The following is a 72089-nucleotide window of genomic DNA, read 5'->3' as shown; positions in this document are numbered from 1 at the left end:
GCAGCGGTGAAATCCACTTACTTTTGCTACCGGTTCGGGAACGGGAGCATGCACGGACCTTTTCTGTGCATGCACAGAGCCTTCTGCACATGTGCAGAGGATCAAAAATGGGATGCAATGACATCCCAGTGGGTGAGTGGAAGTCCCACCACTGGTGCTACTGGTTTGCGCAAGCCGGATAGATCCAGCCGGATTTCACCACTGAATTCCTGCCTCTTTTTAGTGTGCATACTACTGTACACTATGATACAGATATGAAAGGGATAGAGCTTACATCATGCTACAGGATGCTGATTTTGTCCTCTGTCTTCTCTTGGGCTTTTTATGGACACAATTTTCTGGAGCAGTGGCTTGATTCATATATGCCTTCAACTCAGGGGTGAAATCTAAATTTTTTTTGCTACCAGTTCTGTGGGCGTGGCTTAATTAGTGGGTGGGGCTTGGTGGTAAGGTGACTGGGTGGGCGTGGCCAAGCCAATGTCACTTCTTTGCCCTTTTTTAACTTACAAAACACAACACAACACAACTGGCTCACCCACAATGTAAAAGCAGCTGTGCTAGACCCAAAATGGCCCCTGCAACAAGCAGGAACCTCACACAGCCACAAAAAGCCCAAAAAACCAACTTTCACGCTTTACACACACAAAATTCCACATACAGCTTTGTGAGATTTTGTGTGTTTGTGTAGTTAGAGTGAAACACTACAGAAACACACTAAATCTTAGAAAGCTGCACAAATATTATTTTATTTTAATTTATTTTTATATAAAAGCAGCTAAATTTAAAACTTCCTAAACTTTAAATGGCTAGGTCTAAAAAAAGAACAACTAAAAAAAACCCCAATTAACTATTTTTTTTAAAGCTCCCAAAGGGGAAAAAACTTACCCAATAGAACAGGGGTCTCCAACCTTGGCAACTTTAAGACTTGTGAACTTCAACTCCCAGAATTCCTCAGCAGCTTTGCTGGGAGTTGAAGTCCACAAGTCTAGGCAGGAAGGCAGGCAGGCAGAAAGAGCTGCTCACCCATGAGCTTGATTGCAGGCAGGGAGATTCAGTTGCTTGCTGATGCATGGATTGCGATTGTCATGCGATCAGCAGCTAAGGTAAGCAAGCTGGAGGCTGGGAGAGGGGGAGGGAGAAAAAAAGAAACTTTTTTCTTTTACATGGCTCTGGCGATCCAAGCTGAGTTGCCTGATTAGCAGGCAACTCAGCTGGGATGTCAGAGCTTGGCTGATCAGAGCCATTTAAAAGGAAAAAAAGGCTCTGATGATTGCGGGGCTCAGCTGGGCATGGGAGGTGGGGGCAGGGATTTTTGCTACCGCTTCTCCGAACTGCCTGCCGCCATCGCTACCTATTCGCCCGAGCCGGTCCGAACCGGGAGCATTTCACTCCTGCTTCAACTGCATGCTGAAGTCTTGTCTTATTGCTTAGATTGACTTCACTCCAGCCTGAGTGTTACTCTGACCTTGCTTCTTTACTGATCACTTTTGCATCTGAAACTTTTAATACTGGGACTATTGTTGAGTTTTGCTGTTGTTTCACCCCATTCGCTTTTATTTGGTTGAGGAAGATTCAAGCTTGGGATGCCCAGTTGCCTGATTAACAAAATCTGTGGCCAGAACAGAAAAGGTTGTCTCTTGTGTGAATGCATTTTTTTTACAGTTCCTTGTGAGTAAACAAATATAGCATTCTATACTACATTTGCATTTATCATATTTTAAAAATTATTATGTTTGGCTGCACAGTCAGACAGATGTTTAGTTTGGATATGGCATTTTTATCCACCTATTCAGTCCTTCCCAAGATCCTGAGATAGGCAGATGTTGATGCTTGATGGTATTAAAGGTATTGGCTGTATGATGTAAGCTGTTCCAAGAAAACCTATCCTTTGCAATTGACTGGTGGTGATATTATCAATGCCAATGATGTTCAAATGGTGCTCCAATTGTTTTGGAATTGTACCCAAGGCGCCTATTATTATTGGTATTTTAGATTTTTATCTCACTTGTAGATTTGGCCAACTCAAGAAAAGCATATATGTCAAATGGTCTCACCTCCTCTTTTTTCCAACAAGTACACTGTGAAATGGGTTGGGCTGGAGTCAGTGATTGGCCCAAAGTTACCCAGCTGGCTTTTGTACGGTTGCACTATAGCCATTACTATAAGGTTTTATGCTTTAGTTTAGACTGTAACTGCATCTTTCTGTAGTTTGTGCTTAAACTTAATTCATTTATTTTACTAATTTGAAACTAAACAATAACTTTATTTACTATGTAGGCTAATGGACACTTTGGACTCAGTGGGATTGTGATGGTGCAACCTTGTTTCTAGAGCAGCTCAAGGTCAATTACATGGAATGTGTCCTTTCATCTGAACCTTACACTGGGTAAGAAGCTGATCTGAGAAATCATTCAGAATTCTAAATTACCTAATGAGTTTCTATGACAGGAGAAAGATTTAACCCTAAGATTTTTCCATCCAAGGCCAACACTTTCTCTGCTAAGCTTGCAGTTCGCAGAATGTTCTCAAACATACATGGAGGATACCAGGTTGGTGGAAAAAACCCATCTGCTATAGTGTCATGAAACATTTATTTATTTATTGGTTCGATTTATATGCCGCCCTTCTCTGGAGATTCAGGGCGGCTTACAATGCGTTAAGCAATAGCCTTCATACTTTTGTATATACCAGTAATTGCAGGCAGCTGGCGCTAGCTAACAGCACTTTAGTCTGCTGTGCCACCAAGGCTCTTTGAGTGGATGAGCTTCTTATTTTTAAAGCAGCCTGTTTGCTTACTCTGCCACATTCCTTGGTCATAGTTACAGGTAGTCTTCGAGTTATGACCACAATTGAAACTGGAACTTTTGTTGCTAAATGATACAGTTGTTAAGCACGTCACACCCAATTGGTCTTTAAGCAAATTATCATGGTTGTTAAATGAATTGTATGGCATTAAATGAATCTGGCTTCCCCAACTGACTTTGCCTGTTGGAATCCAGCTGGGAAGGTCACAAATGACAATGAAGTGATTCTGGGATGTTGCAACCATTAAAAAATACATGCCAGTTGCCAAATTTTGATCACGTGATTGCGAAAGCTGTAAGTGTAAGCACCAATTGTAAGTCACTACTGTCAGTGTCATCATAACTTTCAATAATTATTATACAAATGATTATAAATCAAGGACAACATGTAAAGGGCATTAGACCATGCACCCATGGCAGCTTAATCCCATAGTTCTTTTGCAATGCCATGTAGTGCCAACCTGCTAGTTATATTTTCTAAGATATGATGGAGAGAAAGAAAAAATGATTTTTAAAAATTTCTGTTTCAGGTTCTGGTTCCCAGAGATGTAACTGCCAATGCTGTCATTGGAATCATTGGCTGAATATCTGCAGCCTGACTGCTTTTATGAAAATTCCAAACTGGAACTTAAAAGAAGAGATTTCATATTATCCAGGTCCAAAAGTCAAAAAGATGCTCAGAATTCATTCATGTGCACAAGAACACTTAATACGGTGACTACCAAAACCCTTATAGTGGGACTGTGAACTCTTTATAGATAACTATTTCAAATCTGAATTCCAAGAAGGTGCAGGGATTGGTTATACTTTTAAATCCCTTTTTCTGCTTGCAAACGTTTCTATTTTCTACATAGGCTTATAGAAAGCATTTTGCGAGGCTTATAAAAAAACCTTACTATTTTACAGAAGTCTTAAGATTTTCTGTTCAAATCCTTATATTTTAGACACACAAAGAGGAAGTGATAGAATTCATGCACTGAGATAAATCCAACAGTGTCCAAAGAGTTAAAAAAAAGTCAAGATGTGGTTGTGGCAACACAATAGAAACTCTGTTGCTTTTGTAGATGCATGAATGATTGACACGCATACAAAAGAGGTGGAGCTGCAAACAAGCTGCTATAAGGGTTATTTGATATTTTGTACTCCCTCTATACATGCTACTGATTAAATGATGCAGTTTTGTTTTGTTTGACCTGACCTGACATGTTATATTTACACAAACATTGTAGTTTCTAAATAAGGATTTATGACAATATGTTGAACTCTTGTCAGTTATGGTTTTGTTAAATCATAGTTTCTCAACTCTGACTGAGTATAATATGGATTAGGCTTATATATAAATAAAGTGAAGTTTTCTATTTATTCCACTATTGTAAAAACAATGCACAACCAAATGTAAAAGTCCAAGATACATGTCTTTATTATTGTATGCTTTAATCAGAGTAATTAAAAGCTCAAAGTCTTATTTATGATCTCTTAGCACCATGGGTATAAATCAAAATCCTGACTGTTCAGAATGCCAGAAAAGAAATTGCCATTCAGAAGTTTATTTATAAATATAACATTTTAAAAATGCAATGTTAGTTTATTTGTTTAATTCCAAAGACATAATAGTGGGATTTGTAATGAATGGAGAAATACTGTACCTAGGGAGCTTATTTTGGTTCTGCCTTTGAAAATAATAGTTTTTGCTTCGAGGTGACATTCATAAGCCCAGTGGTATTGTTTGAGTGACAAATTTATGTACATTGCTTAAGCAATTTAATATAGTGTGTTGAGGTTCGATCTCAACACACTTTTTTTCATTCACTTGAAAAAAAAGATGAAAGAAACGAATGAGTCAATGACATTAAATTTAAGAGCTAGAAAATTTCATGCATTAACATGCAATGCTCTCCTGGGAATGCTTTCATGTGGGAAAGAAAACCCCAATGGCAAGGTGATACTTCCAGAGAACAAAGCTATTATGAGAATATACTTTCCCCTCCAAGACCAGCGTGATCCATTATCATTAGTTCTCCCTGGCAAAAATATCCCCTAAAATAACCCACAGAGGCTGATGCTTTTCTTGATCTAGCTTCCTCCTTCTTAGCTATTAGACAATGCAGTTTTTGGTCAGTAGGACAAGTAGAAACTTTAGAGACAATTTTCGTTGCAAATCATTTCAAACTGTTGTACCTTGATTTAGTCTGTCTCCTCATCCATCAGTAATACACTATCACCATCCATCACGTGGCTCTATAAATTTAATAGATAAATTCTTGTCCAACTTCAAACATTATCATTCAATGAGCAGCAAAAAGCTAAGAAGTCGTAAGTAGAAGAAGCTGAAGACTGGAGATGGGGGAAGAAAGGAGAGGAATCAAAACTGAAGAAAAGAGAGGAATCAAAGCTGCAAGAATCAAAACTGAGGTATTTGCCATACTTCTCATGACTTTCTGTTTTTGCAAATTATTCTTGCAAGTATGAGAAATATGGCAAATTCCTGCAGTGCATAATTTTATGCTGCACTGCATAATTCTCTTGAAACCTCAGGACTTCCAACTCTCTCCTCCCCAAAATAGATAATTTATTGGTCACACATTTAATGGGGTGTGGGAGTAGCAGATTTGTCTAGAAATTCCTTTCAGTTGTTCAAAATCCCATTGCTCAAAAACAATTTAAAGCCAACCTACAGTTATTTTCTGTGCCACCATCACTGGAACTCTGAATATAGCATTAGCCAATACATTCTTCTTTTCATTATCTATCAGGAGAAGATGAGAAGGACTCTCCTATTTCAGCTGAAAAGGTCTTGGAGGAAAAGTGTGTGAAAAAAAGGATGATTAACTGCTCCTGTTCATCATAGCTTTTCTTTTGGGTTTCAGGTCCATTTAATACAACTATCAAAGAAAACACATCAGAGGCTATAACACAATTAGAACATCACAAGAAATTTGGCCCTGAAACTTTAGATATAATTTCTAGTCCTGTTAAATTTGAGTCTGATCATTTTTTTCGCATACAATATTCCAATCCTAGACAAAATACTTTGTTCTTGTAACTCTTTGTCTGATTTTCTCCAGCTTTCAAACAGCCAGTTCAGTTCAGGGAAGGCATGTCTCTGGACATCCTGCTCCAGACGCATAATATCCTTAAGGGGTTGTAATTACTACATGAAGGAGAACAGTTTAAGAATAGACACCATTCTGGGAAAGTTCAGCTAAACAGACAAGAGATTATTTATTTTATCAGTCAATCAATTTATATTCTGCTGCTAATTGAAAACATTCCCAGAGCAGATTACAGCATAAATCTCAAATGAGAACAGTAAAACAATAGTAAAGCAGCAATAAAGCAAGATAAAAGGCAGCTCTTTTTTTAAAAGAAAAAAAATCCATCTCTAGATTAAAATTTTAAGTAATGCTTTCTTTCAAATGCTTTTACCTACTGCTGAAAAGACAGCTATGGGGAACTAGCTAATGCCTCAGGAAACTGTTTCATACACTGGATAATGTAAAGAGAAAACTCCCCCAAATCATCACTCGTCTAGTTTGGGAATCTGACTTCTGGAGGATGACCTTTAAAAAAATAATAAAAGTAGTAAGAGTAATAGTAGAGTTCTTATGTGAAAAATGATAGTTATAGATTAGTTTTTCTAATCTCTGAACCAGTTATGGAAAACTGCATAATACCTTCAGTCTCTTGGATGCATTCTCCTACACCTTGGGATATATTTATGGGATTTATATCCTGGGATCTGCATGATTAATTGTTGTAACTATCAGGAATTTTTTCCTTAATTCTAGGTTGGATCTCTCTTTGATAATTTTCCATCCATTACTTCTTGTCTTGCTCTCAGGTGCTTTGAACAATAGGTTATCCCCCTCTTCTTTGTGACAACCTCGTACATATTGGAAGACTACTATTAAAGATTGGAAGACTGCTCTTACATATTTGAAGACTGTTATTATGTCACCTCTAGTCCTTCTCTTTATTAGACAAGACATTCCCAGTTCCTGCAACCGTTCTTCATATGTTTTAGCTTCCAATCCCCTTATCATCTGTGTTGCTTTTCTCTCCACTTTTTCCAGAATTTCAGCATCTTTTTTATATCATAGTGACCAAAACAGAATGGAATATTCCAAGGGTGGTTTTACCAAAGCATTGTAAAGTGATATTAACACTTTAGATATTCTTCATTCTAGCCTTCTGTGATGCAGCCTAGGACTGTGTTGGCTCTTTTGGTAGCTGCATATTTAAGCAATTTTGTTCATATTTAAGTGATTGTCCTAGTTCCCTCTACAGTTACTACTATTGAGCCAGGTACCACCTATTCTATACTTGTGCATTTGATTTTTCTTGCCTAAGTTTATTTTTCTTACTGTTATCACCAATTTCATATTTTTGGGGGGATAGAGCCCAGAGTTCAAGTCTGTCAAAATTCTTCTGGATCTTGAACTTTTTTTCTAAGGTGTTGGCTATTTCCCCATCTTGATATCATCTTCAAATTTGATGAGTTCCCCTTCTATCCCTTCATCTACATTGTTTATGAAGATGTTAAAGAGTACTGGGTTTAAGACAAAGTCTTGAGATACTCCACCCTCAATGTAGATGTAGTTCAGTGGTGGGTTGCTACCAGTTCACCCCGAATTGGCCAAACCAGTAGCGGTGGTGGTGGGAGGCTCTGCCCACCTGCCCAGATGCTTCTGTGCATGCACAGAAGCACCACACGTATGAGCACATGAGCAAACTGGTACCAACAGGGTTTTGAAACCAGCCCCTGATGTAGTTCCATTAAGGACTACACATTGAGTGCAGTTGGTCAGCCAATTATGAATCCATCTGGTGGTGGTGCTGTCTAACCGACATTTTTCTATTTTATCAGGTAGTAAGTTGTAGGTCTACTTTGTAAAATGCCTTATAGAAATCCAAATATATTATTCCACAGCATTTCGCTGGTCCACTAATTTAGTTACTTTATCAAAGAATGTAATAATGTTTGTTTAGCATGATCTGTTTGGTGACCCTAAGTCTTCATCATATAAAGCAATCCAGTGCAAGTTGATCTGTGGTGGTGCAGTGGTTAGAATGCAGTATTGCAGGCTACTTCCACTGACTGCCAGCTGCCAGCAATCCAGCAGTTTGAGTCTCACCAGTTCAAGGTTGACTCAGCCTTCCATTCTTCCAAGGTCAGTAAAATAAGGTCCAGATTGTTGGGGGAAATATGGTGACTCTTTAAACCGCTTAGAGAGGGCTGCAAAGCATTGTGAAGTGGTATATATGGTAAGTCTAAGTGCTATTGCTATAGCTATCCCCTTTTCTGCCAGTTTGCTTCTGCTCATCCACTATATTAGCAATATCAGACACTGATTTAGATCTTGGAAAGTTTCCTTGAAATCAAATGGTAAAAAAGATACCTGAATGCAAGTATAAGGATAAGAATACAACACGGGCCTGAAGAAGACAGTACTGTTATAAGACTGAAGAACGAATCATAGAGTCACTGTATGGTCTCAATCCAATATCTCCAATACAGAGAGAAATAATGCTGATTTATCATGAACCCTGGGCATATATTATCATTGTTGGTCCATTGTCTAGAGGATGCTCACCTAGTAGATCTTCAGAATTGAATATCAGAGATATTATATTGGAGATATTAGATATTTAGATGTACAGTATTGACTTAATAAAAACTCCTTCAAATTTCTTATTATATCTAGTAGAAATTGAGTTGCAAAAATATAAAAGAATTGTAAAGTTTGAAGTCAACTTGGAGAAACAACTGTTGTTTTGTCTATTTTTATTGCATTCAAATAAAAACCGCAGGATGCATTATTGTGCATATCATTGTGATAAAAGCCATTTTTTTTGTTCCTTATAGAAGTATTTCTAAAATAGATCTCCGGAGTAGATAAAGCTGGTATGAGCCGCTAAGTATTAGACCATATAAATGAAGAGTGTGATTCATAATCAAATGACGGCACAGTTGTCCATTTTGTGAATGCATCAAAGCAATTCTTAAGTAGAGAATTACTCATAATTGCCTTACGGAAATTAAGTACCTGTTCATACTGAAACCAAAGAATAATGGCCTTTCAGAGGCTAAGCTGTTAGATAATAATAGTAACACATCCTACTTGCAACTTGTCCCATAAAACCAGTAAAACAATAAAGAAAACATTGTTATGTAAAGTTTACTATCTAATTTTTATATATTTTTGATTCTCCAGCTAGTCTGCATTTGAATTTCTGTCTCTACTGCACCACAAAGTTTGAAAAGGGTAGAATTCTTCCAGAGAATATGTTTTTTGCATCTCCCAAGGCTTCTGCTTGCATTATCAGTGTTTCTTAACCTTGGCAACTTTAAAATGTGTGGACTTCAGCTTCTAGAAATCTCCAGCTATCACCTCTTTAAGTTGCCAAGGTTGAGAAATATTGATTTAAATGAAGCAAGATTAAGCATCTGACCATTTAAATTCTGCTTAGGATGCTAGGGCAATTTATCTTCTCACTTGCAGAGAACTACAACCAATGAGTCCTTCAATGATAGTTGAAGATAGTGGACTTCAACTATCAGAATTCCCTCAACTCTAGCTATGCAGGCTGGGGAATTCTTTATTATTATTTTTTTAGAATAGATTAGAATTCTTTATTGTCCAAGTGTGATTGGACACGCAAGGAATTTATCTTGGTGTATACGGTCTCAGTGTACATAAAAGAAAAGATATATTCGTCAAGAATCATAAGGTACAACACTTAATGATAGTCATAGGGAACAAATAAGCAATCAAATCACATTAGGAAGCAGTCAATATAAATTGTAAGGATACCAGCAACAAGGTTATAGTCATACAGTCATACGTGAGAGGAGATGGGTGATAGGAACGATGAGAAGATTAATAGTAATGCAGACTTAATAACGAGTTTGACAGTTTATTATTTATTTATTATTTATTAATCAAATTTCTATACCGCCCTACTCCCGAAGGACTCAGGGCGGTGAACAGCCAAGATAAAATACAGATAATACAAATATTAAAAAATCCCTTAAAATTATTAAATATTTCGGCCGAAACACAGATTAAAACACCCAATTTGTAAAATCATGAATTAAAAAATTTAAAAATTTAAAAGATGGGAGTTAGGCCAGGCCAGCTTGCTGAAATAGAAAAGTTTTGAGAGCACGGCGAAACGTGCGCAGGTCCGGGATCTTCCTTATCTCTGAGGGGAGCTCGTTCCAGATGGTAGGTGCCCCCACAGAGAAGGCTCTCCCCCTGGGGGCCGCCAGTCGACACTTTTTGGCCGACAGCACCCTGAGGAGCCCCTCTCTATGGGAGCGTACTGGTCGGTGAGAGGCTATTGGTAGCAGAAGGCGGTCTCGTAGATACCCCGGTCCGATGCCATGGAGCGCTCTAAAGGTGGTAACCAAAACCTTGAAGCGCACCCGGAAGACCACCGGGAGCCAGTGCAGCTCGCGCAGGAGGGGGGTCACATGGGAGCGCCACGTCGCTCCCATAACCACCCGCGCGGCCGCATTCTGGACCAGCTGGAGCCTCCGGGTGCTCCTCAAGGGGAGCCCCATGTAGAGAGCATTGCAGTAGTCCAAGCGGGAAGTAACGAGAGCATGAGTGACCGTATTTAACGAGTCCCGATCCAGAAAGGGACGCAACTGGTGAATCAGGCGGACCTGATAAAAAGTCCCCCTGGCCACGGCCGTCATGTGCTCTTCTAAAGACAGCCGTGAGTCCAGGAGGACACCCAAGTTGCGAACCCTCTCCGTGGGGGCCAGTGACTCACCCCCAATAGTCAGTGATGGCACCAACTGACTATATCGGGATGTCGGAAACCACAGCCACTCGGTCTTGGATGGGTTGAGCCTGAGTCTGTTTCTCCTCATCCAGATCCGCACGGCCTCCAGGCACCGGGACATCACTTCAAGGGCATCATTGGGGTGGTCCGGGGTGGAGATGTACAGCTGAGTATCATCAGCGTACTGGTGGTACTTCACCCCGAAACCACGGATGATCTCACCCAGCGGCTTCACATAAATGTTGAACAGAAGGGGTGAGAGGACCGACCCTTGTGGCACCCCACATACAAGGGGCCTAGGGGTCGACCTCTGCCCCCCTGTCAACACAGACTGCGACCGGTCAGAGAGAAAGGAGGAGAACCACCATAGGACGGTGCCCCCCACCCCTAACTCCTCTAGCCAGTGCAGCATGATACCATGGTCGATGGTATCAAAAGCCGCTGAGAGGTCTAATAGGACCAGGACAGAGGAACAACCCCTGTCCCGAGCCCTCCAGAGATCATCAACCAACGCGACCAATGCCGTTTCCGTGCTGTACCCAGGCCTGAAGCCCGACTGGAACGGATCCAGATACGACGATTCATCCAGGTACTGGGGGAGCTGTCACGCTACCACACTCTCAACAACCTTCGCAACGAAGCGAAGGTTGGAGACTGGACGATAATTTGCCAACACTGCCGGGTCCAGGGAAGGTTTCTTGAGGAGAGGCCTCACCACCGCCTCTTTCAAGGCGGCAGGGAAGACACCCTCACTCAAGGAAGCATTTATAATCCCCTGGAGCCAGCCTCGTGTAACCTCCCGAGAGGCCAGCACCAACCAGGAGGGACACAGGTCCAGTAAACATGTGGCTGCACTCAGTCTGCCCAGTATCCTGTCCACGTCTTCGGGCGTCACAGAATCAAACTCTTCCCAGATAATACTCACAAGACCTGCCTCTGTCCTCCCCGCTGAATCTACCCAGTCAGAGTCCAGATGTTCCCGAATCTGAGCGATTTTGTCATACAGATACTGTACAAAATCCTCGGCTCTACCCTCCAAGGGGTCCTCCCGCGCTTCCTGGTGGAGCAGGGAGCAGGTCACCCTAAACAGGGTGGCCGGGCGATTATCTGATGACGCAATAAGAGTGGCAAAATAGTTATACTTCGCCACTTTTATCGCCACCAGGTAGGTCTTAATATGAGACCTTACCAGTGTTCGGTCAGATTCAGAATGGCTGGCCCTCCAACCACTCTCCAGGCGTCTTTTCCAGCGCTTCATCTCCCTCAGCTCCTCGGTGAACCAAGGAGCCAGGCGAGATCAACGCCGGGTCAGAGGCCGCAAAGGCACGACCCGATCCAAAGCTCCAGCGGCCGCCCTATCCCAGGTGGCCACCAGCTCCTCAGTCGAGCCGTGTGCCAGAGCCTCAGGAAGTGGCCCAAGCTCCGTCTGGAACCTATCAGGATCCATCAGGTGCCTGGGGCAGTACCACCTCAATGGTTCCGCCTCCCTGTGGCGGGGTGTGGCGGTTCGAAGGTCAAAGCGAAGGAGGGAGTGATCTGACCATGACAAGGGCTCAATCACTATATCCCCTATCTCAAGATCACTCAACCACTGACCAGAGACAAAAACCAGGTCTAGCGTGTTTCCCCCCGTGTGAGTAGGGCTATGAACTAACTGGGTCAGGTCCATAGCCGTCATGGAAGCCATGAACTCCCGAGCCACCTCAGATGCCTCACCGACGGATGGCAGGTTAAAATTCCCCATGACCATAAGCCTGGGGGTGTCAACCGCCACCGCGGCTATAACGTTGAGCAGCTCGGGCAGGGCTGCCATCACGTGGCAGGGAGCCAGGTATGTAACCAGCACACCCATCTGCACCCCATGACCCCACTTCACAAGGAGGGACTCACAACCAGCCGTCTGAGGAACAGTGACCTCCCTCGGACCAAGACCTTCTCTAATAACAACCGCCACCCCCGCCCCTCCCCTGTGTCCTCGGCTGATGGAATGCGCGGAAACCGGGTGGGCACATCTCAACGAGGGGGACCCCCCCTCCTGGCCCAACCAGGTCTCCGTAATACCCGCCAGGTCCGCTCCCCCCTCCTGAACAAGATCACAAATGAGGGGGTCTTTATTTACCACGGACCGGGCGTTGCACAGCATCAGCCAAAGGCCCAGGCCTGAGGGTCTGTGCAACCTGGGGAACGAGGGGAGCATTGGAGGCCGGAGCGCGCCACCGCTTGGAGCCAGCGGGCGCGCGCTCCCACAACCTGATGTGGCCCCCTGCTCCCGCCATATCTGCCCCTCCCACCCACAGTACTGATGTAATGACCATCCATAACACAAGCTCTAACCCCCTCCTTGACCTCGGTTCCCACATCTCTAGTGCCGTGCTCTTCAGCAGGCTCTGGCCTCCTCCCCGACAGGTTCTCCTCCAAACCCACCGAACCCACCCCCCTCCCAGAAACCTTTAAAACCTTATCTAAAAGTTTTCCCAAAAAACCCCACAACCCCCTCCTCACCGCATGCCACCTCTCAGGATTCCAAAATCCGTCATCAAGGTAGGCCCTCGATAGTGAGGAGGGCCAAACCTGCGAGGGGGGGAGTCTCGCAGCGCAAGCAGGTCAGCAGCCGTAAACATCACACAAAACAGAGATGGAGAGTCAACTGGTCAGGGCTTCACCAGATCGTCCAATAATACTGGGTCAAAGTAGATCTTCATATCAGGAGCTGGTTCACTGCCCTCTCACGACAGTGAAAGGGGCCATTGACATCCCCCCACGTCTGGAGGATAATTATCCCAGTCACCCTCTCACAGTGACTGGGGCAGATGACACCGACAATAAAGTCACAATAGTCCATCCTTTCATCTGGCGGATGACAAACAGCCCCCTCAGCACCTGCACACCATTTTGCCCAGTTCTCCTCCAGTTTGGGGTCGCACAAGAAGCCAGCAGTTTGTAAAGTTATTAAAGACAATGATGATAATCCCACAGGCACAAGTTCTTCCCTGGGGCGAAAGTAGGGATAGCAGACAAAAAAACCCAGTCCAAGTCCAAGGGTGGGTGGCCATCAAAGGCCAACACCCACACATACCTGGGGAAAGAAAGGGGGGGAGGAGAAGCCAGCCGAGGCGACCGATAGAGCCCTGGTCAGCCTCCCGCCTCTCCTGTCCCAAGACTCCCCAAATCCCCAGTCTCAGCTCTGATGACAAACAAACCCCGGATAACAGGGGTCAAGGCTCAAAAAAGAGCAGATGGTAATCCTGAGGGCAAGGCAAGGCTGTCTGTATTCCCCCATCCACCTGCTGCAAGTTCTTTCCTCAGCCGGATGATCCGTGGCTGCCATTGCCTTCCGCCGCCGCCGTGTTCCGCCGCCACAGTGTTGAGGGAATTATTTGTTTAGCAGAGTAATGGCATTCAGGAAAAAACTGTTCTTGTGTCTAGTTGTTCTTGGAACTGAACTCGACGTATCTTCAAGTTGCCAAGGTTGAGAGCATAGCTTTATATTAATCCAGGCACATCCACTGGCAGATAAAATGTGCCACAGGTCACCCCCTCCAGAACCTAAATTAGCGTGCAAGTTTCTTAAGTTTTCAATTGATGACATGTCCCTTGACATGGGTTTGTACCCAGATCCTTTAATGTACTCCTCCTCTCACATGGGATATTTTATTTAAAGCAGCATTGCAAACTTCTCCCATTCCTAAAATGAGGCTTCTTATGGGAATTTATATTTTCCAGAACCTCATAGCAGAAGACACCAAAGTATCATGCACTGGTAAGTGCCACTGTTGGCATCAATTTATTATCAAAGGCTCAACTTGGTTAAATATTGTCCCTGCAGCCTATCAAGAATTGTCCTTATACTTTAGATATGAAGCAATTTACTGTAGTATAAAATATCTTTGTGTGTTTGCCACCTAGTGGTAAAAAAAGAAATTAATTATTGTAATCTAGAGAAGATTAAATGCAAGAATCCTCAACTATGGCTCTTTTCCAAGATGGTTGCCAGTTTGAGGTCTATACTTACTCTGGATTCAAATCAAAGGCAATCTTCCTTATACCCACCTAATTAATAAATACATGGTAGACAAAGGCCGTGATAGCATAGGATTTTATTCCCCCCCACCCTCGCTACAGAATACTGCAGCCTAGAAAAAATTTCAGATTTAGGGATGTTGTTTGCTTGGGCTGAATTATGAGGTATGAGTCTCAATCCATAACATGGAGTTGATGAATCCCTCTGTCAGATCAAAATTATGCTTAAAGTCATAATCATAAAATTAAATTGTGAATGTAATGGTATACTTAATTTAAAATCTTAGAAAACTACCTTATAGCACATCAGTCTATGGACTAAATTACTGCTAGTACAGTGTGAAGGTACTCTTGACAATCTTAAAAGAATCAATTGGAAGCAAATATACCCATCAGATTTCTGATTTTTTTTCAGAGATGGTAATGCATATTAAATAGTTCAGTTGGCTATCTAATTGTTTTTAGGCTCCAATTTTATTTAAAGGAGTGTGTCTTCCCTTATTGACCTGTCCTTTTAAAATTTTCTTGAGGACCTTTTTTGTCAGAGGAACAGATTTGCAAAAGACAATCTTTTCCACTAACCTAAAGATAGTAGGTTAAATTAATGGGGCAGGCCACTAGCATTTCTATATGTCACCCTGTTCTTTGTCTCTCCGCATCTTTTGCTTAATGCAATCACCTCAGTCTGTGTAATGACAGGAACAGTTACTGAACAAGTACCAGAGGAAAATAGAGTTAGAAAAGGACAACAGAGGCTCATTAGAGGACAACAGTTATGTCTCTGAGATAAATACTGATCCACGTCAAATCATTTCCATTACAAATTATAAGTACAAAATTTGGCAACGCTTTATGTTTTTACTTCTAGTTAATGAATCAAGCTCTGATGACAGTTTAAATAAATTATGCCTTCCACATGGCTTTGAGAAAATAAGGTTGTTCAAACGCAACCTGATTAGTTTAAACATTGCCATGGATTTGAATTTTTTTTCAAATTGTTTTATCTGAAAATATTTAACTTCTCTCATTTGTCACTATTTAAATCTTTATAAGATTCCTACTGGAATAAATAAGAAAGGAGTAGTTTATTATATAGAGTGGAGAGCTACTGTTTGCTGAAAAGTCCAATCTGCTGTCAGCGTGCAAGGTATGAATGGGGGGGAGGGGTCGGGACGGAGGGAAAATGAACAGCTTTTAAAAAATTATTTTTAACATTTGTGATCTAGTATCTATAGGCTGTATTAGACTAGCATCACAGATCACCATATTCAGGAGATGATGGCCCTCTTTTTTTGAACAAGTTTTATTAAATTTTTATTTTATATACACATTTTATAAAGAGAGTATTATATATTGATTTTTATAATCTATTCCAATCTTTTTTGTTTTTTCCAAATAAAATCTATATATTTCAATTTCTGCCACAATATTCTTTTTATCTACTTTTTTATCTTATCTTAATCTCTTCTTAATACATAATATATAAACAATATTACCATCCGCCCCTCAAATCCTAATTTCTTAGCATTACATCAATTAATTTTATTTTTTCATTTATAATGTATATTTCTCAAAATCCCCATCACATTTTTTGGCTATAAACTTCATCTTAGTCAATTCTTACATTGAAACCCTTTAACTTAATTGACCTTCCACATCTTATGTTAATCTCTTCTTAGTATATAATAAACAATATCACTATCCGCCCTTAATTCCTGATTTCTTATTATAGCATCAATTTATAATTTTATTTCATCATTTACAACATATTATTTCAAAATCCCCACCATACATTTTTACCTTTCAATTTTGTCTCTTGATTTCAGTTATTTTCATAATTGAACCAAATTACCACTTCATATTTCATCTACTGTTCCATTTTACAATACATAATATACATCATCACATTTACTTTTTTGCATTCATGATTATAAATGTTAATACAGTTCCCTTATATCTACTAATATACTGTATACCTTATTTCCCTTCCTCCTTTCCACTATTCTTGCCCTTTTAACCATTTTCTCTTGGTCTCTCCAGAATTCCACTTCTTAATAATTTTCTCCCTTCACCATATTCTCTTATCTTCTTTTTCTTCTTTTTCTATTTATTATATCTTTTCTCCTGAATCCTTTCTCTAACTTTTGAATCTATTACTTACATAATTCGCCCCAAGCTTTTACCTAATCTTTTCCCATTTCCTTCTCTTCCCTTTGATTGATTCTTTTTTGGAAAGTATTCCCCCCTATCCATTCTTTTCTTTGCCACTGTAAATCCCAGTGTAATCATCTAACTTTTTATCTTCAATTCCTTTTCCTTCAATATTATTTTATTGCTTCTCATTTATTTTCTCTTTTTCCTATTTTGTGTGTTCTAACAAAGTTTCTAACTTTTGATTGCCCTTTATTGATTCACATACATTTTTAAGCACTTCAATTAATTCCCCACATATCCAAGACTCCATATTGTCAATTAAAAAAATTATTGATATTTTAACTTATATTTAATTAAGATTTAAGTCCATAGTCTCTTTTTTATTTCCAGATGATACCCAGTACAAATGCTTGCCCAATCCACTCCAATTTAAAACTTTATTGTTTTCCACCTCCTTTAGAAGTTGAGACCGAGCCATTTAAGAAGAAACAAATACTCCTTAAAATTTCTCACAGTTCTTAAAGTGATCAAGGTCACTGTTGTTATTTCTTTCCATTTTCAGGCTGGTCATTGTAGTGCTTTCTTTCCACCAGCAGATGTCTCTCTCCAATCCATAATTCTCATAACAACAAAGTATCCAATTTACAAAAGTATTTTAAATCCACTTATAAAAAACTTTCTCTCAAATTCTTTTCCTTTTATTGTTTTTAATTTCTCCAAGTTCAGTTTTAAATCCAGTTGTAAAATTTCCTTTCTTGGGCTTTAATATTTTAATCTCCTCTTTGTTTTTCCTTCAAATTTCAAAACTGTCAAAATTATTTCAAATCCTCACTAAAAAGTACTTTCATTCGGGTTTATTTTTCTTGTATTAGTTTTAATTTCTCCAAATCCAATTTTAAATCCAAATATAAAGTTTTATTTTCTGGGCTTTAATACTTTCACTTCCTCTTTGTTCTTCTCCCTCCATTAAAATTCCCAAATGCCAATTATTTATTTATTTATTTATTTATTTATTTATTTATTTATTTATTTATTTATTGGTTCGATTTATATGCCGCCCTTTTCCGGAGACTCAGGGTGGCTTACAATGCATTAAGCGATAGCCTTCATACTTTTGTATATACCTGCTTAGTAGGGCTTTCTGCCCCCACAAGTGGTGTTCTTTTTTATACAAAGTCAGCTTATTGCCCCCACAAACCGGGTCCTCATTTGACCTACCTTGAAAGGATGGAAGGCTGAGTCAACCTTGAGCCTGGTGAGATTTGAACTTGCAGTAATTGCAGGCAGCTGGTGTTACTTAACAGTGCTTTAGTCTGCAGTGCCACCAAGGCTCTTCCCATTAGCTGCTCGTTTCCTTGCTGGGACACCTTTCAAAGTTTTTTAATTTCCTTTTTTACCTGTGAGTTGCCCAATCACTCACCTGGTACCAGTACTCCGTTCAAACACCACTCCTGCACAAAATCTTTTTCCGGTTGCCCCAGCTTCAAAGCGGTCATTTTTAATGGCAGCCACCCCCGCTGCCAGTTCGAAGAGCTGCCTTCGACCTTTCAAGGAACTTGCCTGTTCCTCTTGGTCGCCTCTCCTTCTTCACTGTCCCTACAGGATGCTTCCGGTCCGAAGATCTTCCTGACAGTGGTTTGTCTGGTTGGATTTCGCAAGGCTCATAAGAGCCCGCTATTTTCCAGCCAGTCTCACCGCGATGCTTCTGGTTTCCCTGGAGATGATGGCATTTTGGCTTTTGTAATTAAGCAGTTTGCATTGTTTGTCTCTTTGCATGAACAATGTAATGGAAATTTAAAATACTCAAAAAAAATTGAACCTGTTTAACTTCATGTTTTATTTTATTTTGTTAAATAAGACTTATTAAATGAATTACATATTCCCCCTCCCCCATCAAGTCCTGCTATGCTGTTTTATCATGGTAGTGGTCGAGGGAAGACCCCCTCTCCTAGAAGAATGAAATATTTTGAGGAATATTTTAAAAGTCAGATTATTATATTTCTCAAAGGAAGGAATGGAGAAACACATTTTGTAAGAGGCAGAAAGCAACCCCATTTTCCTTAATAGCCCATAGCAGATGTCAGCATTTAATAGATAAAGAGCTTATTGAAAACTAGATAGCTCTATTCATAGGCAAAGCAAATACTGCAGGCAGAAATCCATCCAAGACAGGATATTCTGAAACAAAGGCAGAATGGTACGAATAGCCCTTACTTAAGACCCAACACAGGAAAAAGCAATTAAGCCACAATAGGAATTGCCCAATACCCTTTCAGAACACAAACTCTTCATTGCATCATCTCAGAACAGACCAAACTTCAACCAAACATAGCTCAGACAAACACCTAGAATTTGCACTTTGCCTATAGAGCTAGCTATGACCCCTACAAAACTCCTACATTGCCCCATGGGAGTCTGACAACAATCAATAGAATACATGTTCTTGCACAGGAACAGGAAGTTCAAGTGCAAAGCTCAAAGAAAGTATAAAAACCCCTCACTCTCAACTCCATTTTGGTCAGCTGCACCAAAACCATGTGTTTGGTGATTCTGTTCATCATTAAACCTTCTTTCTAATCAGCCTCCATGTTTCCAGTGTCTTTCTCCCAGCTTGGAACTGAACGAGATGAATATTTCTTCCCATATGGTGATGGTGTGGGTGTTCCTGGGAGGATATTATAAACTCCTAGCAGAGTTTGCTCAAGCTATGCCAGCAAATTTGGAGAACAACACAGTGGCCAATAATGGGAAGAAAGCAATTTATGGATAAAAGAAAGAAGATGTAAAAGACAGTGTTAACTATTGAACAATAGCAATAGCACTTAGACGTATATACCACTTTACAGTGCTTTAGAGCTCTAAGTGTTTAATTGGACCTAATCTATCTATCACAAGGGTGATAGATAGACTGTTGAAAGATCTGATAGACAAGATTGGAAAATATATGGTTGCTACAAGTTGACCCTGACTTGATGACAAATAGTCAAAAATATATAGAGAGTATTTTATGTCAAGATAGATATCATGAAGGAGCTGAAATCATTACTATTTTGAATAATAACTATAGAAGTTGGTTTGGCTTGTTTGTTTGCTTTTTGCTCATCCTTTTCGTCAAGTAGTTTCTAACATAGAATTATAAGCAAACAAAGAAAAAATTGATTTGGCAAAACCATAACTTATTAGAACACTGCATACTCAGATGATGTTATAATGAAATATTGATTTTCTTTAATCCCTGATCTATTCATTTGTTATCCAAACACTGTGATGGAATATCACTAAAGTAGCATGGAAATGAAATAAAGAAAATTCTATACTCTGGACCAAGCTAACACCAGGTTTAACCACTACATGAGCTTTTAGTATATAAATAGATGTATAGCATGATAAGGGAATATATTTGGGGAGTAATGAGGTGCAGAGATACTTAGGGGATTGCAGGGAAGGCATTTTTCAGGCTGATAAATTAATTTCTTGCATTCCTAATTGACTGTTTATTTTTCAACTATGATTAATGAATGCTCCTTGTGTTTGGTATAGAAGTTTTACAAAAACAGCCTCTGGCACTTACCATTATGTAGAATGATGGAATGATGCATGCATATCTGTTGTCTATCCCAGGGAGCATTATTTGTTTGCATTTGCATTTACAATTACATTTGGGGAAACATCCAGATAATTGTATAGTATTTACGTAAATAAATAAATAACCAATAAAGTTTGTGATAATGTCTCCAGTTTTCAGCTCATTTTTCTTGGAAATCTTTCATGGTTATTGGCCCCTGGAAGGCATTGGCATTTTTCATTTACATTTGGAGAAATACCCAGACAATTGTATGCCTACTATTCAGTGTTCCAAAATTCTGTCTTGTAAAGGAGTGCTTCTAGATAATGCATCTATTGCATAATTGGCAACCCTAATTAATGGAATTTTAGGCCCAGATGATATCTTCCATTTATAACTTTATTGAGTTTCCCCAATATATATCTATCACATTTTTTCTAACCAGAAAAAAAAAATCTTAATGACAGAGATAACAAAAATATTAATATGGAATGTAGTGATAGGCAATGCAACTTTCTTTTTGAAAGTAATCATCATCAATGAAACAACACTGAGAATTTGCATAATCTTTGTTTATAACTAGAGAAGGAATGGAAGAAAAGAGATATTTTTCCAAGATAGCCGAACTGCTTCCCCATACAATCTGCTCTTGTATTTTAAAGAAATCCTTAATAAACTTTGTGATCATGTAAGGTAACTTTCTATGATCTCTACTTATATTCAAACCACCAAGCTTATTCTTCTGGATCAATTGCCAGTCAGGAAAAATAACAAAATAAAGTTTTAAAAGGAGCAACATTTCCCGATTGCCTGAAAATCCCATTACATCCTGGCTCTGCCTCTTCTGGAAAAGGCACCACATTTGTGGAGACATCTCCTGAAATAACTCTCACTTTTCCTAGTTATTCTTTTAAAGAAACAATAGAGAAAACTTAGGGAAATGGATCTAAACCCAAAGTCCTAATGCTAGACACAAAAATGAGCTAAGTAACTTTGAGACAGTCATTCTCTCCTAGCCCTAATAAGAACACATGGCAAAGAATTTTTAAAATGCTTCTAAGAAAAGTGTATGGATTTCAAGAAGGAATTAGGGTTGATTCAAAGGGCTATAACAACAATATCATTAATGTCTGCTGAGAAAATTCCAGCCTATGATGCCTCCATATTTAATTTGGTTCTGAATGAGTTAAATTGTAATAAACTAGCATTTCAAACATCATGTTTACAAATGACTATGACATTCCTAAGAGCAAAAGAATCAGGAAAGTAGAGAGAAGCAATCTACCAAATTATGAGGAAATTTCTAATGTTTTTCTCCATATGCAGTTTCTTTTGACAAAAATAATTCTGACCCAGTTCTTTGTTCCCATAGATGTGTCTGCAAATATCCTCTTGTTGTTGTTGTTGTTGTTGAAGTCGTGTCCGACCCATCGCGACCCCATGGACATTGTTCCTCCAGGCCTTACTGTCCTCTACCATCCTCTGGAATCCATGCCTACTGCTTCAGTGACTCCATCCAGCCACCTCATTCTCTGTCATCCCCTTCTTCTTTTGCCCTCAATCTTTCTCAGCATTAGGCTCTTCTCCAGTGAGTCCTTCCTTCTCATTAGGTGGCCAAAGTATTTGAGTTTCATCTTCAGGATCTGGCCTTCTAAAGAGCAGTTAGGATTGATCTCCTCTAGCACTGATCGGTTTGATCGCCTTGCAGTCCAAGGGACTCGAAGGAGCCTTCCCCAGCACCATAGTTCAAAGGCCTCAATTCTTTGGTGCTCAGCCTTTCCTATGGTCCAACTTTCACAGCCATACATTGCAACTGGGAAAACCATAGCCTTGATTATATGTACTTTTGTTGGCAGGGTGATGTCTCTGCTTTTTAGTATGCTAGATTTAGTATGCTAGATTTTTAGTATGCTATGTCTAGATTTTCCATAGCTTTCATCCCTTCACTTTCTGCCATTAGAGTGGTATCATCTGCATATCTGAGGTGGTTGATATTTCTCCCGGCAATTTGCAAATATCTACAGTAGCTAAAGTCTAATTATTGCTACAAAGCTTTGACCTCACATATAACTATTTTTTCTCCTATAGTTTTTAAAAATATTTTTATATATAATATACATACATACATACATACATACATACATACATACATACATACATATTAGTCTTTGACTAATGGGCACACATCAAGGACCTCACCCATACCGGATGTTATAAAACAGCTGACTAATCTGCAAACATCAACTCATCAAGATATAACAACACAGGCAACCAACCTACTCACAGCAACAAAGCCAGCACCCCACACCTCGCCACCAGTATTTATAGAAAGACGGCAGCTCCGATCACGCTTTCCTCCCACAAGCACGAAGCTGAAGACACCAGCCTGAAGATGACGAGTGGGGGACTTCTGGTACTGACCTCATAGCAGTAAGGAACAGGGTAAGGAGCCCTCCTAGATACCCGTTCCCTTTTTAGCATTTGGCGGCTTAATTTGGCCATTGCCATTCGTGTTTAGATCAGCAAAAGAAGAGGGGATTGCAGGGCGACCGTGGAGTGGTGTGGACTCCTCAGGAAACCCTGAAATTTCCCCCCCCCCCGAGGTGCTGACGCTGAAAGAAGGCATCCATTATGGTGCCCCTAAGCTGTGAGTCTGCCGCTATTTGAAGTCTATTATCATCATACTATAACCAAAAAGCGACTGGTAGCTAATATTGAAGATCGAACTTTATTGTATTACTTCTATCTATATCGGAATGGACATTTGACCTATTAAGCCAGTGATCGGGAAGTGGCAGGAAGGAGGAGGCTGAAGACAAAAGCAGAAAAACTAACCGATGATCACTGAGGGCTGCTGGTTCGGATGAGATTGCTGCTGGAGCGAGACAGTCTGAAGGTGATTGTGGAGCTGCTGTTGGATTTATTGGATTTTTTATTTGCTACTTGCTTATTCAAATAATTTTGGGCTTAGATAACTTAAAACTTCACCAACCTAAGCATAGCACATAAAATTATCTGCTACAATGTCCTCCTACCTGTCAGCTTCAACCACAACAATACATGAGCACATAATAGATACAAACGTATGGTAAACCACGCCAAACTTGATTGCAGAAAATACAACTTCAGTAACAGAGTTGTCAATGCCTGGAATGCACTACCTGACTCTGTGGTTTCATCCCCAATTCCCCAAAACTTTAACTTAAGACTGTCTACTTTTGACCTTACCCTGTTCCTAAGAGGTCTGTAAGAGGTATACATAAGTGCACCAGCATGCCTACTGTCTCTGTCCTAATGTTCCCTTTTATTTGTATCCATTTCATGTATTCATAGTTATGTTTATACTTATATCTGTTATTTAATACATGCTTGATGAAAATAAATAAATAAATAAAAATAAAATAGTATCTGAATTTTATTTTGCAATGATTAATTGTGCCTTTCATGGATGATCAGCATTAGGTCATGTGCCATTCAATATTTGAGGGGATACTTGAGGTCACTTATTTTCTTGATCCTTACAGCTTACCTGCTTTTGTATCTTTCAAAGAAGGTTTAATATCTTCTATCTTCTTCCTTGAGTTACAATAAAGCTATTAATCTTCACATTTAATATCCAGAATAGACCACTCCTTAAACTCATAATATTCTGTCTTCAGATTGGACTCGGATTAGATAGTTGCCTCCTTTCAAGGAGTTAGTATTGAGTGATAACAGAAGAAAGTACCAATATTCATTAGGAACAATTCTGAGGTGTCCTGATGATTAATTTGTACAAATTAATCAGGTGACATTCCTTTTCCATATTTGAAGGTACACAAAAGAATTAAAAATTCACTGTTCCTGAATGATGCCCTCCACATGAAGCAGTCTAAATCATAGGATCATATGGTACCTTCATGCACTCTTTGCTATGTTCATCTAGTCCAGAGATGAACTCCCATCAAACTCCCAGCCCACCAGCCGGATGCATCACACACTGGCCACACCCATGCCCGGTTTAGCAAAGGGGAAAAAAGTCCCGATACATCATGTGACGCCTCTGTGATGACATGAGTTTGAGACCCCTAATCTAGTTTATTCTGTCCACTCTCCACCATCAAGCATGAAGAGTCTTCATTCAGCCTAAAAGATCACATAAATTTCATAAGGGTGTGTGTATTCAATTTTTTAAAAATGTACTGTTAACTGGGGGACAGTTTTTGAGCATTCGTTGCAAGTGTGTCCTATGATCATGATGTACATGTCTTTCTGGGAGCTACTGCCTCTTCATTTTCAGAGCCTGTTTTTAGCTGGAGCAGAAAGAAAAAACAGATGGTGTCCTTACCTCTCCCTTTTGATAATTGTGTGTCTGACCAACTAAGGGAAGAATTAAGTTTGAAACCAAGGAAGTTCACCAGACACACTATATCTTGAAGTCTCCTATCTGAAGAAATTGGCTAAAGAGATGGAGATTCCAACCTGATGCTTAATGTTTGGTATCTTCTTCCTTGTTTTAAAAAGCCCTATGTGAGCCTATTTTTCCCCTGTGTAGGGAGATCCCATTTAGTTGTCTGGTCACATACATTTCAAGGTACTTACACTGCATTAATCTGGAGTCTGACATTATTCATGGAAAGCACTAGGCAGCTAAAAAAGTAAGATGTTAGAATTGAAGTAATTCCATCTTATCTTTTTACACATATTGGCATGCATTAAAAAAAGAGACAGCTGTGAAACATGAGCCAAGAAAGCTTATTGAGGAAAACACCTGAGAAGAAAAATCTATACTACCTCTTATCATAGGGCATGTGATAAGAAAGGAAAGGAGTGCAGAGAACATAATGAAACACAGATGCCCTTTAACTCAATATTAAATCAAAATGGTTCTTTACTAAACCAAATACTGCTATCTTGTGTATTCTATTTGCAATGCTACAAGATTTGATCCTCTGGTGAGAGAGCTCAGCTCTAACTTTCAGAAAGCTATAATTCCTGGGAGTGAATGGAAAGACTTTGAAGCCATTCCATTGGGTAAATACAGCTGCAGGAAGTCTTTATCCCCAAGAGCATTTTGTCTAATTGAGAAAGAAATGCAACACCTGTGAACTTTTCCTTTCCTTCTTGTACATTTTTTTTTACAACTGCTAATTTTTTGGATGCCCTTTAAAGGTATGGCAATGTCTGTAGGTGCTCTGAGGCTGCATCCAATGCTTTGAAGGATCAGATGCAGGACTGGGATCTCACTCTTGGAAGAGACACAATAAAATTCAGGCAGATCATCATGTTTGGCTAAAGTTGAATTGAATCAAAATGACATCTTTTATACTTCCCTTTTGGGAGGATCCCATAGCTTGGCTAACCTAAATAAATAGTCAGTGATAATCCAGGGATTCCATGGATTCATTTTAGAATGCACAGGGTCTGAAAGAGAAACTACTTTCGGTTCTTTGTCCAGTCTATGAACCTGGTATGACTCCATCCCTAACTGATAACCATTCAGTCGCTCTTTCAATATAACTACTCCTAGTCATTCAGTTCCATTATTGAACAACTTTTACCCTTAGGAAATTCTGAAATTTGATCTCTTGTTAATTAAGCTCACTGTTTATTGTCCTGCATTCTGGAATGACAGCAAGCAAACATATCCTCCTTTTTACATGATAACCTTTCAGATACGTGAAGATAGCTATGACAGTTCTAGGCTGCATAAACAGAGGGATAGAAGATCATGTGAAGAGTTAATACCACTTTATAATGCCTTGGTAAGGCCACACTTGGAATCCTGCATCCAGTTTTGGTCACAATGGTATTAAAAAGATGTGGAGACACTAGAAAGAGTGCAGAAAAGAGCACAACAATGATTAGGGGACTGGAGACTAAAACATATAAAGAATGGTTTCTGGAATTGGGCATGTTTAGTTTGATGAAAAGAAGGACATGATAGCAGCGTTCCAATCAGTGGTGGGCTTCAACCAGTGTAACAACCAGTTCGCTTCGCGCATTGCATTTCAGAACAGCTGAGGCACAGCAATCCACTCTGCCACGTCTATCAACTGGACTAAAAATGAATGAATATAGGTAGCTATAGTGCAGGGGGGACGGGAGGGCCCAACTGACAGTCAGACTGAACCAGTTCACACTCAGCTCACCATTGCCACTACTGGCTTGCCCAAACTGGGGCGAACTGGTAGAAACCCACCACTGGTTCCAATATCTCAGGGGCTGCCACAAAGGAGAGGGAGTCAAGCTATTCTCCAAAGCACCTGAAGGTAGGACAAGAAGCAATGGGTGAAAACTAATCAAGGGCAGAAGGAACCTAGAATAAGAAGAAATTTCTTGACAGTTAGAACTATTAATTAGTGGAACAACTTGCCTCTAAAAGCTATGGGTGCTCCAACACTGGAAGTTTTTAAGAAAAGATTGGATAACCATTTGTCTGAAGTGGTGTAAGGTTTCCTGCCTAAGCAGGGGATTGGAAATCTCCAAGATCACATGCAACTCTGTTATTCTATTCTATTCTACTTCACAGTCTTCTCTTTTGCAGGCTAAAATTTCCCTGTTTAGGTTATCCTAGGTTTTGTTTCCTGGCCTACTTCCCAGTCTTTATGATAAGTGAGAAGCTCCAAAACATTTCAACCCCCCCCCAACAGTCTATATCTTGATAGATTTTTGTGTCAAATAACTGTTCCCTGTTTTCATTTAGGTAGAGAATTGTGCTAGAAGAGTAACATGAGAGTAACTTTACTGTACTGTTAAGCAACTTTGGAGACAGACAAAGGCGATAGTCTTATTCAACTTATGGACATACTTTATATCCCATAATTAATACATGATTTTAGATATAACAAGAATAACAGTGTTTCAAGATTGTCAGTAGTTCTTACTAGCTTGCTTTATATATTGTGCTAACTGCAATGGCTTAACCATAGCTTCTTAAATATACTATAATTGGCTGGGCTGACAAAATCTTCTAAATCATATACCATGTTTTATAAATCATAATGCTTGAAATCATTATGCTGTATTAAGATTTAGTGGAATGCTGTCTACCCATCCATTTCTTTGCACTTACAGCGATTCTGTGGCTAGAAGGTGCAGATAAGCAAACTGGAAACCATGATACTGATCTTTCCCAAGATTTTTTCAACAAATAGCTTAATATTCTTTTGCACAAAAATATGGCAATTTTGTTTTTAAGTCATATTATCTTCATTTCTATGAAATTGCACTTACCTACAAATTTCATATGAATGTGTAAAAAACAAAAAAAAAATGTGGGTTGCAGCCAAGGGTGGGTTCTACTTACCTTTACTACTAGTTTGCAATGGGAGCGTGCGCGCATGCTTCTACACATGCACATATCATCTCTTATGATATCCAGGTGGGTGGGCGGAGCCTCCAGCCACTTCTACTACTGGTTCTATAGAACCGGAGAGAACCAGGAGCAACCCACCACTGGTTGCAGCCTTTTATGGTGTTCCATAATAGGTTGAAATAATGGACCCCCCTTTCCCCCCCCCCCCAGTGTTGCTTCCATCAACTCAAATTGGACCATCTGAAAAAACCCAGATTAGATTGTTTCTGGATTTGGCTTTTCAGCCTGAAGTTTATTTCTAGCTAGGTGTCTATAGGGTTGTAATATAAGGCTTTTAGCTCCATTTTACTCATGTGTATTACTGCAGATTATATGTTACTATAAAAAGGCAATATGCATTTTTTCTCAGGAGACCACAATGAGTCTTTATGACTACTATAAAGAACAAGCAAAGAGAACTGTTATTAGTAAGCTGAGCTGGTTCAAAATGTACATTGGCAAGGGATAAGTTATGGAATATTATATTCAGTTTATGTTTTAATTAACCGTAAATTCTCAAGAACATATGCCAGGTAAGATTGATTCCTGTTGATACTCTCTTTTAATAAGGCACGGCTTTGGTTTTGTAAAATTATTAAGTAACAAAGAATAGTTATAATGTTTAGATATGTTGCAATTTAGAAAAAAATAAGATACAAAAATCATTCAGTAATTGTCTGAAGCTTTAATTCATTCTCCATGTGCGTAATGTGACAGTGGCTATAATGGGATTAGGATTTATTGCTTTGCCTTGAATACACAATGACCACTATTTTAGTTTCCTAAACGTTTGACAAAAATAAATCGTCCATTAACCTACTGCTGTTTATTATTAAACCTTTGGTAGAGTAATTAATATGCACTCATATCTCAGGAACTAGGTAATTATTTGTGTATTTTGCTTCTGTTCAATAAAATCCTGTGCTGGCATCCATTTATTTATTTAGACAATTTATATAACTACCCATCTCACCAAAGAGACTCGAGGTGGCATACAGAGAGTTAAAACCCTCAAAAGAATAACACAATTTATAAAAACAGATATATAGAAAAAGAACACTAGAACACATTCCTGGGGTCAAAATTCTACTTTGAGCCATAACAGTAACTAAATCAACTAACTATGGGGACTCATTTAACTTCCCAGCCCAATGCATGTGGAAACAAAAGTCTAACAGGGCCGGGGCCAGGAATATGTCAAGGGAGATGCTATTCCACAAGGCAGGTGCAGTAACGAAGAAAATATAAACCACAGGAAGACACTGCATAATAGACAGAAGTTGGAGCATGCCAACTCTGCTGGTTTTGGTGAGTGAGTAGAAATCATTAGAGATCATAATCCTGCAAGTAACCTGCTCCTGTGCTTCATAAGTGTTAACTGGCACCTTGAATTACATCTGGAAACCCAACAAGGGCCAGGCAACTCATGCCAACTAGAAGGCCCAAAACTATTTACCTTGCTGCATTTTTATATCTGGGCATTTATATCTGGGCACTTATATCTCGGAGGACCTCTCATGGACTATGAATGCTAACATGCTTGTGAAGAAGGCACAGAAGAGGCTGTACTTCCCGAGAATGCTCAGGAAGATAAATCTATCTCAGCATCTACTTCTGTCCTACTATCGCAGCACCATTGAGAGTGTCCTGACATACGGCATTCTTACATGGTATGGGAGCAGCTCTGTAGCGGACAAAAAAGCTCTACAGAGAATCATTAAAACTGCCCAGAATAGTATCGGACTCCAGCTACCAGCCCTGGACAACATCTTCAAATCTCGCTGCTTGAGGAAGTTGCATAACATTCTTAGAGACTCTTCCCATCCTGCTTACAATCTTTTTGGACTGTTGCCTTCTGCAGAAGATACAGAACAATTAAAACTCGAACCACACGTTTTCTGAATAGTTTTTATCCCAGAGCTATAATTGCACTCAACAATGAACTAAAGGGCCACCATCAGTGAGCATTACTTGGTCTGTTGTGTGGATGTTTGGGTGGTTTAGGGGTGGGGAATTGTGGTGGGTGGGAGTGTGTTTGGGGATTATGTGTGGAGGACCTGGTCTTTGGGTGTCAAGTAAATTTCGTTGTATGTGTATACTGTGTATACACATACAATGACAATAAAGTTGTTTTATTATTATTATTATTATTATTATTATTATTATTATTATTATTTAATCTTTAGTGAGATTCACAGCCTTTGAGGCTGGTTAATAGCTCAGCAGCTCGAGTCCTAACCAAGGACCTAGGAACTGTTAATGTATCGTCGGAGGATGTAAGCTGTTCCGAGTAAGGTGGTTTTTTGTAGAGTCAAAATGTTCAAGTCCGGCAATTTTAGAATTTCTAAATAGCGGGGTAGCCCTTTGGGTATTGCTCCAAGGGCTCCAATTACAATCGGGACAACACACGATTTCTTTTTCCACAGTTGCTCAACTTCAATTTGCAAGTCCCGGTACTTTGTGATTTTTTCTTGCTGCTTATCTTCAATTCGTGCATCACCAGGTATTGCAATGTCAATGAACCATACTCTTTTCTTTTCAACTATTGTTATGTCAGGTGTGTTGTGGACCAAGTGCCTGTCAGTCTGAATTCTAAAGTCCCACAAGATCTTGAGTTTCTCATTCTCTAAAATTTTCTCAATCTGATGTTCCCAGTGGTTTTTGCTGTACTCAAATCCAAACTTCTGGCACAATTTTCAGTGACTGATCTTAGCAACACGGTCATGGCGTTGTAGGTAGTCAGTTTGTGAAATTTTGCTGCACCCACTGATCAGGTGGTCGACTGTCTCATCTTTCTCATTGCATAGGCGGCATTTGCTGTTGGTGGTAACATGTTGAATTTTTGCCTTCATGCAGTTTGTGGCTAGGGCTTGTTCTTGAGCTGCCAAAATAAAGCTTTCTGTTTCTTTTTTCAGTACTCCTGATCTTAACCAGTTCCAAGTTAGTTTCTGGTCAGCTTTCCTTCAATATTTTTCAAGTATTGGCCATGCAGAGCTTTGTGTTTCCAATTTTCAGCTCGCTGCTCAATTACTTCTTTCTTATATTCTGCTTTTGTTTTAGTTGTCTTTAAAAGGCCTCCTTTATTTACTTCCTTAATCATTGGTTCTTCACTTTTCTGGATGTAATCATTCAAGCCGCATTTTTCTTCTTCCACAGTCTGCTTTACTTGTAGGAGTCCTCGACCACCCTCTGCTCTTGGTAAATATAATCGGTCAACATCACTTTTAGGGTGCAAGGCATGATTCATTGTCATAAGCTTCCTTGTTTTTCTGTCCAAATTGTCTAACTCCATCTGGGTCCAGTCAATTATTCCTGCAGAGTATAATCACAGGTATAGCCCAGGTATTTATGGCTTTTATGATGTTTCCTCCACTCAATTTGGACATTAATATCTTACGAATTCGCCAAATGTACTTGTACTTATTATTATTATTATTATTATTATTATTATTATTATTATTATTATTATTATTAGTTGTTATTATTATTTTGGACCAGATTCTCAATATTCTTGAAGAGCAGCCACATATTATAAAAATCCAACTAGGAAATAATTAAGGCATGCGTTTTCTTGATTAGAGCCGCCTGATCAAGAAATGGGCACTATTAGAACACTAGGTGAAATTGGGCAAATGGTCCTCCAGCCACAGCCGCCACCTGCTTTTCAATCAAGAGTCACAACTTCCCCAAATTGCACATCAATTCTATCTGAGAGAATGCCACTATATTCAGTAATAAAGATGTAGCTGAAATCTGTTCTTTCTTATTGTGTTATTGCTTCCACAACTTCCAACACTGGTAAAAATCCTTGATGGCATCAGACATCTCCATAGAATCCCTATATCTGAAGTCCAATGTTGAGCAAATTTATTTAATATGTGTCCCAGTAGTCCTGTAAATCAGGGATTCCCAACCCAAGTCTGTGGACCCAGCAACCAGTCCACACAAACAAACGAAGCCCCATCTGTGGGATGCAGGCAGCATGCGAAACCACGCCCCCTGTGGTTTATGGAAAAAACTTTTTCCATGGAATAAGTCCCTGGTGACCAAAAGGTTGGGGGCCACTAATGTAAATGTTCCTCTGGGCTCCACTTACCCTCAAAGAAGGCCACTGATTTGCTCTCTGCAATTAGGGCAGAAAAATAACTATGCCTTACTACCCTTATCGCTACAAGATAATGGTCAAGAAAAACCAATCAGATTAACTTTTGTGTTCCTCCAGCAGTGTTCTGAGGGACTCTTGTGCTACGTTGTCTCCTCGAGTTCCTCTGAAATCTGGAAAATCCCCATATATGGAGAGCCCACACAGGCCATTGTAACATGCCTAGTTGCCCGTAATACCTCAATCAAACTAATGCATAACTGTTCCAAGGAATTTACAATAAGTGATAGGCCATTTCCTTCAGTCCTCCACAAGTATTTTTCTTTTTCATCAGACAAAATAATTCTGTATATGTATTTGTTCTTTTTAATTATTAATATGAAAAGTGCATCACGTAATTAGGCAATTTTGTGGGAATTATTTATTGAACCGTATGTATAACATGTAATTCAAAGATGGGTCTAAAATATACATAGATTGCAGAAACAATAAATTAAGGAGATAAGGTTTAACAGAACAAATATTCAACACTCAGATACTTAAAATCAGAAACAATTTCAATTATTTCCAGTATGTTTTATTCATAGTGTGGACATGGTGTAAAATGTTACAAAATACAGTATGGATTGAATTATATGCCAGGACACAGGCAGAGATAATTAACAAATGAAATTCTAAAGAAAAAGAAGAACAAAGGGCAAGAAGAGATAACCAGTACATTATAAGATTACCAAAATCTTATTGAATATAGTTAAATTAATAAATGCACACTAAATGTTTCTGTAAGATTAAATGGCAATATCTTGGGGGGGCAGGGGTTTTGTAGCTATTTTTGGATATTTCTGGTGATTCCATGTTTTAAGCAATTGGTTTATATTTAGTATTCTGTATTATAAAGATAATATTTTGGGACCAATATGCACATTTGGAATTTTTAATACATGTTATGGGGACTTCATAAAATGGCTGCCATGATGGGTGTAGCCAAGTGCACACATGTGCATACACAAAGAGAGAATAATGTAGGCAAATTTATGGAGTGCTGCTGTCCACATCTTTATTTTCTAAGAAAATGCCTATACCTGAAGACCAGAGGCATTGGCAAACTGCAGGAAGGAGCAGCTGGTTGACCTTGGCTGAGCTCAGAAGCTAAGAAAAAGAAGGACTGCTTTAGGACATGCATGGGAAACAACTGTTGTTCCCCATGCATTGAGTTGATTGAGCATGCGCAAGATGGCGGTGGGGTCTCCGAGTGCTCTGTGAGGATGGATGGCCTCGGGGCTTCAGGGGCTTACTACAGGGGCGCTCGACCATCAGCTCCCCCTGGTTTGGCTGGATGAGCTCGGGGCGAGGATTTTAAGACCTTCCTCGCCCCTCAGTGTATCAGTCTGGCTCGGCTTACCCTCGGGTGCATCGGGCTCGCTCAGCTGGCTTGGCTCGGCTGCGGAAGGCTGCGGAAGGCTGTAGCTGTGGTGGCCTTGGGCGTTGGCGTTCGGCTGGGCGTGGCGAGGCTGGAGGCAAGTCTGGAGGCGCTGGGGGAGTACTGAGGAATGCCGGAGGAGCCCAGGGGAGTGCTGAGCTTGGGGCAAGGAGTTGGAGACCTCCCACGCCCCTCGGCGTGTCGGATCCGGCTCGGCTCGCCCTCGGGCGCATTGGATTGGACTCGGCTCGGCTGCGGAGGGCTGTGGCCACGTTGGCCTTGGATGTTGGCTCCTGAGTGTGGTGGAGCCAAAGGAGCCGGAGGAGCCAGGGGGAATGCTGGCTTGTCGGCCGCCCACTGGTAGCGCTCATGGCGGCGAAGAAGGTGAAGGAGAAGGCGGAGGTGTGATGACATGGCAGCCTGGTAGTGAGCGGGAAGATGGCCCGCTTGAAATTTTTTTCATCTGCCCCACCTGGAAATCTCCACGGCAGCCCCTTGGAACCAGGGATGGTGGAATTGGCATCAGCGGGGGTGCGAGATCGGCCCAGAGACTATATAGGGCTGAAGCATACCCCATTAGAAACACTGGACGCTTGGCCAAATATCGGCATGAAGGGGGCTGCTGTGGAGGAAAAGGAGAGGGGCACAGGCAGTTGCCTGATGGAGATGTGTGACCCCTCACGGAAGACCTTTAACGTTGTAGAAGACCTGGAGGCCTCTCATGGTATTTAAGGGAGGCTGGGGTCTGGAAACAATTATGCTTCCCAAAAAACTGAGGAAATAGGGTTGGGGGCGACGGAGGGGCATCCCTCCATCGCATTGATATCTATCCCCCCCTCCTCTCCCCCCTTCCCGGGCACTGCATATGTTATGAAACGGGCTTACCAGCTGCCCTGAAATTGAAGGGGTTCTCCTCTCCTTCCCCCCTCCCTTTCCCTCTTTTCCCCTCTATCGGAACTATTACTTGAATATGATCTGCGAGTATACGACTATGCCAGAGACTATTTCCAGGACTCTCTCCCTGGACTGATTGGCTGACTGATAGATTGATAGCTTTTGACTCTCCAACTGTGGTTAGGCAATGAGGCAACATCTGAGGAGGACTTTATTACATCTTGACTGTACCACTGGGAGGAATACTCTGTTTCGATCTAAGGTCATTTGTAGGCTGCTCGTGTGAGAGCGAGTTGGATGTTACTCCTATTGAATTGTATCTGTCAGGATCCTTCCCACTGTCGTGAGAGGACAGTGGAAGTACCAGTGCACCTCATTGAACTATACCTGTATATTACATCTTTTGTGAGACCTCTGTTTATGCTCCGTGCCTCCATCACTATACCTGGAGATGTATATGACATTGGACCTGCTTGCGCTGCAAGATTCCCCCCCTCTTGCAGATGTGGCCCTCTTCCCTATCGAGGGCCTACCTCAAGGATGGGTTTTGGGACCCGGAGAGATGGCATGTGAAAACTAAGGGGTTGAGGGGTCTTTTATTCAAATTTTTTGTTAAATTTTTAAGGGATTCTAGGGAGGGGGAGGGTTTGATTGGAATGCAGATTGTAGGCATGGGGGATAGCCCACTAAAGGGAGGGGTGGGCCTGGCAAGAAAGCACGGTGTGGGAGGTGGGGATCCCGGGGTCGAGGGGGGAGTCAGAGTTTGTCCGGATAGTGCTTTGAACATCACTACCATGAGTGGGAGGGGTAGATATGGCGGGAGCAGGGGTCCATACCAAGTTAGGGGAGTGCATACCCGCTGTTTACGAGCGGTGGTGTGCTCTGGCACCCAAGGCTCCACCCATTCCCCAGGTTGCACAGACCCTCAGGCCCAGCCCTCCGGCTGATGCTGTGCAATGCCAGGTCCATAGTAAATAAAGCCCCCCTCATCTGTGACTTAATTAGTGAGGGGGGAGCGGACCTGGCAGGTATTATGGAGACCTGGTTGGGCCAGGAGGGGGGGTTCCCCTCGTGGAAATGTGCCTGCCAGGTTTCCTTGCATTTCATCGGCTGAGGTCACAGGGCAGGGGTGGGGGAGTAGCGGTTATTATTAAAGAAGGTCTGAGACCGAGGGAGGCCACTGTTCCTCAGACGGCTGGCTGTGAGTCCCTCCTTGTGAAGTGGGTTCATGGGGTTCAGATGGGCTTGCTGATCACGTACCTGGCTCCCTGCCACGTGGCAGCACCCCTGCCCGAGTTCCTCGACGTTATCACTGCGGTGGCGGTTGATACCCCCAGACTTATGGTCATGGGGGATTTCAACCTGCCATCTGTGGATGAGACATCAGAGATAGCTCGGAAGTTCATGGCTTCCATGACAGCTATGGACCTGACCCAGTTAATTCATGGCCCTACACACACAGGGGGAAACACGCTGGACCGGATTTTTGTCTCTGGACAGTGGTTGAGTGATCTTGAAATAGGGGATATAGTCACTGAGCCCTTGTCATGGTCAGATCACTCACTCCTTCGCCTTGACCTTCGAACCACTTTACCCCGTCGCAGGGAGGCGGAGCCAGTAAGATGGTTCCGCCCCAGGCGCCTGATGGAGCTTGGGCCATTTCCTGAAGCTCTGGCACACGCCTCGACTAGGGACCTAGTGGCTGCCTGGGAAAGGGCGGCCGCTGGAGCTCTGGATCGGGTCGTGCCTTTGCAGCCTCTGACCTGGCGCCGATCTCCCCTAGTTCCTTGGTTCACTGAGGAGCTGAGGGAGATGAAGCGCCGGAAAAAACGCCTAGAGAATAGTTGGAGGGCCAGTCTTTCTGAATCCAACCGGACACTGGTAAGATTTCATATTAAGAATTACCTAGTGGCAACAAAAGCAGCAAAATGTACATATTTTGCTGCTCTTATTGCGTCATCAGATAATCGCCCGGCTGCTCTGTTTAGGGTGACCCGCTCCCTGCTCCACCAGGAAGCAAGGGAGGACCCCTTGGAGGGTAGAGCCAAGGATTTTGTTCAATATCTGTATGACAAAATCACTCAGATTCGGGAAGATCTGGACTCCAACTGGATAGTTCCAGGGGGGTTGACTGAGGCAGGTCTTGAGAATGTTATCTGGGATGAGTTTGATCCTGTGACCCCTGACGACATGGATAGGATTCTGGGTGGACTGAACGTGACCACATGTTTATTGGACCCGTGCCCCTCCTGGTTAGTGCTGGCTTCCCGGGAGGTGACGCGAGGCTGGCTCCAGGGATTATAAATGCTTCATTGGGTGAGGGTGACTTCCCCGCTGCCTTGAAAGAGGAGGTGGTGAGGCCTCTCCTCAAGAAGCCTTCCCTGGACCTGGCAGTGTTGTCAAATTATCATCCGGTCTCCAACCTTTGTTGGAGAAGGTTGTTGAGAGTGTGGTTGTGCGACAGCTCCCCCAGTACCTGGATGAAAGGACGTATCTGGACCCATTCCAGTTGGGCTTCAGGCCTGGGTACAGCATGGAAACGGCATTGGTCGTGTTGGTTGATAATCTCTGGAGGGCTCGGGACAGGGGTTGCTCCTCTGTCTTGGTCCTATTAGATCTCTCAGCGGCTTTTGATACCATCAACCATGGTATCATGCTGCACCGGTAGGAAGAGTTAGGGGTGGGGGGCATTGTATTATGGTGGTTCTCCTCCTTTCTCTCCAACCGGTTGCAGTCTGTGTTGGCAGGGGGACAGAGGTCGACCCTGAGGCCCCTCATATTGGGGTGCCACAAGGGTTGGTCCTCTCACCCCTTTTGTTCAACATTTATGTAAAGCCACTGGGCGAGATCATCCATGGTTTCCGGGTGAAGTACCACCAGTACGCTGATGACACCCAGCTGTACATCTTCACCCCGGACCATCCCAACGATGCCCCTGAAGTGATGTCTGGAGGCCGTGCGGATCTGGATGGGGAGGAACAGGCTCAGGCTCAACCCATCCAAGACCGAGTGGCTGTGGTTTCCGACATCCCGATATAGTCAGTTGACGCCATCACTGACTATTGGAGGTGAATCGCTGGTCCCCACGGAGAGGGCTCACAACTTGGGTGTCCTCCTGGATTCACGGCTGTCTTTAGAAGAACACTTGACAGCCATGACCGGGGGGATTTTTCATCAGGTTTGCCTGATTTGCCAGTTGCATCCCTTTCTGGATCAGGACTCCCTACACACAGTCACTCATGCCCTCATCACTTCCCGCCTGGACTACTGCAACACTCTCTACATGGGCTCCCCTTGAGGAGCACCAGAGGCTCCAACTGGCACAGAGTGCGGCCCTGCGGGTGGTTATGGGAGCAACATGGCGCTCCCATGTGACACCTCTCCTGCGCGACCTGCACTGGCTCCCGGTGGTCTTCCGGGTCCACTTCAAGGTTTTGGTCAACACCTTTAGAGCGCTCCATGGCTTAGGACCTGATTATTTATGGGACTGCCTACTACCACAAGCAGCCTCCCACCAGCTGGTACGTTCTCATAGAGAGGGGCTTCTCCGGGTGCCGTCAGCTAAACAATGTCGACTGGCAGCCCTCAGGGGGAGGGCCTTCTCTGTGGGGGCACCCACTATCTGGAACGAGCTCCCCCCAGAGATACGGAGGATCCCGGATCTACGCACTTTCTGCTGTGCTCTTAAGATTCTCCTATTCCAGCAAGCCGGCCTGGCCTAATTTTCTCCCCTGTTTTAAATTCTTTTAAATCGAAATTTTAATCTGTTTTAAATTATTGGGATTTTTTAATTGTCTCGGGCTAAATTAATCTGGTTTTAATTATGTCTTTTAACTTTTGTATTTATGTATTTTATTTTGTGCCTGTTCACCGCCCTGAGTCCTTCGGGAGTAGGGCAGTATATAAATCTAATAAAAACCAAAAACAAACCAAAAACAAACAGTCTCTGGGAAGTCCAAAAAGGAATTCCAGGTCAAAGGCCTTTGCCAGAGGTGTCAAACTCAAGGCCCTGGGGCTGGATCCGGCTCATGGGGTGCTTAGATCTGGACCACAGGGCCACCCTGGAAACTGCAAAGGACTGACCCGCAATGCCTTTGCCAGAGAAAACGGAGCTTGGGAGGGCTGTGTGCGGCCCTCTGGAGTTCCATTTTCACTGGCAGAGGGTTGCAGAAGGCCATCACAGCCAAAAACGGAGCTCCCGAGGGCCATGGGCAGCACTTCCCAGCTCCATTTTTGCTGACAGAGGGTTGCAGGAGGCCGTGGCAGCCAAAACCAGAGCTCAGGAGCCCGTTTTCATGGCAGAACACTCAGGCCACCACAGGCACCACCTATACAAGTAACATCCAGCTGGCCACACCCACCCTGGCCATGCCCATCCTGGCCCTCCAAGGTCAGACCCAACCCTAAGGCGGCCCTCAATGAAATTGAATTTGACACCCCTGGCTATGCTGTGTAACTATCCTCAATGAAAGAGATATAAAGAGAAAAAAAGTTATGTTTAAGGTTGGTTGCTTTAGAATAATAGCTTTAGATTTATTAATTAAAATACATTAAAAAAATAAAATGAGGTAGAAAAGGGATTTTGTAGGTGCCAAGAAAGTGTGTTGGCAGGTCCTGTTTAGCCTCACTGCTTTGTACTGGGATCTCTTACTCTACTGGAATGGTCTAGCTGGAACCAAGTCATCACCATTTTAACTCTCTCAAAAATTAAAAGATACTGCAGAAGAATGCATTAGCTGAATAATGAAAGCTTTTAAAGATGTCTATCAGCTGCTTCAAAAAAGTATATTTGTCATTTTCATGGTCAGAAATTAAATTAACATAACAAAATATTTATTAGCACCATAACTAATTCATTTTCTTATTAATACCCAGATTCACACTCCATATAGCAATTGAGCCTGTCAACTTGGGATTTATCTTTTTTAAAATTTTAATTAAATTTATTCTCCATTTGCTTCGGAATGTCTTAAACTGATCAAGGAAAAAAAATATTGACAACTGCAACATTTTTAAAAAACTGAGATGCTGATATTTCCTGCCTTGTGTGCAATTGTTCTTATTTTCTCAAAAATAGAACATTTCTGTAGAACAATATAATGAAGCTTAAACATATCCATTCTATTTACATTAATTCATTATAAAGTTGGGAAAAGCCACAAATAAGCAAAAGCTAAGAATCTTTGACATCCATAAAAAGCTTCAAGCATTTTCTAAAGACTGATCAGATTCACATTTTTGCTTAACTGATTAATTAAATAAAATAAAGTGAATGATTTCACACAACTTACTAAGTCAAAGTCAAATGTATCATCAAAATCGAATTGCTTAGCTTGATGAATGAACCCCATTGTTATCTCTTCCCAGTTCTGTTGCTAGTCAGAATGAGCAATGTTTTCTTTTCCAGTTCTAATCTGACAGGAAACAAGGGTAGGACTGTCTATAATGGTTATGCTGATAGTAACTGTGACATTCTAGGCCAGGGATATCAAACTGGCGGCCCATGGGCCAGATGCAACACACGCAGGCCACCCCAGCTCCGTGAAGGGGAAATCATCGTGATACATCACGTGACACCATAGGTTTGACACCCGTGTTCTAGGCTGAATTGTTTTTTGTTATTCATGCCCACGTGAACTTTGGGAAGTTCCAGAAAGGATCAGGAACTGTAACCTAAAGGTCTTGTGGAGTTCACTGGAAGCTAAAAGTGCACATTGGAAATGGATATGGTTATTGATAGAACAAAAGAACTATTATTTTTATTTTTTGCTTTATAATCTTACTTTTGTTCTCAGAGCTCACATCATTTTAACCTCATAGTAAACCTACTTGTAAGCCCTTCATTTTAAGCTCATAATGAGCCGACATGTAAGCCCTTCAAGGTAAGTCAGAAAAGAAGCACACACCATGTGAGTATCGATATTACTTTTATTGTAAGTTTATATGGACAGGATCTTGTGAATTTGAAATAATTTCTCCCCTCCTTTACTTATCCTTTCAGAAAACTGAAGGATTCATTTTGGGATATTTCTCACATCCCTTTGGCTTCTGTGGGCTGAAATACATTTTGCATAGTAGTTGTCTGGTCTATAACTCTTAATGCAGTGTCCCAATTTACTTATTGAGGCTTATGGTTGGATGAGCTAAACTTGGGTCTTCCCAGATTTTTCCAACACCTGGATTATTATACTTTGTTGGCTTTTTTAAAACACACTTAATCAGTGGTGGAATTCAAATCTTTTTACTACCGGTTCTATGGGTATTGCTTGGTGGGCGTGGCAGAGGAAAGATACTGCAAAATCTCCATTCCCACCCCACTCCTGGGGGAAGGATATTGCAAAATCTCCATTCCCACCCCACTCTGGGGCCAGCCAGAGGTGGTATTTGCTGATTCTCTGAATTATTCAAAATTTCTGCTACCGATTCTCCAGCAGAATTCTCCAAATTCTGCTGAATTTCACCCTTGCATTTAATGCTTTCCCTCCTCAGCTCTTAATTCCTCTCTTTTATCTTTATTTAGTTCAAATGCTACTTAATTTTTTAAATATCTTTTATATGTTCAATTTATAAGCCATTTCATTTGCCCAGACAACTCTAGGAATCATGCAATATAGTAAAAAAATAAATAACTAAAAAAATAATTAATAAGAAAAAAAATACTATTAATTACTTTTATTATAGAAGAAACCCCAAGAATTATCAGATTATCAAATTCAGGTTATCAGCATAATCGCAAATCACTCTGTTCCAGGAGTTGCTGAAGAAGCCCCCTTTGAAAGGATTTCCTAAATGACAACAGGGTTTAGGCCACGTAGGTTTGGGAGGATTCTATTTGTAGGACATGGCCATCCTCGAAAAAGGCTTGTATGCAAGGTTCAACTAGGCACCATGATTTGAACAATGGGAATCAGGCATATATTACTCTACAAGATATGATAGAACAGGAAGAAATAACTGAACAAATAACCAGCTCCTGAGCAAGAACAACTTTATAGATGACAATTATCCTTGAATTGAACTTGGAAGCTGACTGGCTACTTCTGCAGCTCATGGAAAGAGGTGTTACCTAGCTAAATTATAGTGTACACAGAAGTACTCAAAGGACCTCATTCCTAGCCAGGTATCGCTTACTAGGTTTTTTTTTTTCAAAGGTTGCTCTTTTGTACATTGCAGTAGTTCAATCTTTAATAATATAATGACCAATAGTTTAATATTAGTTCAACTATTTTCAATCAGCAGAAAAAGGAGAAGTATCTGCTGCTTGGACACTATAAAGGATGACACTGAGATGACCATGGTGGATCTGAAGGAAATGGTGCAAGAGAAGAAGGGCATGGAGAGTGCTGATCCATACAGTGACCGAGGGTCAGACGCAAGTGAATTGCTGATAATGACAAGTTCAACTATGGCATGAATGACCATCAATGGGGCCTCCCAATCCAGGAAGGAGTATAATTAGCATACAAGATGGATCTCTGCCAAAACTTTTCTGGCAACAGCTGCTACCTGCTCTTCCAGCAAGATTTGTGAATCAAGGAAGACACCCAAATTACACCCCCGTTTTGTCCAGGGAAGTGCCACTCCATCAAGAGTTAAAGTTGGAAAGTACTCAGAAATGCAGTATCCATGAATGCACATCCCCTCAGTCTTGATGATTTGAATGTGAGCCCCTCCAGCCAGCCCATAGCAGCCTTCAGGCATTGAGATAGTCTCAACAGCATCGCTGACTCAATCAGAAGTCAAGCTCTACAACCAGGTATTATACACATATTGATGATATCTAATCCCATGCTAGGAGGTAGTCCTTCACCAGCCTCATCCAGTTTTTAAATAGAAACTCCCTTGGATGTCAGGTTTGATTTGTCCTCTTCTACCAATTCCAACTGGAACCAACCTTGAAGAAAGGACAGTCATTGTCACACTGTGGTGAGGTTGTTTTTTGAACTGGAGATAATATAGTTTTGCAAGGATAGCAATTGGCACAAAGAAATAAGACAGCAGAGGCATTTTGCTTTTTTTTATCACATATAATGAATTTATTCACAGCAGGTATTTATGACAACAGAATATACAACAGCTCCAAAAAAGCTCCATACTTGTTTGCGCTCTGATTCTGAGGATACAGATAAACCCCCAAGTGGGCTCAATTATTCTCAGAAAGCTAAACGACCAACCTTCAGAGTGCTAACAACCAGGTGACTGCAAAGAATATAAATCCTTCCATTCCTCACCATTCAGTCAGAACTGAAAAAGCTTCTTGGATGAGAAGTGAAACATTTTTGAGGAATAAACCAAGAAAGTCCAGATGCTTTTTGGAAAAGCAACTTTGGAACAACCAAAATTCACAATCTCAATTATTTTATTTATTTTATTTTTCAATTTATATACCGCCCTTCTCCCTGAGGACTCAGGGCGGTGCACAGCCAGAATTAAAAACATGAAATACAAATATTAAAAACAATTAAAATCTATATAAATTTGGCCCAAAATTTAAAAAACCACAAACCAATTAAACATTTAAAAAATTTCTTCCTAAGCCACCCCGGCTTGTTGGAAAAAGTGGGTTTTAAGGGCACGGCAGAAGGCACTGAGGTCTTGGATTCTCCTTATCTCTGGGGGCAGTTGATTCCAGAGGGTAGGTGCCCCCACAGAGAAGGCTCTCCCCCTGGGGGTCACCAGCCTACATTGTTTGGCTGATGGCACCCTTAGGAGGCCCTCTCTGTGGGAGCGCACGGGTCGCTGGGAGGTCGTCGGTAGCAGCAGGCGGTCTCGAAGATAGCTAGGCCCTATGCCATGGAGCGCTTTAAAGGTGATAACCAACACCTTGAAGCGCACCCGGAAGACCACCGGGAGCCAGTGCAGCTCGCGCAGGAGCGGTGTTACATGGGAGCGCCATGCTGCTCCCATCACTACCCACGCTGCTGCGTTCTGGACCAGCTGGAACCTCCGGGTGCCCCTCAAGGGAAGCCCCATGTAGAGAGCATTGCAGTAGTCAAGGCGAGAGGTGATGAGGGCGTGAGTGACTGTGCACAGGGAATCCCGATCAAGAAAGGGCCACAACTGGCGAATCAGGCGAACCTGATAAAAGGTCCCCCTGGTTACAGCCGTCAGATGTTCCTCCAAGGACAGCTGCATATCCAGGAGGACTACCAGATTGCGAGCACTTTCTGTGGGGGCCAAGGACTCGCCCCCAATAGTCAGTGATGGAGTCAACTGACTATATCGGGATGCCGGGAGCCACAGCCACTCAGTCTTGGAAGGGTTGAGCTTGAGCCTGTTCCTCCCCATCCAGATCCGCACAGCCTCCAGGCACTGAGACATCACTTCAAGGGCATCGTTGGGGTGGCTTGGGGTGAAGATGTACAGCTGGGTGTCATCAGCGTACTGATGGTATCTCACCCCGAAGCCACGGATGATCTCGCTCAGCGGCTTCACATAAATGTTGAACAGAAGGGGCAAGAGGACCGATCCCTGCGGCACTCCACAGATGAGAGGCCTCGAGGTCGACCTCTGCCCCCCTGCCAACACAAACTGCGACCGGTCGGAGAGAAAGGAGGAGAACCACTGCAATACGGTGCCTCCCACCCCCAACTCTTCCAGCCAGTGCAGCATGATACCATGGTCGATGGTATCAAAAGCCGCTGAGAGATCTAACAGGACCAGAACAGAAGAGCAACCCCTGTCCCGAGCCCTCCAGAGATCATCAACCAACGCGACCAATGCCGTTTCCGTGCTGTGCCCAGACCTGAAACCCGACTGGAACAGATCTAGATAAGATGTTTCCTCCAGGAATTGTGGAAACTGTCGCGCGACCACACTCTCAACAACCTTCGCCATGAAGCGAAGGTTGGAGACAGGACGATAGTTGGCCAATATTGCTGGATCCAGGGACGGCTTCTTGAGGAGAGGCCTCACCACCGTCTCTTTCAAGGCAGCAGGGAAGTAACCCTCACTCAACGAAGCGTTGATAACACCCTGGAGCCAGCCTCGTGTAACCTCCCGGGAAGCCAGTACCAACCAGGAGGGACACGGGTCCAGTAAACATGTGGCTGTACTAAGTCTCCCCAAAATCCTGTCCACATCATCGGGAGTCACAGCATCAAACTCCTCCCAGATAACATTCTCAAGACTATTCCTCGTCACCCTGCCCTGATCTACCCAGTCAGAGTCCAAATCCCCCCGGATCTGAGTGATTTTGTCATACAGGTATTGTCCAAAATCCTCCGCCCTGCCTTCCAGGGGATCCTCCCGCACTCCCGGATGGAGCAGGGAGCGGGTCACCCTAAACAGGGTGGCCGGACGATTCCCTGATGACGCAATAGAGGCGGAAAAGTAATTAAACTTTGCCATCTTTATCGCCACTAGGTAGGTCTTAATATGCGACCTTACCAGTGTTCGATCAGATTCAGCGAGACTGGCCCTCCAACCGCTCTCCAGGCGTCTTTTCCGGCGCTTCATTTCCCTCAGCTCCTCAGTAAACCAAGGAGCTGCGCGGGATCAGCACCGGGTCAGAGGCCGCAAAGGCACGACACGGTCCAAGGCCCCACCAGCCGCCCGATCCCAGGCGGCTACCAGGTCCTCAGCCGAGTCATGTGCTAGATCCTCAGGAAATGGCCCAAGCTCCATCTGGAACCTATCAGGATCCATCAGGCGCCTGGGGCGGACCCATCTTATTGGCTCCGCCTCCCTGTGGCGGGGTGTAGCGGTTCGAAGGTCCAGGCGAAGGAGCGAGTGATCTGACCATGACAAGGGTTCCATGTCTATATCCCCTATAATAAGATCACTCAACCATTGGCCAAAGACAAAAATCAAGTCCAGAGTGTGTCCCCCCCTGTGGGTGGGGCCATGAACTAGTTGGGTCAGGTCCATGGCCGTCATGGAAGCCATGAACTCCCGAGCCGTCTCAGATGTTTCACCGATGGACGGCAAGTTGAAATCACCCATGACCATAAGCCTGGGTGTATCAACTGCCACCATGGCTATCACGTCGAGGAGCTCGGGCAGGGCCATTGCCGCGCGGCAAGGAGCCAGGTACGCAAGCAACAAGCCCATCTGAACCCCATGACCCCATCTCATAAAGAGGGATTCACATCCGGCAATCTGTGGCACAGTGGTCTTCCTCGGACCAAGACCTTCGTTAATAATAATCGCCACCCCCCCGCCCCTCCCCTGGGCCCTTGGCTGATGAAATGCTCTGAAGCCTGGTGGGCACATCTCAACCAGAGGGACCCCTCCCTCCGGGCCCAACCAGGTCTCCGTAATACCCGCCAGGTCCGCTCCCCCCTCCTGTATGCAGAATATAACACAGTACTGGCATTCACTGAGTGCAGGTTTCCTCCTAGGTCTTCCTCCCAGAGACTAGCCCTTTCTAGCTCTCCTTCATCCTTTCTTTCTGTCTTCTTCCCTCATTTTTGGGATTGACAAGAGAAAGAATAAAACAAATGAATTGACTGGAATTTACTGTAATAGTGCACTCAGTATGGGTTGACTTTCTCCTGGAACTGCTCAGCTGAACAGCCATGTTTCTCCATTGGGGGATGAACTAGGGCTTTGCTGTCAATAACTGATGTTCTCCTTCCCTTCTAAGCATTTGGGGGAAGCTTTTATTCCTCTGGGTCTTCACTTCTCTTTTTCCAGAGAAGCCATCCCTGGACTTTTCTTCTCCCTTTCGACTATGAACCAACTATACAATATAGTTGTATACTATAGTGTACAACTATTCTGCACACTATATCTCTTTACAATCTTTCTCTTCAGCCATTCCATTCACTCCATGAACAGACTTTTTTTCCTTTTCTTTCTCCTCTTCTCCTTCTCTCTGATGTTTAGGCATGACTACTAGAAACATATGAGATGATGGATGTCATCCCAGGCCTCTAGTCCCTAACACCTTTATATCAAATTGGACCAGTGGGATTACTGTCTTGACATCTCACCTCACCAGACCTGATCAGCACTTAGGTTAGCTCCTCAGGCCTCATGATAGCATAGCTGCCTTCAAGACTAGAAATGAACTATTATTAATTTTTTGCCCTTTTACCCACTCCAACAGAGCAGCAATCATGCGAGGCTACTAGAACCCAGATGGTTAATCAACAGCAATTGAGGAAGGATTACAAAAAAGGGAAGAAGAGTCTATAATTATATACAGTAATGTGCCTTCAATGGTATTATAATGAATTAAAATTACACAATAGTAACTTCCTATATTTGAGAAATGATCATAATATTTTCTGTATATAATAAGGTAATAAATTATAGCTTCCAGTAAATTCAAATAGTTCAGATTCTTAGATTTAGGAAACTGTGCAGCATTCATTTGCTGGAGAGATTTTTGTATTCATCCATTTCTTTGGTCTCACAAAATTTGCTTCCTTGTTCCTATTAAGAATAAAATACAGATTGAGTCATTTTCAGGGATAATTTGATCACATTAATTTAGATGTTAAAATGTTGGGCACAACTTCTCTTTGGGATCATAAGCAATTTGGGATGATTTACCAATCTAGGGGAAATTACCAGTGATAAAACCAAGATCACTATTAAACTTATTCCCATTCTGCCTGGACAAGTCAAAAACTGGCTTACACAAGCAAAATCCAGAACAAATTTATTGGGGACTCCCAAGTTGCATACTTGTCATTGCACTAGTGTCAGTGTTTAAAAGCATTTGAATCACACCTTTCTTTCTCTTCAAAATTATTTCAAAATAACTCTTATATCATCAAAATAATCTTGTAATATTAGCAAAGTTTAGGAGACTTTCTAATTTTACATTCTCCCATTTTAAACTACTAAGCCACCGAAATATTTTCTTGGTGTCTAATTTCAAGGTAGTCCTTTATAAAAGCACAGATATTTCAGCTGCCTTTTAATTCTTTACACTTTACTCCTGGCTGGCTGTGCTTTCTTTCAATACCCCTCACCTTCCTTAATAGTCCCAACATCCTACATGGGGAGAAGAAAGTACTAGAAAATCAGATTCATTTAGCCTGCCTGAAGAAAAAGCATATTCATCACCTGTGCTATAACAGAATCATATCCAGTGAATATTCTGTGAGTATTGAAAGAAAAGCTTACATTCTGCTTTCTGGCACTCCCCCATGATGGCCACACAGTATGGACTTTATAATACTTGAAACATGCTTTTTTGTAGTACTGTTGCTCTGGCTAACTAACATGGGTTTTCTTGTATTTTAAATTTACTTTTCCTAATGTACTGCCAATAATTTGCCATAAACATTAACTTTCAATTAAAGCCTCACTTTTAGAAACCAGAAATGACAGGAAAACATTCAATATCTTGCAGATAAAAGTTCCTTTTTTTATTCTGAATGCAATACTCTTTTCTATGGCTATGCATATTATTGGGAGGTTCAATTCTTATGATGTAATTGGACAGATTATTATTTCTAAAACAATCAACTTTTACTTTGAAGTTCACTGTTGTGCAAACATTAAAAGTAAATTTAGACTATTTTTCCAGATTTCCCACCCCCGCTTGTCATTGGGAGATTTCACTTTATTAAAGTACTCTGATAAATAGCTCTTAAATGATCTTCCAATTTGGTTGCTTATTGGAAAAATTAACCCGAACCAAGGGCCAGATTTGGCCATCACCTGGCCATCCCCCCCAAAGCAATAGGAAAGACACCTACTTCTCCTGCACATCCTGAGACAGGATTTTTCTGTGGTAAAGTTATTATTGTTGCCACCACAGCCACTGTAGGTGAACCTCTCACATGTTTTTGTCCTAGTATTGTAATAAAAGCGAGAGACTGAAGCTGAACATGATCCTTCTTCTTTTGGACTGTAACAAAGTGAAGGAGAAGCTTAAAAGAAAAAAAAGGAAAAAAATCATTAGTATACGACACGCTTTAATTGCAGGATTACAACAACAAAACCCATTTTGGACATGAGCAATTTTAAAAAAACAATAATAGCAGTCTATTTTGGTTAACTAATTAACCATAGGCATCAGTGGAATAAATTTGCCTAAATCTGCAATTGAGGTCTTGTCTCCTTGCTCCTTTTGAATTCAGATGTGACATTCCCATGCTACAGAAAGGGAAAAACATCAATTACAACTTTGCAACTGCTAAAAGTTGAGGTACCTGATGTAAAGCAAAGTACGTACAGTAATTCCAGTCAGTCTCCCTTATTATGTCATTCAAGGAATCACAACTCATACACATCTCCCAAGTACTTAAAACTAAAATCCTATGGCATTTCTGGTCTCCTAGATAAATGGACAGCTGCCTTCCTGTCAAACAGACAATAAGTGGTCAAAATAGGAAGCACTATATCAAATCCTGTACATGTTAATAGCGGTGTTCCCCAAGGCAGTGTTTTAGGTCCAACACTCTTCATACTTTATATAAATGCCCTTTGTGATCATATTAAAAGCAACTGAGTTCTCTTCGCTGATGATGTTAAACTATTCAACACCACCAACAATGCAACTTCCCTTCAAAAAGACCTTGACTATATGTCAGATTGGTCTAACAAGTGGCAACTTCAAATCTCAATCAACAAATTCTCTGTCTTGCACATAGGCAAAAAAAATCAAAACATAAAATACAAATTAGATGGACATGACCTTGTAGATGACCCTCACTCTGTCAAGGACCTTTCTAAAGATCTAAGTGCCTGAGCCCACTGTAACAACATTGCCAAAAAGGTATTAAGAATTGTTAACCTAATCTTGTATAGCTTCTAGTCTGGTAATGTTGTACTACTAACTAGAGCATACAAAACATTTGATAGACCAATTCTTGAATACAGCTCATCTGTCTGGAACCTGCACTGCATATCAGACATAAATACAATCGAGAGAGTCCAGAGATATTTTACGAGAAGAATCCTCCATCCTCTAACCGCAATAAAATACCTTATGCCACCAGACTCCAAATTTTGGGCGTAGACAATCTAGAACTATGCCGACTTCAGTCTGACCTAAGCACAGTACATAAAATTATCTGCCACAATGTCCTTCCTGTCAATGACTACTTCAGCTTCAACCACAACAATACACCAGCAAATAATAGATACAAACTCAAGGTAAACCGTTCCAAACTTGATTGCAGAAAATATGACTTCAGCAACAGAGTGGTCAGTGCCTGGAATGCACTACCTGACTCTGTAGTTTCTTCCCCAAACCCCCAAAACTTTAACCTTAGACTGTCTACTGTTGACCTCACCCCATTCCTAAGAGGTCTGTAAGGGGCGTGCATAAGTGCACCAGCGTGCCTACCGTCCCTGTCCTAATATTCCGTTTTACTTACTCTTTTCATGTATTCAAATTATGTTTATACTTTTACCTATTATTTTATATATGCTTGACAAATAAATAAACTTAAACTATTTCGCCTTCATTCTGAAAAAAGCAGTAACTAGTTAAGACACTTTTTCCAACAACAGAATACCATGAACTCTCTTGGAAGGGGGAAATAGTTGAAATTTCTATATTTCCTGATGGTTTTCATGGAAAGACATTTCAGATGTATCTTCAAATAATAAGAAAAGTAAATTCAATACAGTTCATTTGCCAGAAATATCTGAAAATGTGAGGAAAAAACGTACTGCTAGTGGTAAAAATTCAGCTGTACAAACATTCCAAAGAGGTGATTTACAAATTAAAACATGCCTCACATAATTGTTAAAGAAGTCATAATCTTTGCTAGATGCTAGATAACTTGTACTTGTTTGTATGCACATGTACATGTACACAGATATGCTTCTTTTGGTACTGCTAGGAAACCAAACTGAATACAAGTCTGAATATCTGTGCATACACTCAGAAACGCAACTCAAATCCATACTGAAAAACATTTGAAGCAGCCATTAGCCCTGCAAAGAATATGGCTGCTTAACGGAATAACAGAGTTAGAAGGGACCTTTGAGATCTTCTAGTCCAACCCCTTGCTCAAGCAGGAATGCTATACCAGTGATGGCTAACCTTTTTGCCGTCACGTGCCAAAAGCGTGGGGAGCGTGGGGGGGGGGTTGCAGGCATGTATGCCCACATCCATAATTCAATGTGCATAGCCCTTCTGTGCATGTGCAAGTGACCCCCCTGCACTCCCTCCCACTTTTGGCACATGATGGCAGGGTGGGACTGGAAGGCCCATTTTTCACCCTCCCCAGGCTTCAGAGGCTTTCAGGCTTCAGAGGCGTTCTAGGAGCCTGGGGAGGGCAAAAACAGCCTCCTCCCCTGGAGGCCGGAAATAGCCCATTTCTCGTCTTCCAGTGGGACCGGAAGGCCCGAAAATTAGCTGGCCGGCACGCGCATGTGCGTTGGAGCTGAGCTAGGGCAACACTAGTGTGCCCACCAATATGGCTCCGTGTGCCACCTGTGGCATGTATGCCATAAGTTTGCCATCACGGCCCTATACTATTTCAGATGAATGATTATCCAATCTCTTCTTTAAAACCTCCAGTGTTGGAGCACCCACAATTTTGGAAGGCAAGTCATTCCACTGATTACTTGTTCTTTAATACTCTGAAGATAAGCTTTTTCTGCCTTAATATGTTTGTGAAACATCTTTCCCCTACTTTTTCTTTAACTTTTGTGAAAAGCAGTACGTTTATCTTATAAACCAAAATGTCAGACATAAAATTTTTTAAAATTGGGGATTTTTAGGAACAGCTAAAGTTCAGCATGATAGGCTGAATGGATCTTTCAGAACATAGGCTTCCAGTTCATTTAGTACTTATAGTATGGGTCAAAACCATCTCAGGATAAGACTAAAAGCGGTTATAAATTGATTAGTTCTTAGAAGGAGAAATCATTAATAGCCTTTAACTTCAAGAAAATAGATTATTGCTTCAAAATTTCTAGAGGCAAAAATAAAGCACAATGTTTTCAAAAGACAACAGGTGGATGGGGCAAATTTATTTACAAGTATTGATAATAGGTGACTTTGACAGCATCATCTGATATATAGCGAAAGCAGATATAAAAACATCCCTTCCAGTGGTGAAATCCAGCAGGTTCTAACAGGTTCTGGAGAACTGGTAGTGGAAATTTTGAGTAGTTCGGAGAACCGGCAAATACCCCCTATGGCTGGCCTCAGAGTGGGGTGGGAATATGGATTTTGCAGTATTCTTCCCCACAGAACCGGAAGGGAAAAATTTTGGATTTCACCAAAATGGGTTGGGTTGCCCTGGGTTCTGACCGGTTCTATAGAACCAGTAATAAAACCGGCAGGCGGCTCCGCCCACCAACCCTGATGTCATCAGGAGGCTTCTGCACATGCACAGAAGAGCCCGCGTGCATGTGAGTGAAGCAAGCTCACGTGCACGGCCCCATTGCGAACTGGTAGTAAAGGTAAGTAGACCCTACCCCTGCCCTGATCCCTTCCATTATATGAAAACCATTTCTGTTTGCCAAGGTATGAACAACTAATGTCTGAGATCTTCCCCATCCAAACCCCAAAAGTTAAAGTATAGTTAAAGCATCTCTCACTTTATTTGCAAGAAGAAATAATTTTGTTTATCTTATTCTCAAAAGATATAAGCAAGATTTATTTGAGGTAACAGAAGAAAGGGATAAATTTAGAAAAGAGGTTGTTCAGAGATACATTACATTATCATTCAAAATGTCAACAGAGATGAAGGAAACGATATACCTTTATTATCTTATTTACTACAGAAATCTTTTGAATGGTCAGAGCAAGCCACATCAAAGATAAAGTTAAGGGAATAAATTCTGCTTTCTGGCCCTTCTTACACTTCCTAGATTGTTGTCTGCCTAGTAATAAAATGTTAATTACTTCTTCTTGGCAAACAGAAGTCCATGCAGGTGACTGAGCTGTCAAATCGGTTTTCGTTTCCAAAACATCCTCCATAATAAAACTTTTCACATCTCATCGTTCTGAGATTAAAGAAATATCTTGAAATGTAAGCGCGGCATATTCCTGGGTCATTTTCCAGCCTGCATATTTTTGGCACTTCTAAAATAAAAACAAAACCCAAGGAACACATTGAACATTAAACCATTGCGATGAGCTTTTATGTCTGGTATAGAATTTAATTAGTAATCTAGGAAATCCAATGGACATCAGTGTGCAATTAGTCACTAGTCACTGTAACTTATCGAACTTGTCACTTCCTCAATCCTGCCTTCCTATCAGTTGGGAATTTTTTTTTTTTAAGAAATAAAATAATATGTTGGATGTTCATGTTCCTCCCCAACAGATCTACATGGAAGAACAACCCACTCAGTTTTCTGAAAGACTGATTTGATTACTGAGCACTCTATCAGTAAGTTGATCCTAACTGTATCATTAAATCTGGTCCTGCTCAGTTTGGCACTGGAGAAGTTTATGTCCTTTCTCAGGTGCAAATCTCAGGTACATAAAAAGTATGCTCACATCTCCATTTTGTTCCTCTTCTCTAAGTTATATATGTTTCTTTAATCTTTCTTCACAATTCATACCATTGATCATCTTTGTTTTCTCTTTTCACAGTTTTTCACAGCAGAAGCACACATCTTTTCTTTGATCTTGATATCAAAGAAATCAAGGGCATGCTTTAAAAATGTACGGGGCATAGCAGTGTTGGCAAAAGAGGAAGATAAACAACATTTCCAGTTTTGGGGCAAGTTTATTCCAGTGCATAATAAGCATGCTTATGTCGTTAAGGCTGAGTGGGCCCTGTCGTCTAACAAATCCAGACAAGAGATATATTTATTTTCTCTTATTGGCTGACTTACAACTCAGTAGCCTTTGATTCTATTGGATTTATCAACCAGAGATGTTGCAGTCTAAGAAAACTGAAGTGAAGGAAAGTAGGAAAACAGGATTGATGCTTGTGGCAGACTAGCCTAGATCATACAATTAATAGAGATTTTAAGAAATCACACAATGGCTTGAATAACAAATTATATAGCAAAAGGGAAAGTAAACAACCCGATGAGTCTGAATAAAGTACCCTAAGTATTTTAAGATATGCATGTAAACTTTATAAAACACATTTAATGGTCTTCCTCAAAGAAAGTGGTTGCATATCAAGGTAACTTAATTCTAGGATATAAGGTTTAAAACTTGGACTTATTTTTATATCAACCAGATTAATAAATCAACCAGATTAATAAATTAAACAACATGAATTATAAAAGTAAGCAAAAGAAACTTTTCAATAATAACAATTTATCTAATTGAATCCACACTTGTTTTGAGAACTGAAATTTTAACAATAACATACTTTTGATCCGTTTGCATGTTTCTGAACACTCTGTAAAATCTAAGAAATTGTTGTCATTCCCTTTGCAACCGCCATATATAAACTGCTTGCAGGTTTGCGAGTATCTATCATAATGCCACCTGTAATGTATGGCCCGACAGGGTCCTTTAAGGGGTGGCTGCAAACAGATATCTGTACTCCCTGCCAGAAAAAGAGAGAAATAAGTGAGACAAGCAGCTCTGGTACAAAGCTTAGGTATAGAGAATAAAACACAATTAAGAAATAATTTTTAAAAATGATTTAAAATCCAAATATTACAAACATTTCATTAGCAGCATAACAACTAGGTTTCAAATAATAAAAATTTTAAGATATTATCCTCAATCATAAAAAAAGAAAAAGAAGGCATTTCCTTTAGACTTTTCTATTCAGCCTTTGCCCCTGATTTCAAAACATTTCTGGAAGAAAATATGTCCTGCTCATTCACTAGTTTCCCAAAATACTTAATTTCAGTCTATTCATCTGAACATGTTCCTTTGGTGAATTGAGTGGGTTGCATTATCATTCCTTCTCTGAGAATTTGATATTTTGCTACTTCTTCTACAAGTGATGGGCCAGGATGAGGACTAATCCTTAGATGCATATATAAAATCTTGTCATCAACATTCAAGAAAAAATTAGTTAATAATTCAGAGGGACACCACGGTTTGATGGAGAAAGAAAAAGAAAAAACAGATGTAAACGTAGAGAGTTCCTTATAGTATAGCACTATAAGACCCGAATAGGGTGGGTAATAATTAAATGCTGCTGATTATTTGACCAAAGTATTCTAAAACAGGAATACCAAGATCCAACAGGTTTTTTCATCCCATTTTAAATCACCACTCTCCTATTAGGGCCATGCTGGTTCTTCCTTGAAGTCTAATTTTAGGGAAGTTCATTGAAGCACGGGTAGTCCACTGGGGCAAACCTAAATCCGCGATCTGCATCCCTACAGTCTAAGCTCCACCGTGGGCAGCAAGAGGGAAGCACGAGAAGCGGCTTGTCGAAGGGACACTTATCTAGCGAGAACTCCATTCACATTCCCAGAAGAGCGAAATCCAGTTTGAGCGCAGCGACTTCCCCTTTTCCACCTCCTTTCAAGAGAGCGAAGGCGAGCGGCTCCCCATACCGATTACCTGTCAGTGGGGTGTCCTGGGCACACGCACTCTCTAGGAGTAGCAGCAGCAACGAGCACACCAAGAAGACGCAAGGGCTAGCCATGATTCAGAGTCGAAAGCAACCCAGACACCCGCGAGCGAGCCCCAAACAACGCTGGTTCTCTTCGGAACCCTCGCGCGCCTTTTTATTGAAATCCTGTTTTCCTCCCTCCGCCTCCTCCTGCTGGGCGACTTTCCAAGCTCAGCTCGGAAATAGGTGGGCCGAGGCCGGGTGATTCATGCTGTGATCTGGGAGCGAGGCAAATCTCTCCCGGGGGGCGGTGGGTGGAAACGGGACTGAGAGGACCACCCGCCAGCCGCCTTCTTGACGTTTACCGAAGTGGTTCTCCTCCTCAGAGGAGTAATGTTTGGAAAGAGGGATGAGCCGGGCTGGACGACTTAATTAGGAAGCCAGCGAGATGGAGAAGGAGAGGCCCCACAAGGAGATTTATGAATAAAATGAGTATAGTATAAAATCGGAAAAACCAGACTAAAACGGGAAAGTAGTGGTAGATTGAAAGAATATCACTCGAAGTTGGTCCAAGAAGTGGCTTTACACATGGCTGAATATTTGCATGCCTCATCAAGAGGCTGCTGACCTGTGTGTTCCTACTTCAACACACCAGAATGGCTTTGCCTGGATCCAGAAGCTAAACAGCCTTGACTGGAAGAGAGTAATTGGGTGAGGGTCCAAGATTGGAGGCCAGACTAGGTAGTTGAAAAATATATCCTAAGAAGGCAATGACAAAACACTGCCATCCAGTTGCCAAGAAGCAACATGAGCAATAATATGAAATCACCAGGCATCAAGTTCAGTTTAAAAGACCTTTTTATAACCCCCCCCCCAATACAACACCATGAAGCTAATGGAAAACTAAAATTGGGGTGGGTTGCTATGAAAGGTCTGATGTTTCAAACCAGCCTGATGTTTCAAACTTTTGGTCTGTACTGTAGTGTATGTAGTGTGCTCTAGTCAGAATGAGAATAAACCATGATGATTTGAATGATGGGAATTATAGTTCAATATATTGGAAAACTCCAGTTCACAGAAAGTTATGTTATATCTCACTTTACAGGCTAGTTCTAGAAATTTAGGAAGTGATCAACCATTGAGCTTCAGCCTTTGGAACAGAAATATCAAATATTGAGTGGTCCTCAACTTACAACAGTTCATTTGGTGACCATTCAAAATTAGAACATCACTGAAAACCTGATTTATTTTTCACATTTATAACCATGGCAACAGTCTCATGATCACCTTATCAAAATTCAGATAGTTGGCAACTGAGTCACTTTTATTACAGTTACTATGTCCCGGGGTCATATGATCACCTTTTACGCCCTTCTGACAAGCAAAGTCAATGGAGAAGGCAGATTCACTTAACAACCGTGTAGCTAATTTAACAACTTGTCAACAACTGTGCAAGGATGGTTGTAAAATGGGACAAAACTCACTTAACAAATGTCTCCCTTAGCAACATAAATTTTGGGCTCAATTGTGATTTACCAGATTTGAAACTGTATTTTGATGCATGTCTGGTCTGGCTAAAAGAGTGGGTGAATCTCCAAGATAAGAGACTACTTGATTTAGAAGGTCATGAATTAAAGTTTGGATGGCATAGTTATTTATGATATGACAAAGTTAAAGTTAATGTTGATTTCAACAATCACTTTGCTAAACATGCCGTACTAAGAGTTTGGAATAAATATAAAACAAGGTTTTCTGCAAAGTTGCCTCTTTGGGTATCCCCCAAAAAGCTTTTTTAAAGAAAAGAAATGGTGGCAAAGCTGGACTGATAGACTTATGGTAAAATAATATCTTTCTGGTGACCCTACCCTCAAGTCAAGGGAAGAGTTAGAATTAGAAGCCATGCTTGCCATTGGTTCACATATAAACAATTGAAAAAAAGATTTAAACTAGATAAAAAGAGTTATGGGTTTGACTTCGTTAAAAATGAATTGGAAATTTTATTGTGTGGTAGTGATGAATATATTATTGCTAAAGTTTATAAAACATTATTGAAACTGATTTTGGAAAGTGAAAGTAAAACATTGTATGATGATTATTTGGGCAAGGAACTTTGGAAATAATGTTCCATTGCTCGTACAATGGAAGACTACATGGATGAAAGGTTAAAAATGCACACTAAACTATAATTTAAGAGAAAAAATTTATAAGGTAATGTATCGCTAGTATTTAATACTAGACAAGTTATCTAGAATGTATAAAGGTCTTTCAAATGAATGTTGGAAATGTAAATGTAAAGAAGGAATCTTTTACCGTTTATGGTGGACATGGGATAAAGCAAAGAAATCTTGGAGTAGGATTCATATCTTAATACACAAAATTCTTAAAGTGAAGATAAAGATTAAACCAGAAAATTTTCTTTTGGGCTTAATGGAAAAAGACTTGGGAAAAAAATTGGAACTCTGATCTTATATATGTCTATGGAAGCAAGACTACTGTATGCACAAAAATGGAGGGACATTTCGATTCCCACCATGGATGAATGGGTACAGAAGCTGATGGAGTTGACAGAGATGGCTAAATTGACAGTTTTGATCAAAGAAGAGAATAAAAGTATTTTTGTTTCTACTTGGAGACGGCTTCTGGACTTTGTGCTTGAGGTGGAAAAAAAATGAAACTTTGATTTTGTTTTTTACTGATTAGATTGATTTGTCATTATAGAAATGGCTAGTTTATACTATTACGGAAAAGTAAAAAGTTGAGGTTGGATGTTAATGCCTTATTCTACTGCAACAGAGGGAGCCGGAAGTCAATGCCTTTTTTTTTTGCCTCCTCTCTTCCTCACTTTTCTCTTCCCCTTCCCTTCGCCTCTATATACCATGATTTGCTCTTGTATTTTTATATTTTATTCTATAAATTAATAAAAATTTTGATCCAGAATTTTGGTCGTAAGTTGAGGACTACCTATACTGTCTTGAGGCATTGTAGGCATTGTATTTCATGGCCTTTTAACATCTTGTCACACCCATATGTTTTTGTTTATATAATAATTAGGTCAGGGGTGAAATCTACTTACCTTGCCTACCAGTTCGGAAGTGCACGCACCTCCAGGAAGTAGCCAGGAAGTAATGACGACCAGGTGGGTGGCTGGAACACCCGCCGCCATCACTACCAGTTTGGCCGAACTGGTCCGAACTGGTAGCATTTCATCCCTGAGTTAGGTATAACAATTCTTGGCATTGGATGAAATTGTTCTTGTCCACCAAACTAAAGTCCTTAGATAACATAATAAGTTTTGAACATACTGCAATATTATGATTTTTTTTCCTTCAGTTTTAATCCTACTGGAAAAAAATCTGCATAATTAAAAAGACTTTTACCAACTTTACTGCAAAAATATGGCAAAACCCTGTGGTTTTTGCCATATGAGCAACTCATTTAAAGACCGTGGAGTCCTTGATCTCTCACTTAAGGACTTCTGGAACATTATTAGGATGAAAGCTTTATGGATATTTGGATGGATCTCATTCCATAGGGCAGGAAATATTCTGATCCTTTAAGAGACTTTTCCACTTGCATTTACAGTGGCAAAGACATGCCCTAGCAATGTATTTTTTCTGCCATGACATTGTCTCCAGCTTATCTCTTGCCCATTAATGAAAAAGGCTTGTCCTTGGAAAAAAATCTATTGAAATATCTTTATTTTCTGCTAGCTTGGATACTACTTATAGCACCCTGAAGTGTATAAAATCTGTTAGGCTTGTCATCCTATTGCCTTGCAAGAGTTCCATTGATTGCCAGTGTCTTCCTAAAAGCATAAATGCATCTGTAGTGAAAGTAATAAAATTCATGCTAGTTATTCACCAATTCATGATTAAGCAGATAGGACTTCAACTCAGCAGAGAGCTATAGAGTTTCATTCAGAAGCAATTCCATGGATTGTCTATCAGGATTCATACTGCACAAGAGTTTGCCTTGTGCTTTGATAATTAGTACTTGGGGTGATTATCTAGGAACTGTAGGATGTTGGCTAGATTGGTAATTTAAAAAGAATCTTCAAAGAAGGCATTGGCAAGCTGCTAGTTTTATAACACTGCTAAAAAATGCATGGATGTAGTTAAAGAATGCTTATTTTAAATCCAGTTCCTCATGGAATTAATTAAATTAACCTTGAGTTAGAATGCAGTATGGATTATTAGGTACTGGATCTAGTTTTACAGGTTCCACTTCTAAATAATGTGTGGTGTGACTGTGTGGGGGTGTGGCTGGGTTAATTTTCAAGTTAACTTTTTAAAAACTCCTGGTGACTGCCTGAAGAAGTACTAAAGTACCAAGTAGTAATTATCAAAACATAAGTCAAACTCTTGTGCAGTATGAATCCTGGTAGACAATCCATAGAATTGCTTCTGGATGAAACTTTTCACAGTTTTTTTTTTTTGAAAGATAGTCAGAAGTGATTTACCACTGCTTGCTTCCTAGGCTGAGAGAGAGGAACTGGCCCAAGATCACCCAGCTGACTTCGTGTCTAAGGCCGGACTAGAACTCACAACCTTCTGGTTTCTAGCCTTAACCACTATAACAAACTCATGCTAACTAATAGTAATAGTCATTGTTGCAGCAGTTGTGATGATGATGATGATGTAGAAGTCAGTCTACTCCAGAATAACCCTGGATTTATAGTTAAAAACAGAAAACAACAAAGAGAAAAATTAAAGCATCCAGACAACCATGTCCCACATGCCTAAAAACAAACCACTACAGACAGGGCTCCACAAGCATATTATCTGAAGCCTGGGAGACCAGCTGTTTTTTAAGACTTCTAGAATATCGTAAATATGGGATTTGTATGCATCTTATTCCATAAGGTCAGGCATCTCAACCAAGAAGGTATATTTTGGGGGTCCTGACTGATTCTTTTGATTAACAGGATCCAAAGTGCACTGACTACAGTGTGCCAATCTTACTGAGTGGGAAGGAACCATGGGAACAAGGTAGATCCCCAAATAACCTGACCCTATGCCATTAATTTATTTCTGCTTTCATAATAAGCATTACAGCTTGGAAAGTTTCCTACCCAAAAACTAACCATGACAAGAGGTCCTATCTGTTTTCAACCTGCAATTGTTTTTCTTTCTCCACCAAAAGTTTTTAATGTCTGAATGTGTCTTACTACATGAATATGCTACAATCATATCACTGGCTAGCCTGCAGATGTTAGGGCTAATCTCAAAGACCAACTTGCCCCACTGTTTTGGCTACTTAGCATTTTTTGAGGACAGGAATATATGATATTATCCGTCATCCAGCCTACCAGAAAGGCAACTTAGAACTATCCTTTTGTTACAACAAAAGTAGTGTTCTCTGAATTGTGTTGGCTTTTACCCCTCATTATCCAATGTGCACAGTGTGCTTCATTTCATTGCAGGCAAACACCTCTACTCCAATTGGCTACTATGTACTGTAGTAAGGCATGACTCCTGCCCTATGGTCCCAGTGCTGCCTACAACAACCTTCCATCCAAATAACCAAGGAATACTAAAAAGCTGTGGTTTTTTAAAAATTAATTGATGCTATTCCAAAGCCAAACTTTTTACTTTTCCTTACCAGATGAATTTGACAAAGTACTGCTACTTTCTTTTTCAAGGGATAGCAAAAATAGTAAAATTGAAATTTTCTTTACCAGCCTAGGAGGTGTAGAGAAACAGGGCAGTACATTAGTCAAGCTTTGTGATAAATTGATATGGGAAGGCTGCTGAAGCACAGGAACTCTGTGTTGTGACCTAGGCTTACTGAGTCATTAAAACACACGAATAGTTCCAAAAACCTCTTTTATTGCAACAACTGTGAATTACTTTCCTTCACAGCTGAGTCCCAATTAGTTGCAAAAAATCCTTCGGGATAAGACCTTCGGGATAATCACCAACCTTTATCTCTCTTGACACACTGCCAAAGACCTATTTGGCAAAACCACACGGAGTCCAGGATCAAACAGAGATGCCGATTGGGAACAGATTTAACAACGTTGCTTTTCTGCAAAGGGCCCATGTGCCTTTGCTCCTCTTTTAAGCCTTATGAGAGGAGCCAATCATTTCCAGGCCTTACTCCTGAATTGTCCCTTTTGTTTTAACTGTTCTTGCCTTCTGGCAGCTCTGTGCATGCATGCACTAGGAACAGGCTCCTCCTGTTCCTCTGCCTCTCTGATCTCCAACTCTGGAGGCTCCGGAGTTCACACATAACTACCAGATGGCCCTGTCCCCATCTCTGTCTTCAACATAGACCCTTATCTGAGCCTTCCCCAGACTCCAGGACTGGCCCATGTTCCTCCCCAGCCTCCTCACTGTCCGACTCCGCTGCCAGCTCCACAGGTTGCTGGCAGACCACAACACTCTGGACCAAGATGGTTTAAGATGCATTCCTAGCCAATTTACAGATAGGAAAAAAAGGAGTTGAAGGACTCATCCTGCTTTAGCTTGGTGACTTTAGCCCAGTCATTCTCTCTCAGTCCAACCTACCCACAAGGTTGGATTTTTTTAAATTTTCTTTATTTTTTTTAAAAAAATTGATTTATATGCCGCCCTTCTCCGGAGACTCAGGGTGGCTTACAATGCATTAAGCAATAGCCTTCATCCTTTTGTATATTTATACAAAGTCAGCTTATTGCCCCCACAATCCGGGTCCTCATTTAATCTACCTTAGAAAGGATGGAAAGCTGAGTCAACCTTGAGCCTGGTGAGATTCGAACTTACAGTAATTGCAGACAGCTGGTGTTAATCACAATGCTTTTAGTCTGCCGAGCCACCAGGCCCCTTTGTTGTTGTGGGAAAATAAGAGGAAGATGTATTGCAGGGGTGTCAAACTCAAGGCCCCGGGGCCTTGGGAATGCTTAGATCTGGCCCACGGTGCCGCCCTGGAAACAGTGAAGAAGCAGCCTGCAGTGCCTCTGGCAGTGAAAACAGAGCTCAGGAGGACTGCATGTGGCTGTCCTGAGCTCTGTTTTCCCTACCAGAGGGTTGCAGGAGGCTGTCACAGTCAAAAATGGAGCTCTGAAGCCCGTTTTTGCTGGCAAAATGCTTGGGCCACCACAGGTGCCTCCGACATGAGTGATGTCGAGCTAGCCATGCCCACCCCAGCAATGCCCATCCCAGCCACTCCCACTCCGGCCTCCTGAGGTCAAACACAACCCTGATGCAGCCCTCAATGAAATCAAGTTTGACACCCTTGATATATTGGATATGTTCATTGTTCTGAGCTACTTGAAAAAAAATACTAAAGGCTGTATACAAACAAAAAAACCAACCAAAAAACTGTAATTCTAACCATCTAATCAAAGGACAAATAAATACATTTTAATTGTTATTAATATTTTATTAGGTCTTTCATTTAATATTTACTTGCTGCTTTTCAAAGTGTCTGATTTATCTCATCAAAGCTACGGTTATGAAAACTCTACAGTCAACCATTATGAATAAGAAACCTATGGAGACGTCATATTGCAATGTGCAATATGCCTCTGTGTGGGTTGAATATAGCCCTTAAATCTTCTCTATTGGGCATGGAAGCCCTCAAAGAAGACACCTCCAGAAGCTTCTCTGGTTTTCCAAAGCATTATATCCTTGGAAAAAATAATTCCTACCTGCTTTCTCTTTCGCTGTATTTATATGATAGTCCAATTCACAAATAGTCTGCCTTTTTAACTTACATCTTACTTCTATAATTCTAATCTATGCAATTTGCTTGTAATTCAGTGTGGATGTGAACTCAGAAAATTAAATGGAATAAGTTGTTTCCTGTAAACTTAGCCATGGAGGAATTATCTTCTTTTATTTTGTAGTGGCATTCTAACACTCATCTTAATGTGGGGAAGGATGGGGGAAGGGTTTCACAGCTTCATGAAATTGTACCCTCTAATGGTATTTGTACATTAAACTAAAATGTTGTTCTCTGGTCTATGCTGTAAGCGATGTGCAAGCTTAACCCAACCTTTGGGTTAATTCAGCAAATTATAGTTCATTTGCATGTTGTAGATTGTAGGCAATATTGTCTGAATATCCCTGGATATGCATCACACGTAGCCAGCATGTGATGCATCCAGCCCACAAGCCGTGAGATTGACACCCCTACTTTAGAGTCATTGGAAACTGCCTTATTCCAAGTTACAGCTATTTTGCTATGGAGTTTTCCACTGACCTAAGGTTTTTGTGTGTGTATATATAATACAAGGTCCTGTGGTTATTCAGTGCAGGTTCCAGGACTAGTTAAAATAAAGAATGAGAAAGGGAACACAAAACCTGCAAACAATTTATGCAAAGAACAACAAAAAATTTGGAATCAGCATTTTGGATATTGAAAATACAAAAAAAAAAGGCATCTTTATATAACTTGGTCAAAGTGAAGTGTGGGAAATGTCATATTTGCCTTTTTGGAAGTAAGTCCAATGGCATTCCATAGGGCACTCATTTAAATGAACTTCCATCGAAATGAGTAATACAGGACATGTGCCTAGAGGGACAAGCTTTTTTGTACGCTTGCTTTTCCCTATTTTCCCATGTTAGTTTTCCAAACACCCCCATTGTTTAGGTTTTCCAGCTTGGCACAGGGAAACAGCCAGATGTTTCCTTAGAAAATCTGTTTCCTGTGGAACTCTGGAACTCTCACCATGGTTGGTATTTCCATTGTAACAAAAGGAGAGGTACACATCCTGCCTCTAATAGCTTTCTTCTCTTCACTCTGCCACTCCTCACAACTCATTTCATATTCCCTTCATGGATGGAAGACATTTTACACGCAAACGTCTTTGCATAGTGTGAACAGGTATGCCAATCCCAGATTAAATTTTTCAAGTGGATTTTTTCCACCCAGTCATAACTCTTCTATATCTGAGTAGTTCAAAATTCCATGTAGCAGGAACGGATTCTTTTTGTGTCTGTGTTTTCTGTTAGAGCTCTTTTAGCAAATTTGGGCATGGCATGAAGACACACAAAGAAAGGTTGGCTGGCTTTCCATGAATGTGGAAGGCCTCATTTTGGTTTGAAGCAATAAAAACTAGAAAGGGAGGGGGCAATTTTTGTGGCATATAGATTTGAACAAATACTGCTGATGAATTAAAATCCTTTAAATAGTTCCTAGGCGCTTGAGGCGAGCTGCCTGCAGAAGAAACAGCTACTTTAGAGAAATCAGGAAAAATTCATATTAAAAAAAGCTATATTGTCGTAATCTTATTTTATTTTCTTACACACAAACACAGGGAGAGAAAGAGAGAGAGAGAAATTCACACTTTCTTTTTTCTCCAACCCAGCAATGCCAGCAATCAACATAGATGACCTAAGTGAGAAGGATAAATTGAAAATGGAAGTAGAACAACTCCGAAAAGAAGTCAAATTGGAAAGGCAACCTGTAAGTAGTTCACTCTAATGATTTTCTCTCTTAAATTCTGAAGAATGTTTTAAGAACAGGATTTCAGTGCTTTCAATGGCTGTGTGCGTGTGTTGAAAAAAAATATCTGTTTTGCAATATATTCCATGTGGATTATAAATGCATTGGGATTGAGTTGCTTCACTTAAGGAAGCAAATATTATCTCCTAGTAGGTTTATTGCACATTTTCTTTTGATAACGCTATAAACAGGATTTTATAGACTAACCCCCCACCCCCAATCTCTCTCAAGCAAAATAAATAGAGATTATAGTTGGGTTGGGTTTGTATTCCATTTTTAAAAGGATCAGCCTGATGCCATTCAAAAGTTCTTAAAATTTACAGTGGCAGGTTTATTTAGCTTTTAGAAGTATTAGAAGAATTCTTGTTAATTTTTTTTCATATCAGGGCTACATTTGATGTACAAGTTGCTTTTTGTCCTCTTATTTTTATTGATGTCGTTCTGATATTTGTTTTTAAAATATCACCGGATAAATTATCTGTTAATTATAACTGGATCTTGCAACAAGACATAACTGGGTTGATTGCTCATCTTTACTTTTCTAATTCATTTCTTCTCTCATTTGCTCTATTTCTAACAATTTCTTACTGTATTCTCTGTAGTCAGATAGCAGGCTGTGCCCAATGAGTACAATTAGACTTCATTGAGATTATTCTTTTTGAGTTATTCTTTTTTTTTTCTTTCATTTTTAAATTAAGCCATGCCTATGAGAAGCCAAGTTGGTGGCCTAATTTATGTATTATTATATTTCATAAGTAGGGTTGCCAGGTCTGCTTCCAAAAAATAGCGGACAAGCTGTGTGTGTGTGTGTGTGTGTGTGTGTGGTTAAGTAGTAAATTTTTTTTAAAAAAATTACAATTAAATTATATATTTTCTTACAAACATTTTAACACGTATTAAAATAATCACTTCAAAACTTTACTTAAAATTCAAAACATCAAATATATTATAATAATATGTAAAATATTAAATTACATTTTACTTTGCTGTCGTGTGTATTTTTTATTTGACTGCGCAGCTTTGATCAATTCTTTGTGTTTAAGGAATAATTCTTTAATTTCAGTACAACGTTGAGAAATATTAAAAAATATACAATCATAAAGCTTTTGAATAAAAAAAATGTCCACTATTTTGTGAAAAAAAATAGTGAACATAATGTGAAAAAAGCGGACTGTCCGCTCAAATAGTGGTCACCTGGCAACCTTATTCATAAGCAAGATTGGGACTTTTAGCATTTTTTTATTTTGGGCACTAAAATGCCTAGAAATGTCTCTGCTGGTAATAGCATTTTCATCCTTATAGGAGTGTTTTGTTTACCCATAATTAGTCTATAGCTGATTTATTATTATATTTTACAATACAGAATGGGACTTTTTTTGGGGGTGTGGGGACAAAATTCCCTGAGCTCTTTCTACTGATTCTCACAGCTTTCTCCTCCCTACCTGTAATCCCAACCACAGCCTGGGAATGACTGACTGTGGAGAATGTCTGTTCAACATTCATGGCAAAATGGATGACACAATCACAGCTTAAAGAAAACCCATAATTATCAGGAAAGGAAAGAAGCGTGAACAGGCTAATTATGGGTTATATAAGCAGAGAGTTAATTTTGGGGTGTTTTATAGCTTAAATATAAGACTTAAGGGGCCAAGTTATAGAACAGCATGGAAGAAATGAATCGTCAAACGGCGGAAAAAGTATTCTGAGCACTATTCAGAATTGTGATTCCTATGCTAGATAATTTCCATGACATAAAAATGAGGCATTTACCTGAGTAGGAAATTGTTTCCAGAAATCTGGACAATTGTGTGTTTCTTGAACATGTAATAAAATGGATAAGTATAGCATCACTAGTGCATTAGCAGAAATGACAAATTTATAAAGTTAACTCAATGGCAATGTAAGTATCAGAATGTATTAAATATATGTTAACATTGTATTTAGTATTTGTACTGTTTTTGAATGATACACAATTGCTGATACTGTATTTACAGAGCTACCCATAATTCCAAATAAAAAATCTGCTTTATATTCAGATAGGACAGATTCTATTTCTCAACTTAAAAGTAACATATTTATCTTAACAATGTATTATACATTTATTTTAAATATTATTTTTATTTGATTTATATTAATCTATTCTTCTCTAGAATTTAATTTAATTTAATTTAATTAATTCAATTTATATGCCGCCCTCTCCAAAGACTCAAGGCGGCTCACAATGCATTTTAAAAAATCATTATAAAAAACATTTAAAAATTAAAAACATTAAAAACTCATTCACACCATTCATGGCCGGATCTCGCCAGATCATAAGAGCGAGATCAACAGCCCCAGGCCTGCCGGAAAAGCCAGCTCTTCACCGCTTTTCGGAAGGCCAATAGGGTGGGGATGGTCTGGACCTCAGGAGGTAACTGGTTCCAGAGAGCTGGGGCAGCCACAGAGAAGGCCCTCCCCTGCAGGCCCGCCAGCCGGCATTGTTTAGCTGACGGGACCTGGAGGAGACCAACTCTGTGGGATCTTACCGGTCGCTGGGAGCTATGCGGCAGAAGGTGGTCTTGAAGATAACCTGGCCCTGAGCCATGTAGGGCTTTAAAGATAATAACCAACACCTTAATTGTGACCGGAGACTAATAGGGAGCCAATGCAGCTCGCGGAGAATTGGTGTAATGTGGGTGTACCTAGGTGCACCCACGACAGCTCGCACGGCTGTGTTCTGGACCAACTGTAGTCTCCGAACACTTTTTAAGGGTAGCCCCATGTAGAGCGCGTTGCAATAATCTAACCGTGAGGTGACAAGGGCATGAGTGACTGTGAGGAGAGCCTCCTGATTCAAGTAGGGTCGCAATTGATGCACCAGGCGAACCTGTGCAAAAGTTCCCCTAGTCACAGCTGTCAGATGTTGCTCTAATCTTAACTGTGAGTCTAGGAGGACACCCAAATTGCGAGCCCGATCTGAGGGGGACAATTTCTCCCCCACCCACCAGAACCAAGGAGAAGGTTTAGAAGAAACTTTAACCTTGCTTTTCCTTCTCTCCTAATCTTTAAAAATATCAACAATGAAATGTAAACATCTACAAACAACATATAAACATATAACAATAAACATTTTAAAAACAGCAGTTTGATCTTGGTACATTATCCCATAAATTCCTATGTGAACTGATATTTATATTTATTCAACAGAGTAAAATATGTCTTTAAGCATTGTGTTAAAAAATTGTTTGGGGGCATACAGTAGATCTCCTCTAATTGGGAAGATTTTTTCATTGAAAGGAGTTTTAATTGGCTTTGGAATAAAGCACTTTCGAGATTTTATCTCTGATATCATCCAATTTATTCAGTCGCGTTGGTGGATGATCTCTGGAGGGCTCGGGACAGGGACTGCTCCTCTGTCCTAGTCCTATTAGATCTCTCAGCGGCTTTTGATACCATCGACCATGGTATCATGCTGCAGTGGTTGAGGGGGTTAGGAATAGGGGGCACCATTCTGCGGTGGTTCTCCTCCTTCCTCTCCGACCGCTTGCAGTTTGTGTTGGCAGGGGGGCAGAGGCGTCTCGCATGGGGAGTGCCGCAAGGGTCGGTCCTCTCGCCCCTCCTGTTCAACATTTATGTGAAGCCGCTGGGTGAGATCATCCGTGGTTTTGGGGTGAAGTGTCATCTGTACGCTGATGATACTCAGCTGTACATCTCCACCCCCAACGATGCCCTTGATGGGATGTCTCGCTGCCTGGAGGCCATGCGGGTCTGGATGGGGAGGAACAGGCTCAGACTCAACCCCTCCAAGACCGAGTGCTGTGGCTTCCGGCGCCCCGATATAGTCAGCAGGTGCCATCGCTGACTATTGGGGGTGAATCTTTGCCCCCCACGGAGAGGGCTTGCAATCTGGGTGTCCTCCTGGACGCACGGCTGTCTTTAGAAGAGCATATGACGGCTGTGGCCAGGGGGGCCTTTTATCAGGTTCGCCTGATCCTCCAGTTGCAGCCCTTTCTGGACTGGGACGCCTTGCGCACGGTCACTCACGCCCTTGTTACCTCCCGGTTGGACTATTGTAATGCTCTCTACATGGGGCTCCCCTTGAAGAGCACTCGGAGGCTCCAGCTGGTTCAGAATGCGGCCGCGGGTGGTTATGGTCGCAACTCGTTGTGCCCACGTGACACCCCTCCTGCGCGAGCTGCACTGGCTCCCAGTGGTCTTCCGGGTGCGATTCAAGGTGTTGGTTACCACCTTTAAAGCGCTCCATGGCATAGGACCCGGGTACCTTCGAGACCGTCTTCTGCCACCAATAGCCTCCCACCGACCAGTCCGCTCCCACAGAGAGGGTCTCCTCAGGGTGCCATCGGCCAAGTTATGTCGACTGGTGACACCCAGGGGGAGGGCCTTCTCTGTGGGAGTCCCAGCCCTGTGGAATGAACTGCTCCCGGAAATACGTAAGATCTCTGACCTCTGGGTGTTTCACTGCACACTGAAGACCCTGTTGTTCTGCCAGGCCGGGCTATCAACATAATAGTTTTAAATTGGGGTATTTTAAATTTCTGGGGTTTTAATTGAGCCAAATTTATTTAATCATTTTAAATTTTTATTGCTGTTTTGTCTTGTGTTTTTAAATAGGCTGTACACTGCCCTGAGTCCTTTGGGAGAAGGGCGGTATAGAAATAAAATTATTATTATTATTATTATTATTATTATTATTATTATTATTATTCAATTTTTTTCAAATAAAAGATTATCCAATCATTTCCACTGATGGATTTGAATTGAACAAAGTTGGTTTAAGGCAACTTCATACAGTAAACAGTCAGTCTTAGTCAGTCTTAGGTGAAGAGGTTATAAATAAAATTTTAGAATAGCCATTGTTCATATAATAATGATTATATTATGGCAAGAATGTATATTCTTCCATTTAATTTCTATTTAATTTATATATTTAATGCAAATATAGTGACAGTGATCTGAATTCTGTATGCCACTTTTTGTACAGGAATCATTCATATTATGTACAGCATATATTGTCAACATGCCAAAACACCATAATTAGAATTTTAACTAGAATGCCTCTACAGAGAGTATTATCCTACTTTTGTATAATTCTTATTTACAAATTTATATGTCAGTTTCCAAGTCTTGTTTTCAAGTCATCAAAATGACTTGAACTTTTAGTATCTTAGACTACCCTATCATATCTTTGTACGCCATATGATTTTCGCCATTCCTAAATCATAACGCTATATATACTGTATATCTCTTGTGGGCAAAAATGATCAGCATGAAATGTATCCCCATTGCTGATATATAGTCTAGTTCTGTGGCTTTATCAATGCCACTAGTTATTGCCAGGCACCTGAATTCCTACAAAGGTAATTGACGACAAAGCTTATAGGCTGTGCTTATATGGAAAAATACTGCTTACTTCCATCCTTACAGAACAGCAAGAGAGTTTTATCCAGCACATGGGGAAAAGAATGCTGTTCATTTTATTATGCAACAATTAATTATAAACATTATTCTGGGATACAGTATTTCATAAATACCCAGTATGCATATGTTATGCTTCTTATGATACATAACAAGCAGTGGTGAAATCCAATTTTTTTTATTACCGGTTCTGTGGGCGTGGCTTGGTGGACATGGTGTGACTTGGTGGGCGTGGCTTGTGGACATGGCAGGGGAAGGATACTGCAAAATCCCCATTCCCTCCCCACTCCTGGGGGAAGGATATTGCAAAATCCCCATTCCCTCCACACTCTAGGGCCAGCCAGAGGTGGTATTTGCCAGTTCTCCGAACTACTCCAAATTTCTGCTACAGGTTCTCCAGAACCTGTCAGAACCTGCTGGATTTCACCCCTGATAACAAGTCCTTCTCTTCCTCAGTTTCAAAAACTCTGCATATCAAAGGAATCTTTCCTACCTCTACAAAAGAGATTTAAATATGTTTTTCTCTTTTTTTTCCTTAAGGTGTCTAAGTGTTCTGAAGAAATTAAAAATTATATTGAAGAAAGATTGGGAGAAGACCCTCTAGTGAAAGGCATTCCTGAAGAGAAGAATCCTTTTAAAGAGAAAGGAGGATGTGTAATTGCATAGAAGAATGCAGATAATTTTGAAACTGGGGAAAATAACCTACCATAGTATAGCTAGTTAATTTAAAGCTCAGGTATCTTATTGTACAAATTAAGAGTTTTTTTTTTTTTAAAAAATAAGAAAACAAATGATTGTTTTGTTATTTCCTGAAAACAGTTTTTGCTTACCATATTATTAAATTTCTTTTAAGAGGCTGTTTTGTGTTCTTAATTTCTTGCATTCACTGGTTGAAATTATTATTAACCACAGTATAATTTTGGTTAAAAAAAATCTTAATGAAACAATATGAACTCTTCCCTTCAGAATATAGGATTTTAGTCCAAATGTCCTCATGTCAATGAATATATGCAATGAAATTTCATTTTAATGTATGCCGATTAGTGTACATTCAAAGTAACAATAAAGTTATTCTAAGTCTAAGGCTCTAAGTCTAAGTCAAAGGTTGTTAATCTCCAACTCTCATTAGCCATTGTAGGAGGTTAGCACCCACCCCTTTCCTGGAAGAGTGAAATATTTTGGGAAATATTAAAAAGGCAGAATATTGTATTTCCCTGGATGAGAAATGGATAAGCATGTTTTGAAGCAGCTCCCATCTTCCTGCCCCCACCCTTTGTCAATGGGCCATTAAGGCCTGGGCCAGTCTATTCTACATAACAAAGGCCTACCTCCTTCAGACAGAGCCATAGCAGGAATTGCCAAAGATCCAACAAAGATAGGATTAGCCCTCTACACAATAGCAGCAGAAACTCACCACATGTGACCTGGGAAGCATGTGACCTGGGAAGCACAAGTGACCATCAGCCAGCAAGGCTAGCTAAGATCCCCAGCCCCTGGCAGTCTGACAACCAATCAGGATACTGTTTGGGACCCCAGGAAATGCAAAGCCAGAGAGAGCATAAAAACCCGAGAATTTGCTGTATCTGCCCCTTTTCTGTTCAGGAACTCAAGCCATTTGATCCTGTCCACCATTAAACCATCTTTCCAAGCAGTCTTCATGTTTCCAGTGTCTTTTTCCCCACTTGGAGCAGAACCCAGAAGGATGTTTCTTCCTACACCTTCATGTACGACACCCAGGGGGAGGGCCTTCTCTGTGGGAGCTCCTGCCCTTTGGAATGAACTGCCCCCAGAAATTCGTAAGATCTCTGATCTCCGTGTATTTCGCTGTGCCCTCAAAATCTTGTTCCGCCAGGCCGGGCTATCAATGTAAATATTTTAATTGGTTTTTAAATATGGGATTTTAAATTTGGGGGTTTTATAATTGAACCTATTATTTAATAATTTTAATTATTTTTAAATTTTGTCTGTCTTTGTGCTTTTAATCAGGCTGTACACCGTCCTGAGTCCTTCGGGAGAAGGGCAGTATAGAAATAAAATTAATAAATAAATAATAAATAAATAATGATTGGTCCTGCATAATCTAATTCAGCAACACCTGGAAGATCATAGATTTCCCATTCCTAAAACAGGTCCTCAACTTACAACCATTGTTTAGCAACTATTACAACAGCATTAATAAAAGTGATTTATAACCAATTGGGTATATCCTTATAATCATTGCAGCATCTGCCTAGTCACCGGATCAAAATCCCAATAGTATATATTTTCAACTGTGGTAGTGTCCCAGGATCATATGATCACCATTTGTGACTTTCCCAGCTGACTTCTCACAAGCAGAGTCAATGAGGGAAGCCAGATTCACTTAGCAGTCACATGATTCATTTAACAATTGCAGTGATTCACTGAATAGCTGTGGTGATTCATCTAACAACTAGTGGGGGGGGAGGGAAGAGTGAAAAACTGTGTATGCCTCACTTCACAATGCCTCACTTCACAATCACTGTGTTCAGCAACAGAAATTCTGTTGAAGTTGAAGTTATAAATTGAGGAATATCTAGAAGTAGTACTGTGCAAATCTAAACGAGAACAAGTAACTTATTTATTAATGCTATAGTTTTACATGTGAAGAACATCTTTAAGATGGATGATAAAGTTTGATGAATCAGTTCCCAATTTAGCAATAGAGAAAACAGACTTTGAAAAATGGGATTCTTGAGTTTCCAGGTTTCTTATAGTGCCTCAATAATTCAAGATGTAGTCTGACCATGATAGATACTAGCTCTATTCTTAAATAAGCCGCAA

General features: G+C 40.9%; 2 protein-coding genes across 2 annotated transcripts; one reads left to right on the top strand and one right to left on the bottom strand.

Moving 5' to 3' along the window:
- Positions 1-42101: 42101 nt before the first annotated feature.
- On the bottom strand, positions 42102-54734 carry TFPI2 (tissue factor pathway inhibitor 2). Its single transcript, XM_034402019.3, has 5 exons — positions 54452-54734; positions 53295-53474; positions 51863-52042; positions 47748-47921; positions 42102-46470 (listed from the first exon to the last, which is right to left on the bottom strand). Exons 1-5 carry the CDS (start codon positions 54534-54536, stop codon positions 46448-46450), a joined length of 642 nt encoding a protein of 213 aa, XP_034257910.1. The 5' UTR covers positions 54537-54734; the 3' UTR covers positions 42102-46447.
- Positions 54735-63112: 8378 nt separating this feature from the next.
- Positions 63113-70144, top strand: LOC117655077 (guanine nucleotide-binding protein G(I)/G(S)/G(O) subunit gamma-11). Its single transcript, XM_034402145.3, has 3 exons — positions 63113-63251; positions 63736-63833; positions 69828-70144. The coding sequence occupies exons 2-3, from the start codon at positions 63738-63740 to the stop codon at positions 69951-69953; spliced, it is 222 nt and encodes a 73-aa protein (XP_034258036.1). The 5' UTR covers positions 63113-63251; positions 63736-63737; the 3' UTR covers positions 69954-70144.
- Positions 70145-72089: the final 1945 nt, after the last annotated feature.

Source organism: Pantherophis guttatus, chromosome 4, assembly GCF_059756535.1.
Source record: "Pantherophis guttatus breed Tessera chromosome 4, ASM5975653v1, whole genome shotgun sequence".
Classification (NCBI taxonomy): domain Eukaryota; kingdom Metazoa; phylum Chordata; class Lepidosauria; order Squamata; family Colubridae; genus Pantherophis; species Pantherophis guttatus.
The sequence above is the reverse complement of the archived record's forward strand: the minus strand, read 5'-3'. Positions and strand labels throughout refer to the sequence as shown.

Bases quoted from the DNA above. Each gene is read 5' to 3' on its own strand.
- TFPI2 (XM_034402019.3), bottom strand. From the start codon at position 54,536: ATGGCTAGCCCTTGCGTCTTCTTGGTGTGCTCGTTGCTGCTGCTACTC. The intron at 53,475-54,451 runs GTAATCGGTATG...TTTTTCTGGCAG, and splicing joins CCAGGACACCCCACTGACAG to GGAGTACAGATATCTGTTTG. The intron at 52,043-53,294 runs GTATGTTATTGT...TTTTTATTTTAG, and splicing joins AACATGCAAACGGATCAAAA to AAGTGCCAAAAATATGCAGG.
- LOC117655077 (XM_034402145.3), top strand. From the start codon at position 63,738: ATGCCAGCAATCAACATAGATGACCTAAGTGAGAAGGATAAATTGAAA. The intron at 63,834-69,827 runs GTAAGTAGTTCA...TTTTTCCTTAAG, and splicing joins TCAAATTGGAAAGGCAACCT to GTGTCTAAGTGTTCTGAAGA.